Below are 70087 nucleotides of genomic sequence, written 5' to 3' on the forward strand. Positions count from 1 at the left end.
ACACCTGGAGGATACTCCTGAATCAAAACACCAGATACATTTAAGGCAGCAGTCTAGGAATATTACATACAAGAAATATTATAATCTTAAGAGAAGGCATGCTTCTCAAGTATGCTAAATAAAAGAATGATAAGCAACTGGCTCAAACTTCCAATTGGATGTCCATGAGAAATGCATCTGAGTTTCCCAGTCATATTAAGAGCTAGGTAACAAAATTTAAGTATATTAAGATAATTCAATTTAAGACTAGAAGTACCACAATAAAAAATATCTGAGGAAACCAAACAATTTTACAAACAATCATATTGAACCACATGATTCTTTTATACAAAGCAAAGAATAAATGCAATAGGATGTGTTGGTGCAATTATTGGCAGGAGAATACATAACAGACAGATGATAAAAACCTGATAACGCAATGAAGAAGGAGGTTTCCATTTTTTCAACTCTGCTGAGTCAGGCAAAAGCCCCAAAACAAAAAGAGATCCTAAACGATCATTACCAGGCCTCACATCCACAAGAAGCTTCAGGGCATTCTCTTTGGACATCAACTTACAGGACTCTGCACAAATTAGTGGGAAGTATTACTTATACTATATCTTTGAGATTTTACATAATCAATAATTTAAAATTAGTGCGACCAAAACTCTAATTTATGATTTGATATGTGTCTTTTGAAGGACCAATTACACATGCAAAGTGCTGAAATTTAAGTAAATCATCATTGGATGTCCAGCAATGTGAAAATAAAGAAGTAGAATCTTCAAATTAGATGATCAGTTTTCCCACATAAAACTTAGGGCAGCATCTAAAGCTTCACAATTCATGTATCTCTATGCTAGCTAACACATGACAAAGCATTCCTTTGTTGAAAAACACTAACTTTCTGCTAGAAATGTTTTCACCAAAATGGGACCTTCTTGCAATTTAGCTTCCTTCTAAATCAAAAAAAGTTACAGACCTTGTAAAGCCTCTACATGAGATTCCAATCTTCCAAGAACAAACACTGTGTGAATCAACGGTTCTGGTCCAAATTCAGCTTCTTCCACAAATTTCCAAAACATCCAATCTTTGTTAATTGCACTATCCAAAACAACTAGCGATATAACCTGCATTCGCATTCAGAGAAAAGCAAAGTAAGTGATGATACTGAAAGAGCAGATACAGAAAGGCAGATGAGTGATAATTTAGAGTTTTGACAAGATGAAAACTTTAGCCACGTAAGAAAGCATCCCAAAGTTAGCTAACTATTTAAAAACAAGATATCATACAAGAATACAATCGTACAAATCTTCTAGGCATCAAATATTTCGATATATATATATCTAAGAGACATATTACTGTGAGTATGAGCACACCTATCAAAATGGCCAATGATTCAACAGTTTAGGCATTAAATTTGGCTTCATAAACCCTAACTCAGAGTGGAATCAGGATCAAACTCTTATAACTTCAAATAATAATCAAATTACCTCCTTGAGAGCGGCGTCAAGATCAAAATTCCCCAAATCGAGCTTATCAGAGCAGGATTCCGACCCTTGGACAACAACATCGGAACGAATACCTCCTTCCAAGAGCTTCAACGGAGCGGAGGGCAAATCCCAGAGATCGGTGTCAACATAGCGTTGGTACTCCTCCTCCGGGAGGCTGGGCGGCGGCTCTTGACGAACCACCAAGAAGTCATCGCCGCCGGGGACCTTGATCACAGCCACGAGGCGGTGAGCGATGGCCATGGAGAGCGAGCGAGCGAGAGAGATGGGAAGGAGTTCAGCGATGTTTTGGGGTTTTCTAGTTGGAAGAAGTGTAGCGTTGGGAGGGAAGGGCCGTTTTGGCACGAAACAAGCCACACGTATGAGTTGGGAGGTGTTAAGCATGCCAAAGATTCAACTAATTTGTTTAATTTATTGGTTGTTAGCGAGTGGGAAAAGAATTAATTTGGGAGTTTTTTTTAATACAAACAATCAACTAATTTGTTTAATTGCTTCGTTGTTGGCAGGTGGGAAAAGATACTAATTAATAGTGTTTTCTTCTTCTTGCTGCGGGTTAATTTGAGCATGATTTGGTTTTCTTTACATTTTGTTTTTGAGATCTTTTAATTTTTTATTAGAGATTACAAACATAAGTATAGAGAGGCCCAATAAAAAAAATTGACCCAACTTCTAGAGTCAATAACATTCTTAGTATGAAAAATTGAATCTGTGCCACATTTGACCTTTTTTTTAAGTATATATTTTTTTTATATACTTCTTGTATGAATTTTGAACTATTTAATTCTTGACAATATCATTTAATACCTGAAAGTTTGCAACCATGTAATTCATATTCATGGATATGTTTTTCATATGTAGTTTTTATTCAAGCGAAACAAAAATGCGCACATATCTATTAACTATGAACTTAGATATGATTTGAGATCTTTCAGATTCATATAACTATATGAATTTTAAAAGAGTTGTCTAAATTGAAAGAATGGTGCTTTTGTCAATTAACAGGTATACATGTAGAGTTGACACTTGATAAGGAACCTTTTGGCATATCTCCATATGTTTCCATGGATTTGTTTGTTTGCTTGATATTCACTGCTCTGATACTAGCTACTTCAAATACAAAATGTTGTCATGTTAATGTTTTAAATTTTCATATTGTTTTAAATGAAGGTGCACTTTGACACATGGTGGGTATAAACTAGCAATGCTTCAAGATGACCTTTATTCCCTGTCTTGTAGGGTTGAATTATTTTTATTTATTTATTTATTTATTTATTTATTTTGGAACTTGATCTCTAATCTCTATATATGTTGGAAGGATGACTTGCTTGAGTATGTGGTAGAAATCAAAAGATGCTATTAAAAGAGAAATCAAAGAATTGTAAATCATCATTCTTCTAGAAATCAAAGTATTTTTCTAAATGACTTAATAAACAAATATATGTTATAATTATGGCCTAATGTACTAGAAGATAATATATACATCAAGCTTTTTTCTGCTCTTTTGGGTACTAGAAGCTGTAAAAATAAGCTAAAAAATAGCTCTTTTCAGAAGCTAGTCATGACTAGATTTTGAAAAATTGTTTTTTAGTTTTTTTTTACAGTTTATGCTTTTGTAGAAAAGTTAATACAAACAACTTTTTTTGAGCCTAAAGCGCTTTTGGGCTTTTTAGAAACTAACCCAAACAAGGCCATATTATTATATATAATTGTTTTGTTAGTTTTTTAATGTATATATATATATATATATATATATATATATATATATATATATATATTTGTTAGTTTGTTCACGTATATTATTATTATTATTATTATTATATATTTTTATTTATGACATCATCCGGTCTGACTGACTAACCTGTGACCCAAATATGATACCAGACCGGTTTTAAAAACTTTGACAGTGAGATAGTGGATGTTATGTTCAGTTAGTGCTCTAGTGATAGGTGTATGTTCTTGTTTAAGCGGTGCTCTTACTAAATGACAATATGTTTTGAGAATTCAATATAACTGTTTTTCATCTTTAGTTTGTAACACAGGTGTTGTAAAATTATAGAGTGATATATATATATATATATATAGTATATCCAAGAAAAGCAAGATCCTCCAATTCTCAAGAAGAGAGAGAGAGAGGAGCAACTTTGTCATGAGTTCTCAAGCAAGATGTCCTGGCTCGGGAGAGATTTGCTAAGTGAGATTACCAATCATTTGGATGGAAATAATTACCAAAAGGTCAGACTGCTTGTACTGCATGGAGAAACATCGCTGAAGAGCGTGATCCGCTATTGATCTTAATGGAGTTTGATGAAGATGAAGACATAGTCAAGGGATTTCTATTGTTTGATGTGATTGCTAAAGAAATCAAACTATATTATCCCTCAGTGCTGAGAGTTGTGCAAGATGCTCAATTTCTTGGAATTTCGCATGGTTGGATCTTCATCGGCATTTGCAAAAATGAAAAACTGAGTATTGTACTATTAAACCTATTTGTAGCCAACAAGTCCATCTCCCTCCCACCGCTTGCCGCTGAAGGAAGTAGAGGAGCCCGGGTTTTTATTTCAAAGCAACCGAGCTCAAGTCACCTTTGCCCCAGCTTGATGGTTATGTACTGTACCCAGGTGAATGACAAGTTCTCATCCATGATGAGATTTATTAGACCTATGTTAGAAACAGAGAAAGAATGGGGTTCGATTGTTCTAGATACTACACCAACTGGCATAGTCAATGTTGGAGGAAAATTTTTTGTAAGTATCAATGGTGAAGTTTTACAGATTGATGTTCAAAACAGAAGGCTCCTTTAGGGCAATCTGTTCACTACTGAGTACATTACCCACAATTTTAACAAATTCAAACCTTTCTTATGTCCAAGATAAAGCACGGTCTCTTTACATGCAATAGTGAATTTTTCAATAGAGAGGAATGATCATTATTGTTTTTTGAACATTTCTCCCTTATTTCTTGGGTCATTAGCTACTAAAAGATATGTGCCACCCATTGAATTCAAGACAGAAAGACGTCTTATCATTTCAGATGATCTGAACATTATGAGGAAAAAAGGAGAGTGGATTCAGGTGGAAAACTATAACCCCTCAGGGCTGATAGGTAAGCTCTCGCAATATTGGACAAAGGATATTACAAACAAATACATTCTAGTAGTCTCAATATCAAACTGTTCATTGTGATTTTTAGAACCAATGGGTTACTCCTGCAATTGAGCTCAATTTGTCATAACTCCATCTTGGAGGTTATCTACTCCACCTGCGTGAATGACATATTCTCATTTCAGCCTCTGTCAGTCTCTGTCAAAAAAAAAAAAACGGAATTCAATTTTTCTAGTTAAAACACCCAATAGCATAGTGAGCGTTAAAGGAGGATTTTTTGTCAATATAAATGGTGAACTTTCGCAAGAGGAGGTCCAAACCTTTCTTACCTGCAATATCTTGAACCTTTGAATACGTGTAGAAAATTATATTCATAGTATCATCATAGCTGCAATGAAACTATCCTACAGACCAGTTCTATTGAGAAATCAAGTGGAAAGCTCAAGGACCTAAGTGTAAGAGTTTATAAAACATTTTGGGTTAACAAGTAATAAAAGGATTTGATCTAAAAATTTTCGGAGACCAAGGACTGAGAGGTAAGTTGGCAGGGACCTTTTTGAAATACTATTTTATGAATCAGGGATCATTGGTGACTTATTAGGGACCTTTTTGTAAGTAATTTTATTTTCAGGAACTAAAAGTGAATCTTGACAGAAATTAAGTTAAAGAGAAAAAAATGGTGGAAATGTCTGACTTTTAAGATAGGCTTTCTTCTTCTTCAATGGCTACAATAGTGTTATGAGAAAAAAACAAAGGGAGGTTTTGAGGAGGATTTGGAGGTCGTCGGAGGGAGTTCGCTGGAGATTTGCATTTGTTTGGTGAGAGTCTTCTTGGTGTAGTATTTTTTTCATGTTTGTGTATGTTTAGATATATGTATGTATGTGTGGTTGGTTTGATGAAGAAGAATTAATGGAGATTATGAGGGTGGTGTTGTTAGATAATTTTTGTTTTGAAAAACCCTTGTATTTGAGATGAATCTTGCTTAGAATGGCTTACTGTAGATTACTATAGTAACTGGAATTAGAGTCTGTTTTGATTAATTAAGTTGATGATGATGATGATGATTAAGATGGTAATGATGATGGTTGGATTAGAGTTGGTTGAGTTTAGCCAAATTGAGATGAGATGTTTTGGTTGGATCAAACCAAGTGGGAGTAAGTTGGTTGAGTTTAATCACTTTGGTTTAGTTGGACTTGATCAAATCAAGTGAAGTGGGTTTGATTTGGTTTAGTAAAGTTCTTTTGAGTAAGTTTGATCCTAGATGGTTGAATGTGGAGTTGGTTTGGATGAAAGTTGATGTGGTTGAGTTCAATTGAATTGATTTGGTCTAGGTTTGATCAAATCAAAATGAGTTGTGGTTGGACTTGAATTGATTTGACTAAGTTAAGTTGGTTGAGATTGATTTAGGCTTGGTTCAGGTTTTTAGCTAATGATTTTGGGGTGAACCAATTCAAAGATAATTGGGATCAGTTGAACCAAGTTGTTGGGTTCAGTTGAACCAAGTTGGTTCAAAAAAAGAATTGGAATTGGTTCAACGTTGGTTAGTTAAATTGAACTTCGTTCAATGAAATTGAGACTGATTTAGGAGGGTTTAATCTAAATTGAGTTGGTTGAAGTGCAAATTGGAGATCAGTTTGATTAGACAAAGTCGAGTTTGAACTAGTTGGAGTGAGTAGACCAAATTATAGAGTTTGTTATTGCTTCTTGTATTTGTTTTTTTTTTTTTGGGGGTTTAGTTCTGTCATTAGCTTGTTTTATTTATTTTATTTCGTTCTTCTATTAGGTGTTGTTCAGGCTTGGGAGGAAGTTCCAGGTCTAGCAAAAACCCAAGAGAGACTAGGTGAGTTGGTAGTGGCTACTATTTTGAAATAATTGGTTAATTGCTACTATTTTCAAACAAGTGCTTAATGGTTACTAGTTGGAAATAATTGTTTAATTATTTCATTATGTTATGTTTAATAATGTATATTGTTAAAGGATACTTATATTTATTTACAATTTGCTATGGCATTGCAATTGTATTAGTCAAGGTTGTTAGACCCGGACCGGCCCGGCCGGTTCAACCGGAAAAACCGGGAACCGGCCATGTGACCGGTCCGGGCATGGCTTTTGAACCCGGTGTAAAAAAACCCGGTATTAATTTAATGACCCGGCCGGTTCGATCGTGAACCAGCCGGTTTACCCGACAATCCATTGGCCCGAGCCGCCCGGATAACAAGTTTTAAAAATAAATTAAAAAAAAAAGTCACGGTGGGTGGAAGAGGTGCCGCAGCTAGAGGAGATGGAAGAGAGACGGCGGCAATTGCGAGGGAGATGGAAGAGACGGAAGAGAGTTAGATGCGAGGGAGAGAGGAAGATGGAAGAGAGACGGAAGAGAGTTAGATGCGAGGGAGAGAGAGAGAGACGGGGAGAGACTTAGAGAGAGAGAGAGATTGAGTCGAAGGGGGCGGCAAGTAAATGAGAAAGAGAGAGACGGGGAGAGAGAGATTGTATTTTTGAATTTTGTTTTTGAATTTTGTGAGTCCCGGGATTGAAGTCTTGGGACTTGGATTAGGGTTTTTTTTTTAATATTTTATATTTTCTTAAAAAAAATCTATATATTAAACTAAAATTTTGAATATTAAACTCATTATGTTTTAAATATTTTAAAAATAACAGAAAAGATATTAATTAAAATAATTATGTTTTTTAATTATTAAAATATAAGTTAAATTATTTTTTATCATTATTAATTATTATAATATTTTTTTAATATTTTATTATTGACCCCGGTTCAACCCCGGTTCGATCCGGTTGAACCCATCGACCCCTGACCCCTAGACTCAACCGGGTCAATGCTCGGGCCGGGTCTGACAACCTTGGTATTAGTATGTCTTGTATTGTATAATTATACATAGTTTCAATTGTGGAAAAGACATGTATATATGATTTAATTATTCATTTAATGTATTTATTTTAATGGTTACCTATGCCTTGACTTTGAATGATTTGTAAAACCATGTGAGCATATTAAAATGATTTTACTGTCAATACTTGCGAAATTGGTTTTCAATCCTAGTATAAGGATGGTGTCCTGGATCTGGACTTTACAAGTATAATGCATGTATTGTGCTATTGAGCTTTCACATGATTTTAATGGTGACTACGGACTTTACTCCGACACTATAGTGGGGGTTCCATGGTCCGACCTATGAGAGACGGCGTGATCAACCCTGAGTTTACCCTTGGTCCAGAGGTGCGTAGAGCAATTGACATGGTTTAGTTTTGTTGAGAAAGCAGAGGTCACCACATAGGGATTTCAATGGCTAACATCAAGGTTACAAAGACCTTGACGGCTCTCAACCTAGTCGCGATGGCGGCTTAGAGGAGAGTATTTTTAGGCCAATGATTTGACAACTATTTTATAGTTCACTTGTGCAAAACATGTTATTTTGGATTGTGATAAGGGGGTGAAGCCTAGCTACCGCTCATAGGAGGGCAATCTCTCACAAAAAATTATATTTTCTTGTAAAATTGATTTGATGATGATTCGTGATGAGTTTATGTTTTAAAGCTCTTAAAACTTGTATTTTGCCAAAATTCTAGTATTTGTGAAAGTTGGGAAGTTATTTGAGAAATTTATCTTTATATACTTTATACACTATATTTAATTATTTAAAATTATTGAGCCACTATCAACCAACTGAAATATGTTACAGCTGCAGGAGTAGGACTCTACTAGATTGTTTATGCGAATAAAGCCAATCAAGGTTGAGTCTACGATTACAGTGGGTCCATTTTCTTTTTTATTTGTTGGCGTTGTGATCTTATAGCGGTTGTACCCGCAGATTAGAGTAATTATGTTTGTTATATTCGTATATTTAAATTTGTAGTTGGTGTAAAAATTATCAATCGTATTCTATAAGTCTGATTTTATTTTAAAGGGGTGTTCAGTAGAATAATTTCAATAGGAAAAAATATATTCAAGCAACACAAGCAAGTCTTACAAGATGATGACAATTAACATAGATATCAAGAAAAATGATGAAAGGTGTGGAAGGCAACAAAGAATTAACTCAGGATGACCATACTCAAATGATAGGTGCAAATAACTAAAATTTTTATCTTTTGAACACTAGAATAAAGCGTGTATCATAACTGCCACAATGATAGGCTAAAAACAACCCAATGTTTTTGCTTTGAATCTGCAATATTTCATAAAAAAATGCTTAATGGATATAAGGGCCCTTACCCTTGTCAAAATTCCAAAATTTAGACCCACACTTAACAAATACTAGTCAGTTGGTGCACATTGAGGGTGCATGTTAAACCTCAATAGATAACTTACTAGTTATACTAGCCTAGAAGGGAAATAAGCATATCAAAACAAGCTACTTTTTAACTGGCACAACATGAACAAAAATGCTAAGTTATGCAATTTGAATAGAAGAACATTAATAAAGATGTTGAGCGATGCAATTTGAAAGGCTTTAGAGTTGAAATTAAGTTATGCAATTTAAACTGCAAACCATGAAAAAACATGCCAATATTAGGCAAAAGATGACTTCCTGCATAATTACAGATGAAAAAAGTGTGGATTATGGCTGAACATAAAAAACTAAAAAAAACTCATCATCGATATTTCTAATTTGAATAGAAAAATATCTCTACATCGTTAAAAAAAAATAAAATAAAATTGTAATACCAGAAAGCATATCACAAAACCACATTGAAAATAAATTTATGTATCATAATGACAGAAAATCATCCCTTGACTGAATTATTTTGATGGAATTGGTGCTTTTGCCGTGACCAAAGTTGTGAGAGAAAAGAGTAGGAGGATGTTGAGACTATCTATTAAATTTATTCACTCTGGGTGAGAATGTCAGAGTGAATAAATTAAATAGATAGTCTTAACTATTAAGAAAAAATAATCATTCTCACAGAGAAACTTAACCCTGACATTAACAGTTTTTTTTTTAAAAAGAAAATAGAAAAAAGAAACAAAGCAGTTAAAAAACTATACACAATACACAACCAACCAAAGTAAAGTAGGTACTATAAGACGGGTACATCATCCCTGTTTCAAGTCTGAATTCCAAACATACATGTGAAGGGCTTGCAGGCCTGAAGTTTTTAACTACCACATGCAACACATTCCTCTCTGTTGTTCAGAGAGCAAACAATCTTGGCCATTTTGGCTGCTTCATCATCAGTATCTTCCACCGGCTTGTTATTCTGAGTTTCAATAATAAATAATATTATAAATCAAATCAAGAACACATAACAAAAACAAGGCAAAAGGACAAATGGGCATAAGAACTTGTACCTCAATGATGGAGGTATCCACTGTGAACTTAATTGCATCGGCAGCAGCACGAGTTCGTAAGTAATACATCCCGGTTTTTAGGCCCTGGAATTATAAGAGGTTTCAAAACATTATATAAGTTAAATGAAAAGAGGTCTCAGGTAGTTTCATTCAGACAAGAAATGGTGATAATGGCATACGTTTGTCCAAGCATGGAAATGCAGGGAAGTTAACTTTGGAAAATTGGGTTGCTCCATGTGAATGTTCAGGCTTTGGCTCTGATCTATATAGCAACCTCTGTCAATGGCCATGTTAACTAGTGTTTTTTGCTTGATTTCCCAGACAGTTCTGACAAGATAATAACAGTTGTGAGATCACAATTGAAACTTTCTTAGAACACATAAATAGATAGCACAACATCCTTACTTGTATATAGCTTTCAAGTTATCTGGAATTTCTGGAATTTTAAGGACAGATCCATTCTCATAGATGATTTGGTTTTTAAGAACTGGGGACCAAATGCCCATTTCTGTCAGATCGTGAAGGAGATGTTTATTCACAACTACAAATTCTCCGCTGCAATATATGAGCATTGTCAATTAAATGAACCAGAAACTTTGAGGTATAAAAGTCAAAAGTTTGCCACCTTAAGACCCTGCGGCTGTAGATATTGGAAGTATATGGCTCAAAACATTCATTGTTGCCAAGAATTTGACTGGTTGAAGCAGTAGGCATTGGAGCAACTAGAAGGGAGTTTCTTACTCCATTCTTAGAGATATGTTCTCTTAATGCAGACCAGTCCCATCGGTCAGATGGAGTTACATTCCACATATCATGCTGAAAAATTCCCTACACATAAAGGAAACAAGCAAAAAAATAGAAAAGTGGATGAGAAATTAAACCTTATTCCACTCTGTCACATGGTAAAATAATCAAAATGCTTCATCTTTTAAATATATATTGGACAAAATTTTTGAGAATACATCCTTGCAGATCATACGTAATTACTGATGGACATATTTCCCTGCATCTTATCCTACAACACTACTCAATTTACAGTAATAATTTATATGCAATAACAAAAAATGATTGTAGTTAGTAGAAGATATTTTGGTGAACTTCTGATGAAATAAGAACCTAGGCAAATCCAGGTTATGCATTTTTCTGATGCAGAAACAATGTGGGTGTAACTTATAATCATAAGAGCCAAAAATAGATAAATCAATAAATACATAAATAAATAAAAAAGGACAAAAGATCACAAAGTGAAACCACCATGAGAATTTTTAATGACAAAGAACATGACACTAACCTTGCTGACAGGGCTCCCTTGATAAGTTTCATAGGGACCCTCTTTTGCAGCAAGTTCTGATGAAGCCTTCAGGGCATGATAATATATAGTTTCAAATATTTCCTTGTTTAGTTGCTGAGCCTGCGGGCAAATTACAATTTGTCCTTGAATGAAACATGTTACAGTTTATGCCAATAGAAAAATTAAAATGAACTCCTGAAGGCCTGCAATTACCTCCGGTGAATCAAAAGGCATGCCAAGTAAGATGAAAGCATCTGCCAAACCCTGAACACCTATGCCAATTGGCCTATGGCGTAGGTTCGAATTCTTTGCAGTTTCAACAGGGTAATAGTTGACATCAATTATTTTGTTAAGGTTCACTGTTACTATGGCAGTGATCTGTTCAAACAAGCAAATGAGAATTTTGATTGATGCATCAAAATTAAATCAAAACATAGGAAACATGCCTCTGCTAGCTTCTCAAAATCAAAATATCTAGTCTTAGATCCACTACTGCCAACCAGCTTAGATGGATGTGCCTCTATCGGAACACCCTGTAAAGAATGAAGAAACAGTAGTAGATTGTCACACCAAATGAACATAAATTGGATGTTTTCTAATAAAAAAAAAATATACCAGATATTTTAAAAAGTTGCAACAGGTATACCTGCTCCCGGACAAATCTTGGTAAAGCAATGGATGCCAAATTACAGACAGCAGTTTCAGTGGGACTTGTAAACTCAATTATCTCCGTACACAAATTTGAAGATTTGATAGTACCCAGATTCTGTTGATTACTTTTCCTATTGCAAGTATCCTACAGTCGAATATTCCATTAATAAACCTCAAAAGCAAGTCTAGTATTAAGCAAATAAGATGACTACATCATAATACCTTGTAAAGCATATAAGGTGTTCCTGTTTCAATTTGAGATGCTAAAATTGCATACCAGAGGGTATGTGCGGAAACTACTTTTTTGGCTTTGCCCTAAAAGAAAAAAACAGTAACCAGTTACTGATTAAATTGCATTTGATATAATACAAAGGTTATCCTACAATATAAGAAATTAGTGATCTTACAATATATCAAATGCAAAAAGATAATTACCTCCTTTTCATACTTCAGGTAAAGGTTTACAAATTCATCGCCCCAGCAATCAGACAATCCTGGAGCTTCATTTGGGCAAAACAATGACCATTGCCCATTACTATTGGCCCTCTCCATGAACAGATCAGGAATCCATAGGGCATAAAACAAATCCCTTGCCCTGTGCTCTTCCTGGAAGATGGTGACACAAATTTATTTATTTTTCTACTTTTGGTCAACAGGAAAAACATCAAAAGCAAACACCAAGGTTCATAAAACTTCCAGTTTTCTAGAACTACAACTAAGCCATGTTTGAAAAGCTAGCAACATCTTTTCTTTTAGGGTTACAAAGAAAACACAATAACCTCTGCTTATAATGATTATCAAGTCATGCCATATTGAAGGGATGTCAATTTAAGATTACCCACATAAATATCAGAATTATAATTTTCATTAACCATTTAAATGTAGGTCATACCTTCTAGTGGTTAGCCATATTCATCAATACACCCTGAAGAATGCACTAAAAGCAGATGGTGATAGTATTCAAATAATCATCAGGCATCATATTCAAATAAAAAGGGTTCTCGAGAAACTATAAAGCTTTTAATCGATAAATACAATTATTGGCTAATTTCCAGTATGAATTGCTCCCTGGTTTAGAAAATAGAATCAACCAATATTAAAGGACTGCTAAAATTAAATAAATAAAATACAAAAGTTACCATCAATACCTTTCCATGATTCTTCCTAAGATCAAGGAACTCAAAAATATCAGCATGCCAGGGTTCCAAATATACAGCAAAAGCTCCTAAAACATGGAACATATATTAAGCAATGAATGTTAGCCAATATGAATATAAACAAGTAAAACATGGCCAACTTACCCTTTCTCTTGCCGCCTCCTTGGTCAACATAACGAGCAGTATCATTAAACACACGCAGCATAGGAACTATACCATTGGAAGTTCCATTAGTCCCACGAATGTAACTACCAGTTGCACGTATGTTATGGACTGAAACACCAATCCCTCCAGCAGATTTGCTTATAACAGCACACTCCTTGAGAGTATCGTATATTCCTTCTATGCTGTCATCCTTCATGCACACTAAGAAGCAGCTACTCAACTGGCAAAATCACACCAGATCATATAAGAATTCAAACATAAATCACTCACTGTTAAGATGGGTCCAGCACATTACCTGAGGCCGCGGGGTGCCGGCATTGAATAAAGTAGGGGAGGCATGAGTAAACCAACGCTGAGACATCATATGATATGTTTGGATAACAGAATCAATATCATCCTTATGAATTCCAACAGCAACTCTCATCAGCATATGCTGCGGTCTTTCCACAACCTTTCCAGAAACTTTCAAGAGATATGACCTTTCAAGAGTTTTGAAACCAAAATAATCATAGTCAAAGTCTCTATCATAGATAATCTCACTGTCCAATTGAACCGCATTCTGAAACATAAACAACCAGAATTAATAGTTGAAATTTCATAATTTCACAATGCACTAGTTAGCTAAAAGATCAAATTTCCATCATATAAACCTCAAACAAGTGTACCCAAAGATAATTCATATAAATAAAAGACACAAACCTTCATGATTATCTCATACACATCATCGGCAACCAACGGAGCCTTTAGCCCAGATCTCTCATTAACATGGTTATACATGTCCTTGATCCTGAAACAACAAAGTAGAAAATCTACATATAAATCCAAAAATCCAAATAAAACAGTACGCCAATCACTAAAAACCCAATTGGACAAAACCAATCAAGGCCTTACGTCTCAGAGAAAGATTTCTTTGTATTCTTATGCAAATTAGACACAGCAATCCTCGCAGCAAGCTACAAACTCACAAGAAAAAAACCAATCAAAACCACAGAAACACAAATCAAAAAGAAAACAAACCAGAAGAGGAGAAATCCCCAACCGAAGCATAATCAGGATGGTTAGCAGTCATAGCAGCGGCAGTCTCAGCAGCGAGTTCATCAAGCTGCGAAGTCGTCACACCCTTGTACACCCCGGCGCACACCTTCTGCGCAACAAGCACCGGATCGCAATGCTCCTGGCTGAGCCCATAGCTAAGCTTCTTCAACCGAGCAGTGATCTTGTCGAAATGGACCGATTCCTGCCGCCCATCGCGCTTCACCACGTACATCGTTCTCGGTGGGGGATTTCGTCGAACAGGTGATGGGCAAAATGGGAGAAGGAGAGAAGGCGGTGGAGATGAGGAGAATGGTTGTTAGGGTTTAAATAGATTTGGGGATTATCGGCGAAGGTAGCTTGCGAAGCAAGCTTGGCGCCCTTTTTTTGGGATTTGAATTTTGGCGCCAAGAGTTTTCGATGGTTCTTGAAGTCAAGGCCCGCTTCACAATTTTCGCGCGCTTTTGTCGCCCTTTCGCGGTGTCCAGCTTGTTTGAATAAATAGATTGAGTTTTTCGTTTGTGTCCTTTTACAAGTTTGTAATTTTTATTTGTGTTTCTTTGGTGATGTTGGATTATTTGGTGGGGGCGGAGTTGGTGAAGTGTCATTAACAATTAATGATAATTGTTAACTAATAATTCAAATTTAAAATAATAATAATAATAATATAATATAATTCATTTATAAACTTCCATTATCAGGCGTTGGATCTTGATCCAACGATAAACATTTGATGAACAGTGGTTAATTCAGTAAAAAAAAATATAGTAATTATTTTTGGACCAATACAACACACTGTACTATTGCGATTCAATGACTTATAATTGAGTGTCCATAGATTTTTTTATCTATGAACATCCATAAAAGACGTTTTGTTATAATAATAAATAAATATATATATATATTATAATAATAAAATAATTAAAGATATTAATCATGCACCATTTATGTATATCATCAATTATTTCATTAATTATATTATTTTTAATGTATCATTTTAATGTGTATATAGATATAGATTATGAGTGCTTTTTTTTTATTTTTCAAACTTTTAATGTGACCTTTAAAAAAGTTTTTCAAATTTTATTCAATAATTTGTCAATAATGGAAAATTAATAAAATAAAATAAAATTTAGATTACATTTTTTTATTTTAAAAATGTGAGTATTTTACTTTTAAATATTATTATTAAATTAATTTGTTGCAATAATCTTTCTTGTGCATAACATGGGGTATGACTCTCGTGTGTGTGTGTGTGTATATAAATAGAAAACAAGTCTGTTACGAGTGAAGTTCTTATGAAAAGTTTTCTTGTCAAAACATAAATAAAAATATTAAAATAATATTAAATATTTATAATATAGCATATCATATTAAATTATCCTACTGTTAATTGTGTGATGTTTTGATTGATTATGTTCAAAGTGGATTGGTGATACTTTTGATAATGTTAGTACTTGCAACTATCGGTAAAATTATTATTGGTACACGTAGTTTATTATTATTATTATTATTATTATTATTATATTTTAATAATTCATATGTAGCAACTTTATTTGTGTTACTTTCCCCAAAATTTAGATCCATTAAATTCAAGTTTGATCAGTAAATTAAATAAATACAGTATAATTTATTTATATTATTTTTTATGAATATTAATATTATCATGCAACATTTATATGGATATCCCATTAGTATATCATTAATCATTTTAACGTGTAAATAGATTGTGGGTTTATTTTTATTGATTTGCTTTATTTTATTTGATGGGTAGCATAAGTTTTAAATGTTTAATTTTTCATCATAAAACAATGATCAATCCCTTCTAATTCTATAAATTAATTTCGATATAATATTTGTTTGTTAATTATATGATGCTTTTCATTGATTAGGTTCAAAATCAAATGGGATTCACAATGTTTATGAAAATGTGAGTGTTTGAATATTATCAGGTATCATTTATATGGATATTGATAAGTTCATTAAGTATAGCATTAATCATTTTAATGTAAATAGATCGTGGGTTTATTTTATTAATTTATTTGATTTATTCGATGAATAGCACATGTTTATTTATATTTATTTTTTCATCGGCAACAATAGTAAATTCCTATTTCCTACTAATTCTATAAATCAATTTAATTATAATATAAAATTGTACCGAACCCAGGATTGTTGAAGAAAATTAATTCATTTAATGAAATAAAATAACATTATTTAGAAAATGGGGAAATGTTAATATATATATATATATATAACGAAATATTTTAAAATAAGTTAGTTTTCCTTGTACCACAGCATATAATTATATTTTATTTTTTAAAAAACTAATGTGTTACCTATATGGTACCATTTAGTTATATATTCCCAGTATAAAATTAAATTTAATTTTATTTAAAATTAAGTTCATTCCTCCGATGCACAAACACGAGCATAACAATATAATATAATAGTAGTAATAATAATATTTCCACAATCATTTTTATTTATCTATTTTAACTAATTCGCATAGATTATGAAAATTAGTTAAACTTAATTGATGATTTAAAATTTATAAAAAAATATCAAATTTTCAATAATAATTTTATTTAAAATATTATTTAATATAATATATAGTTGAATATAATTTATTTAAAAATTTTAGAATTACATTAAATATAATAATATTTCAAGTAAAAAATAATATTTAATGCTTTAAATTGGCAAGTAAAAAAGGGAAAAAACTATAAAATAAAATAACTAAAAAAAAGACCCGAATGAGTAATAATTACATGCATTTGAGAATTCATCCGTATTTCCGAGATATTTGAAAAAGCAAAACTCAGAATTACAGGGATTAAAAGTTAATATATATTAACTCTGATTTACTGGTTCACAATAATAATAAAACAAATCAAATGGTAACGCCTTCTATTAGTTTTTTATTTTATTATTTATTTATTTATTTTCTTAATGGGTATAAGAAGTTTAATTTAAATTCAAATTCAAATTAATATGATTCAAAGAGATTGAAATTAACATCCTGGATTCTTGGTCATCCATCCTTCTCAAGTCATTCGTGGATTATTAAAATACTGTTAAATAAGTTATTTTATTTATTCATTGAAACACATATGTGACATCATTTGTTTTTCCACGATTATAATTATATATATATATATATATATTTAAATATATACACCGGATTAGAACATTCAACCTATCAATTTCACATTAATTAAAAAAAATAAAATCATAACATTAAAAAAATAGACAAGTCATGTGGTCCAAAAATAGAAATAAAACCGACTTAAGTCATTTTAACAGTGACATAAAAAAAATTATGATTTTTTAATATTTATTTCAAACAATTTATATTTTGACAATTCATCTTTTTGACATACAATCACTTTCTATATTAACAAAAAAGAAAAAGAAATCATAACTTCTTTATTTTACTTTGAGTATACGGCTTAAATTAAAACCATATCAAAGAATTAGAAATGCTTTTAAAATAATCTTATATTTTTCCAATGGATTGAGATGAAGAAATTTCTAATAATATCCACATCATTAATGAAACACCTCAATTAACACTTAAATTAAAATCAAACTCAAAAACTATGTCCAAAAACTAACAATACTCTTAAGATAATCCTTAATTAATAATTAAACTAAAATTGAACTCAAAACCATGTCCAAAAACCAACAAAAAAAAAAATACTTTTAACTAAGTTTTGCCAATGGGAAGTGACAAAGAAATTTCTAATAATATCCACACTATCAAACAACTTTATTTAGAAACAGATTAAAATTAAACTAAAATAAAATAAATAAATAAAAATATAGCAAATGATGTATTCAATACACCAAATTTCTCACCTAATAACTTGGATATGGTCCAACCGATAATCACGTCCCCTTGATGTCTAAAAAGACCATTTTGCCAATTTGACGATAATACCCTCATTAGGATTACTCCCTGATTATGACTCTTGAAGGCATTATCGTCCAAATAAGAAGTACATCGGACGGTCCTTCTCGGTAGTCCTGGCAGAAGGTGCCACCAGAGCCGTTGGATCGGTGGGGCCCTGTATATCAAAAACTAGCGTGAGATGGGCACGTGCCGGCCAAGCACTGGCACGTGAGGAACTCATCCTCGCACGTGCCAGCTTCAAGCCGTGGGTTTTTGAACGCTTTCTAGATAATATCGCGATATTTTGGATGCGTTCTTTATACCGTGGGCCGTGCCACGTGGACTTCCATTAAATCAACGGTGGCGATTGATGGACGGATTCTTGCTATCCATTTCGCCGGCATGGACTCATCTGGTATTATCTTAAAGATTCAAGGGTAAGACCGGAAATTCATAGTGTTTTGCTTGGATTCGTATATCTTTAAAAGGTTCTTTTACACATATGCCCCTACAAAAGTATGAACCAAGCTTTTCAAAGAAATTTTAAAATCCATTTTTTTTAAATGGTATTTTATTATTTTTTATTTTCCATAACATGTTTGTTTGAACAAGATTTTTCCAATAATAATAATAATAATAAAGGAAAAAATGTTAGTGGCAAATATATTTTATTTTTTCACAATCCCACGCAAATATCCATCAATATGATTGTAAGGCATCAAGAAATATAGATTTTTATGTGGAAATATGCCTTATAATCTACAAATTTTTTATATTTATCTATTATATTTTAGATGTATAATAATATGATAAAATTAAAAATGTATTTAACATAAATAATAAAAAAGCTCATAAATTTTATTTTAATTTTTTTAACAAGATATTAAACAACAACACGATAGCAACACCAATAAATTTTTAAGTTTTTATATATTAAACTATTAAATTGATTTTTTAAAAAAAATTACTTTTTAACACTTACACATATATGAAATTACTATTTTAATATATTTGTTTCATCATTTTATATGAATTTGAACTATGAATTAGAATTCAAATTTATTAAAAATTTAAATATTTATTAATTATATACTCCTCTTTCATATTAATTGTGATGTTTGAATTTTTTTAAAAAATTATTTATCATATTTAAGAGTTTTATAACAATAAGTAATTATTTTATGTTTTTCAAATTTATTCTAGAATAACAAAGTGGGGTGTGTACTAATAAGAGTAAATAACTTTGACAAGTTTAAAAACTGAGTTTTTTCTAAGAAACTTTAAATTTATTTTATATATAATTATAAAATAATACACATAAATTTCGTACTACTGCATTCGACTTCTTTCTAAAAAAAAATTACGAAATACACTAATTTTAGTTTATCATATTCTGACACATGTCCCATGTAATATTATTATATTTTTTTTATTATAATTAAAAAAATTTGTCAAATTTTAATAAGTTAAAACCAGGATATTTCTTGATTCGAGAATAAGAAGAGATGAGTTCATTGCATTCGCATACAAAGAAAATCTCAAATGGGTTTCTTGAAGTGTCACGGTTCCACAAATGTAAAATTACCAAATCACCCTCAATTCAATGCTTGCATGAGACGGTAGTGCCCGCAGACGAGGATTGCATGAATCCCGCGGTGGACATTATTGGAATTTACTGTTACTCAACTTTGAATCCCGTTTCCCCCAAATTCCCGTTTCCCACTAACACAACGGGCGCAGGAGCGGGAGAATCACACACGATGCACGTGAGCCCACACGATCAACCTCTCCTCCTGTGTCCTACGTGGCGTTCTATCCTCCTCTCGCCACGTGTCACCGACGTACAACCCCACCCCCCCTTATCAACGCCCAAGGCCCACTTCTCTCTCTCTCTCTCTCTCTCTCTCGTTCTCGTTCTCCTTCTCTTGCTTCGCCTTCTTCTCCTCGGGCTCTTCTGAGACGCGAAACCCTAAGAGCAAGAACACGGTCGAGAACCGGAGTTCTTGGATCCCGATGGCGACGCCTGGTGATGGAGTTCTTGCGCTCATTCCGCGGGAACCCCTGAATTCCATGGAGGCGGCTTCTTCTTCGTCTTCGACACCGGCTTCTTGTCTTGATAGCCCGGCGGAGAAGTCGCCAATTTTGATATTTTTGTTATTTCACAAGGCTATTCGTTCTGAGCTTGACCGGCTCCACCGCGCCGCGGTCGCTTTCGCTACTGATGGCCGTGGGGAGCTTGAGTCGCTCTCGGCGCGCTGCCGGTTCTTGTTTGCGATTTATAAGCATCACTGCAATGCGGAGGATGAGGTATGGTGATTTGGTGTTTGTGTTCGTTTGGAATGGTTAGGGTTTGTGTATTGATTTTATCTAGTTGTTGAATTGTGCCTGGTTAGTGGTTTGGAGGGTTTGTTGAAACGGAGAAGTTTCTCCCTTTTTGCGGTCAAGAAAATGATCAAGAAAATCTCCCCGAGAAAAATTTGCTCTTGGGGTGAACCCTTATTATTATTTGTGAGATCTTGAGGTGGATTTATATGGTTTAAATTTTTTATTCAAATTTTTACAATAAACGGGGGGAAAATCGAAATTTCCCATTTCAGGGTTTAATTCTTGGTTAGGGTGAGTTTCCAACTTGCAGGAGCATGAGAAAATGATGTTAGAGATAGTGAATTTTCTGCTGTGTTCTAAGGATTTGGGTGATTTATGTGGATAATATAGATGATTCCTCCCACAATTCATGTGTATTATTTGTGTACTAGTTAATGTCATGGATATCGCGAGATCATTATGTTGTTGGATAAATTGTTCCTTTCTCGCCAATGCATTAATCAAAATTTTATAATTTTGTCCCTGGTAATTTAACCAGACCTCCTTTTTAAAATTACAGGTTATCTTTCCAGCGCTTGACATACGTGTTAAGAATGTTGCAAGGACATACTCCCTGGAACATAAGGGAGAAAGCGACCTCTTTGATCAATTATTTGAATTGTTGAAGTCTGATATGCAAACTGAGGATACTTATCGAAGGGAACTTGCTTCCTGCACCGGAGCCATTCAAACATCACTTGGGCAGCACATGTCCAAGGAAGAGGAACAAGTGAGTGTTTCCTTCCCGTTATCTCATGATTGAAACTGTTTCACCTGTTATCATGACTTGATGATGTAAACTGGGCCAAGTTTTCCCCATGTAATGGTTAGTAATGTGTTATACATTCTGATGAATATACTTTGCTACTATGTTGATGTCACCATCTTTTTAGAGATCGGATGCCAAGATTCTTGATGTGATTTTATCTTTGCATGGTCCAATTATGAAAATCATATCTTTCATCATTTACTTTATGCCACTCATAGTGCGTTCTAAGGGCTTAGACCTATGAATCTCATACATTTGAGGGTTATCTTTTTTAAATCAATTGCTAGGCTACATTAACCCCATTTTGGAACTATGGTGTTGCTTGTGAAGCCTTTGATTCTTGGTTCTAGATCAACTTTACTGCATGTTTTAAATTTAGGATGCACTGAACGTCTGATATCCTCACTCCAGTTCACACTCATATTTTACTAGAAATTAGTTTGTTGTTGGTAATCTTTGTTGGCCTTAGTCTTTCCCTGTATTATACAATATTTGACTCTTTAGTATTATAGTGTTCTCAGTATTCTTATTCATATTCCATTCTGTTCTCTAACCGCTACCATTTGTCACAGGTTTTTCCGCTGCTTGTTGCAAAGTTTTCATTCCAAGAGCAGGCTGATTTGGTCTGGCGGTTCTTGTGTAGCATTCCAGTCAATATGATGGCTGAGTTCCTTCCATGGCTTTCATCCTGTGTTTCACCTGATGAACAACAGGACATGATAAAATGTTTGCACAAGATAGTTCCAGAGGAAAAACTCCTTCAAGAGGTGATGATTGTTGTCTTCATGCATTATTAACCTTTTCATATTTTAGAAGCTAGTAAACTTAGGTGTGATTTACTTCATGAAGGTCATCTTCACCTGGATGCAAGGGAAAAGCTCTGAAAATCAGTGTGAAGGTCAATGTAAGTTAAAAGGCTCCCTTGTTTCTGGGACTGGAAAGCTGGTTGATGAAACGGACAATCAGGTGTGCGTATGTCAGAATGCCAGGATAGGGAAGAGAAAATTTACAGACTCGAGCTGCAGTTCTGTTGCCTTAACTGAAGCACATCCAATTGATGAAATATTACACTGGCATAATGCCATTAAGAAAGAGTTGAATGATATTGCGGAGGAGGCAAGAAAAATACAACTGTCTGGATTTTGCTCTGATTTGTCTGCCTTCAACGAAAGATTGCAGTTCATTGCTGATGTGTGCATTTTTCATAGGTTGGTGCATTCTTAATTTTTGTATGTCTATGGTTCATTATCTGAAATTTGAAATTTGGAGCATTTATTGTCATTTCTGTATGCACGACCTTCTTTTCTGCAGACTGCCATCTTTACCTTATGTAATCCCATAATTTTAGTTATGCTGCTTCGTGCTCAATTAATGTTGGTTTGTCTCCTCATAGGAGCAAAACATAAACTAGGAAAAGAAGGAAGACAGAATGGATCTAGTAAAACATTCGATGACAACCTCTTTAGTGTTTAAGGTTAAATTGCTTGGGTTTCTTTTGGTTGAAAGTTTTTTATTTTTTTACTTTTGAGTGCATCTTTTCTGCAGTATTGCTGAGGATCAGGTTATATTTCCAGCAGTGGATGGGGAGTTCTCCTTTGTGCAGGAGCATGCTGAGGAAGAAAATCAATTCAACAACTTTAGGTGCTTAATTGAAAATATTCAGAATGCAGGAGCCAAGTCAACTTCTGCAGAATTTTATTCTGAGCTCTGTATGCATGCTGATCAGATAATGGCCACTATTCAGAGGCATTTCCATAGTGAGGAAGTTGAGGTATTTCCTTTTTATCGTCAACTTCATTTCTTATTCATGATTTTATTCAACTCTTTTAGTTAGTAATCTCTTGCTTATTATTCTTTTTAGGTTCTTCCTTTGGCAAGAATCCATTTTAGCATTGAGAAGCAGCGGGAACTTTTGTACAAAAGTATATGTGTGATGCCCTTGAAATTATTAGAGCGTGTTCTGCCATGGTTTGTTGCAATGCTATGTGAGGAAGAGGCTAGATCCTTTCTCCAGAATATGCAAATGGCAGGTTTGATTGTCTGTTTAGTGGTGCATTCTGGTTAATTTTGGTTCTCCATAGAGGCCTCTTTGTCCTAAAATGCTATTTTAATTTATGCAGCTTCAGTATCAGATACAGCTTTTGTTACTCTTTTGTCTGGTTGGGCATGCAAGGGGCGCTTTCAGGATGCCTCCAGACCTGGTAGGTTCACATGCTTGTCTTCAAGGGTGGCGGATGGGTGTGATTTAGACGCGGACAATGATATAGAAGAACAATGTCCTCGAGCATTTTGTGAATGTGCTTGTCCACTTCGCTCATGTGAATCATCAGTTCAGTGTATGGAGAATGGAAAGAGGCCAATAAAACGAGGCAATTTCTCAACACCTTGTTGTAATGTGGATGAAAGTGGATATTCAAAAACTGTGGACACCAAGAAACTGTCATGCAGCAATCAGCCTTGTTGTGTCCCAGGATTAGGGGTAAATGACCATAATCGGGGAATCAGCTCATTGGGTTCTAAAAATTCTCTTCGCTCCCTTTCTTTTAATACTTCTGCCCCATCTTTCGATTCCAGTCTCTTTTTTTGGGAGACTGATGTAATGTCTTCCAAAACAGGCTCAGTAAGGCCTATTGACAACATATTCAAGTTTCATAAAGCTATTCGAAAAGATTTGGAATATTTGGATGTTGAATCTGGAAAGCTTATTGGTTGCAATGAGGCCTTTCTCCGGCAGTTTAGTGGACGATTTCGATTGTTATGGGGTCTATACAAAGCCCATAGTACTGCTGAGGATGAGATTGTCTTTCCAGCTTTAGAATCTCGAGAAGCTCTGCATAATGTTAGTCATTCATACACTCTTGATCACATGCAAGAGGAGAAGTTATTCAAAGGCATATCTGAAGTTCTTTCAGATCTTTCAGAACTACATGAAAGAAGTGGCATCACTGACAATGATGCTGACAATGCCACTGGAAACAACTGTAGTTCTTCTGCCCATGATATTGATTTGATTAAGAAACAGAATGAGCTGGCTACAAAGCTTCAAAGCATGTGCAAATCTATACGTGTCACACTAGACCAACATGTTTTTAGAGAAGAACTGGAGCTGTGGCCTTTATTCGACAAATACTTCTCTGTTGAAGAACAAGACAAAATAGTTGGGCGTATAATTGGATCAACAGGAGCGGAAGTTCTCCAGTCAATGTTACCATGGGTAACTTCTGCCCTTACACTGGAGGAACAGAACAAGATGATGGACACCTGGAGGCAGGCAACCAAGAACACTATGTTCAATGAATGGCTAAATGAATGGTGGAAGGAACCACCTATATCTTCACCACAGGATGAAACTTCAGAAGGCAGCAGTAGCAGTGTTCTTTCAAAAGGTGCTTAAGTTTATTTTTATGTACTTCTAACATGTTTTGTATTGCTTGGTGGCTGTTGGATTGTCTGGTGTTTTTTTCCCCTTACCTGCAAGGTTCTAGAATTGTGTCTTTTAGGAATATGCTTTTAATTTGTGTTCTTATAGGAGTGGAATACTCAGAGAGCATTGACCAAAATGATCAAATGTTTAAGCCGGGCTGGAAGGATATATTCCGCATGAACCAGAGTGAACTTGAGTCTGAGATAAGGAAGGTTTCACGAGATCCCACACTTGATCCACGGCGAAAAGCATATCTTATTCAGAATCTTATGACAAGGTAAGATTTAGATGCAAATAAGTACTACATTCATGACTTCTTTTGCAGCTCGCCTGTTAACTTTGCTAATTAGACCATGAATTACCCATAGTCGATGGATAGCCGCTCAGCAGAAGTTGACTCAAGCAACAACAGATCAATGTGTGGATGGAGAAGATGTGGCTGGGTGTTCTCCATCATTTCGAGATTCAGAGAACCAGATATTTGGTTGCGAGCATTACAAGAGAAACTGTAAACTTGTAGCAGCTTGCTGTAATAAGCTGTACACATGTAGGTTCTGCCATGACAAAGTCAGTGATCATTCAATGGACAGGTAAGTATATTATTTTCTCTATGGTCAGTATAATGCGCATAAGTATAAATATGTATTTGGATTTACATATATTGTATATTATATTTACATACATTATTATTATATATATTAACAAGTGTAACTCTAACAAGCTTGGTACTATCATTTATTAGAGTCTAATCGTTTTTGGATTTAGGATCACTAAACAACTTTCACCTTTTTAAGTTGGTAAGATTTGATTGTTCATCTGAAAGAAAATTTATTCCATTGCATGGTAAAAAACTAAGTGATTATTCAAATTCTTAATGATATTTTGATGTAACCCCATAGAATCATTCATGTGTCGCAGAGCTTATGAATATTCTATTTATTTGATATCTCTTGAATTTCTTTATTTTTGCAGAAAAGCAACAAATGACATGATGTGTATGCAATGTCTGAAGATCCAGCCAGTTGGACCTTCCTGCAAAACACCTTCATGCAATGGGTTTCCAATGGCAAAATACTATTGCAGTATCTGCAAATTTTTTGATGATGAAAGGTATTTATGTGGAAACTTTCCTGAATGTTTTGTTTTTTTAGAACATGAGCACACACGAACTCATCATGGATGTCTGCTGTGTTAACCATCTGCTGTCATAAAACGGTTGTGCTGTGTGGCTCATCTTATCATTCTTCCAGAATTTTTATTTTGCATCTGCATCCTTTAGTGATTAAACCAATAATATATCTTGCTTCAGACCTTTTTAGGATACCTTGTTCTTGGTAATGGTCTACAAGACACAATTTAATGTCTGAGTAAGTAAATACGTAGTCTGAAGCTATAAGAAATGCACGATATTAATAAGAATAAGCCTTAAATACTTACGGTGGGTGAATTATAAAGTCCTGTAATTTTGGTTTCTTTCTATAAATGTCACTTATTATTTTAAGTGAATCCAAACACAAGAGACCACCATTGTCTAAATACTTCATATGGTAATGAGTGCCCACTGGCAGCAACTGACTGACAGGAAGAGGAAATGCTAGGTGCATATGATGTACATTTTCATGAAAACAGTTAAGAATGAAGTTCTTAATTCTTGTTGCTGAGGTGTATGTGTGTGACATGGAGAGCTAATGAGTTTTATTTTACATATGAGGTGCTATATAATGATATGCTCTCTAATTATCTAATGTTTGTTGTATTATGCTAATCTCAGGTCTGTTTACCATTGTCCTTTTTGTAATCTCTGTCGTGTTGGAAAAGGACTCGGTATCGACTTCTTCCACTGCATGAAATGCAATTGCTGCCTTGGAATGAAATTATTAGAGCACAAATGTCGTGAGAAAGGTCTGGAGACAAACTGCCCTATCTGTTGTGATTTTTTATTCACATCAAGTGCAGCTGTCAGAGCTTTGCCTTGTGGTCATTTCATGCATTCAGCTTGCTTTCAGGTCTACCAGAATTTCTTGTTATATATACATATATATGTTTCTTAATGCACATGCAAGGATACAAATAATCTATCTTGGCCTTTACAGTTTCTTTGGTTGCTCAGATTTGGTCTCATGTGTAGTACTTAACCCATTTGTTAATACAAACTTATGTCTATGTGCATAGACTATGCAGTGGTACTAGATTTGTGCAGGTCAAGCTGATATTTCTTATTTTTAAATTTTGGTTTTGTTTAGGCATACACTTGTAGCCACTACACCTGCCCAATATGCAGCAAATCCTTGGGAGACATGGCGGTAAGCATCTTTTTATTCCTCTGCCCTAATTAAAGAACCAATATAACCGGATTTTATTTTATTGTGAGTCAGTACGTCAAAGTTGCCTGAACCATAAAAGTTCACCATATAAACTATACATTAAGATCAATGTACGATCTTGGTTGACAGTTTTCATTGATTTGTTATACAGGTTTACTTCGGCATGCTTGATGCTTTGTTGGCAGCAGAAGAACTCCCAGAAGAATACAAAGAAAGATGTCAGGTTTGGTTTTTTTATTATCAATGGTTCCACCCTTAATCTTAAATTGATTTTTAAACCTATATTGCCTGAACTTAATGTATCATATATATCTGCATGCATGTGCAGGACATACTATGCAATGACTGTGATCGGAAAGGCCAATCTCGGTTCCACTGGTTGTACCACAAATGTGGTTTCTGTGGCTCATATAATACCAGAGTAATCAAGACTGACACAAGCAGTTGCTCACCATCAAACCAATGAAGGAATTGCTTTCTTTAGATCTTCATTTTTCCGGTGTGAATATGCTGTTACTAGCGACCTGTGATCATAAATAGCTGAGCTGTGTGATTTGCAAGGTATGAACATAGTCGATCCATTTTTTTTCCTCTCTAGATGGCATTGTCTGGTCCCCAAAATTCAGGCATCCCTTATGTAGGATCAGATCATAAAATTAGCTCCTGCTCTCTACTAATACGGGATATTGTAGTCAATCATCGCCCACAAGTGCTCCTTCTGATGTTGCATATTGTAATCATATCATTTAACGTGTGATTATTCTCTATGGTAACAGGATCTTCTCAGGGCATAATTTTTTTTGATGTTCAAAGGTGCATTTCTTCTCCATCTTTTATGCAGGCTTTTTTTGTGTTATTGTGATGCTTGTTGTTACAATGTAGTCTTGCTTTAATTGTAGACAGGAGGATCTAATGGTTACCTTAGCAGTTACTATATATTGTAGACTGTGGCCTCTATTTGGGTTGGAAGCATGAAAATTTTGTGGTGTTTTAATTTGCTCTGGAGATTTTGTTTTTTCAACTAAAGTAATTTTAAGTAAAAATGATATTTTAAATTAAAATTATGATTTTGTGATGGTATGATTAGTGTTTATTAGTGTTAATTTTTTTTGTAATGAATTAATTAATTAATTAAAAGGAAATTTGAGAAAAGTTTAGAGGGAATGTAGATTATGCTAAGGTGCTGTTCGGTTAGGATATATAAGATTATTTCTTAAATTTGGAACTTCATAAATTAGGTTGGGAATATTACATTCAGGGAATCGGAATCGAATGATTGGTTCACGTTACTGGTAGTTTGGTAATGTGATATTTCGGGCGGGTAGTGGTACACGTTTGGGACAATATGTGAAGTTTTTTTGTTTAATCATTGTAGCTTTTAAATTTAATAAAATCAGGAAAACATCAATTTTTTTATTTAAAGAATAAGAAAGTAACACGTTTTTTTCCGTTCTTTTCGGTTGAAGATAAAAAAAAAAAGTTGAGTTTTTATTTATTTTTTAAATATTGGTGGGAAGATTTAGATGTATTTAAATTAATTAAATTCGATTTAATTAATATTAATAAAAATTAAATAATTTAAAATTAATTGTTTTAATAAGACATTTATTATTAAATAATTTTAATATTTAATATATTTGACATAAATAAGAGTATTTTAATAAAAAATCAATTGATAATGTAAAATTATCAGTTAATTAAATCTTAAAAATTAATAATATTTCCATCAATATAATTTAGAAATCACATGTAGCCACTGGTTAAGATACTTTTATTTATATATGCCATAACATCTTTTATATATTTTAAAATGAATTAATGTAATCTTGAATCCCAATCTGCATGTGAGCGTTTACATAGAATTAACAGAACCTAAACACCAGTATGTCTTATCTCAAATATCACACTTTAAACATTTTTATACAAAATCACATTCACCTTTCTGAAATTATTTATTAAAAAAAAATTCTTATCTTAAATGGAAAAATAAGGCAAACCCTTATTCCAACTTTCCAGAGAAGTTTTTATACCCATACAATCTCTACTAGGGAATTCTGGTGGATGTCATAAACCAAACAGCCCCCTAAGTCTATCTCTTAAATGATGCATTTCAGATGCAATTGAAAAGTACATATTTGGTTTACCTCATTCTATTTCACTAAACAGAAATTATTCCACTAGATGTAAAAGCAAAAAAGCACAAGCATAAGAATGAATCAGCTAGTGAATGATATAATCAAATCCTAAAATAAATATTGAACCCATCTATAAGTGAAAATAAGGTTTCTTTCAGCAGCTTTCTTAATACATGCACCTGCATCCCTTTCCTCTTTATTTCTTTCATAGGAATCGATTTATCTGCCATTAGGTTTGGAGTTTGCCATTCATATTCAATAACACAATCAGAGATGATGAGAAGAAACAAGCAAAGGTATATCATCATATGTGCAGGGAGGATGACACTAGTAATGCTCCAATTCTAGCTAGATCTGAAACACAGACTAGTTTAAAGATAATGCAACATATGGCACTGTTGGAACAGAACATGGTTGTTGAATCATATAAGAAAATCTATGTTGATACAAAATGCAAGCTGAAATTCAACAACTATTGAAACTAGGTTTGAATATCAGGCTTTGGATCAAACTATTACTGATGCCTCACCCTTAGCATTTCCTGAAGCTGTTCTTCCTGGTTTCTTAGTTCAAAAAAACAGATTGATCTCTTCCTCCTTGAGGTTTATGAATTCCTCAAGGAAATCATCCTCCATTTCAGGTGGTAGCTGCAGAAATACAAGTGAAGTCATCAGCCAAATAAATCACTTGATTCATAGGCAACCATGAGTTGAGAGCATGAAGAAGACTGTAGGTACTTGTGGTACACTACTGATGCCTGAACCTGGAGCCATATGTCCAGAAGGCAGTGGTGGTGGCCCTGGCAACTGAGTTGCAGGCATTCTGTTTTGAGGCAGCGTGGGTGCCCATGGTGCTCCTTGAGCTCCAAAGACAGCATTCATATGTGCACTCCTTATGATAGAAATGTTGGAGGTTAGCCCTTGTTTACGTAAGTTCATTTAAAGCATAGTTATTTGCCATAAATATAAAAACCAACTACCATAGAAAAGTTCCATCCTACTTCCTAAACTTGTATGAACAAATTTTTAATGAGAAACCATAAAAACTTGTTCACATATATAATGAGTCAAATTTGTGCCAGGTTCAAGAATGTAAATGAAAATTAATGGCCACTATGAACCTTTGGTGCATTACAGGAAAGTCGTTGAAACTGTGAGTTAAACTAGGCTTCTTAGAAAATGGAAGACTATAGATCTGGATTATGTTGTCTGATTCCCACTAAACTGGTTAACCTAAAAATCCCAGCTAGAAAATTAATAAGGATGTGAGAAATATCAGACAAAAACATGATGGCATGAGCACCATCCCAACAACATGATGGCATGAGCCTTATCTGAGGCATTATCCATTTAAGATCTTTTCATCCATTTCTATGATAAAAATCAAACACCAAAAACAAATAAATCCATGTTTTTATATCACTAAAACTAAAGAGCACCACCCTTTATTTCTTTGTAACCTCATCCAAAAACATGCGAAAAAAAAAACACAGCTGCATTGTAACGTCAATCAGATAATTTACAGCGGGGGATATTTTGCATTGGACAAGATAATATCTTAGGGCATGCCCATTTCAAGGTATCACCCATGAAACATATTATACAACTTTCACTCTTTTTGATTAGCAACTTTTAGTGTTCATGTTTTTTAGTTTGGCGAAATTCTTATTTACCCCACTTCTAACTAATGTAATTCAAAGTATTTAGAAATCTCCAGTTTTAATAAAGAAACATACCGAATTTAAGTCACTTCCTTGTTTCTTCTGTCCACTTAATTAAAAAAAAACTGATATTTGTTTAAAATTAAGTAAATAGAAGAATTAAGGAAATAAAATGGCTACGTCTACTTTGCATATTAGTTTATTGACCTCTCCTACTCCATTTTTCCTACTTTTTATCTCAATGAAACCAACACCTATAATACTAAGAAGAAAGCATCATCCCTTATAGATTTAAAGTCAAATATATAACTTTTTGTAAAAAGTTAACATTATACTTAACTTTATTTATTTAATCCTTCCATAGAAGGTCTTCAAGGTAGAATAGTTTTTAGTTAGCCAAACAATAACAATGTTTTGGAATTGGTATTAAAACAAACAAGGACCATAATTTTCTAAAAGAATGGTAGAGAAGCAAGCAACCAATAATTTAAATTGTGCCAATAGAAGGTCCTCATGGAGTTGAAGCTTGCAAGGTGCCCTCCACCATCCTTAACCATTAACTTATGACTTTCTTACCGTGAGCACCTTCTTCCCTTCTCTATCTATTTATTGATGCCATATCAATGGAAAGGAAGATTTTCATGCACATGAAGCACGATAAAAGCGTATCACAATAAAAAAAAAAAAATGTATCAATATATAAAATATTACCTTATAACCATGCAGTTGGTGTGGTGGCCTGCTTGGTGACCAAGGACAAGACAACCTTGGGGGAAAGAAGGTGATCATCCTCTACCACCTCCTGCCTGAATAAACATGAACAAAATCTCTTAATGTCTTCATGTTATAAGTTAAAAAATTACATAAAAAGTTTTGGAGCTCGGACACACTAAATCACCTGAAAAATAGGATGTGATTGCACAGCTGATGGTTGATAACACAGATTGTGAGACATCTGCAGATGTCTCAATGGCCTTGGTTCTTGGAGCAAAGGTGGATGGGGTGGCTGAGACACTTGAAGCATTGGGTTGTGCGGAGGAGATGCAGGGGCACAGGGAAGAGGCAGAGCAGCAGCAGATTGTTGGCAACCTGCTATATCATTTGCACTTGCATTGACTCGCCGAAGCGGGCCATTGGAGTCAGATAGTTTTGATAATATTGAAGGCTTGCCACCTTCTGAGTCAGCTCTACCAATAGCTCGTATTGGTTCTATTGCATCTGGCTGTGATCTTTCACTAGTCTTACAAAATCCGCATCCGAATCCGTTAACAAGCTTTTGACTTTTCAAATACCGAACCAAAACTAACATTTCAAAATCATAATTTTTTAATTATATATATATATATATATATAATTATAATATTGTCCTTGCAGCGAGAGCCCAGCAAAACAAAAAAGGCCGCAAAATTCAGGTTGTTTTTGAGTACTTTCTATACGTACACAAAAATAAAATTTGTTGAAAGTTATTTTTTTTATACAAAAAAAAAAAGAAAAAAGAAAATCCCCAAAAGCCTCTTCTCTCATCTTTCAGTGATTTCACTCAACCCACCAGACATACGAGTTGAGTCACCACTAACAAAAGCTTTATCACTAAAGAACATTACTTGCTCTTGCTTTGGTGGAGCAATGAGAAAAGGCTTTGGAGGCATTTGAATGGCTTCTAATCTCCCATTCAACATCTCTATCACTGTGCTTATTGAAGGGCGATCCACAGGGTTTGTTTGAATGCACCACAACCCAACCATCACCATTTTCCTTGACACACTGATATCAAAATCAACAACAGAGTCATCATCAATTTGTTCCATGTCTTTCCACTTGTTCATCTGTTCATATATCCAGTCAGGAAAGTAAATTTCTTCTCCTTCTTCAGTCTCCCTTGTTATGTTTTCAGAAATACAACTGCTTCTCCCAACAATCATCTCAAGCAACAACATACCATAACTATAAACATCTGATTTATGTGAAACACCTCCAAGATTTCTCATGAACACCTCAGGAGCAATGTAACCGATCGTTCCACGAGCACCACCCGTCAACGGCACAATGCTGTCCTTTTTAGAGTGGAACTTTGCTAAACCAAAGTCGGAAATTTTGGGATGGAAATTGGAGTCTAGTAACACATTGTGTGGCTTTATGTCTAGATGCAAGATCCTCTTGTCACATCCCTGATGAAGATACTCTATGCCTCGAGCAACACCGATGGCGATTTCGAGCAATTTTTGTTCTCCAATTTTGGCTTTATCATCCTTTTTACTTAGGAGATCACCGAGTGATCCATGTGGCATGAATTCATAGACCAGAGATCGATGCAAACCATCAAAACAGTATCCTAAAAGCTTTATAATGTGTACATGGCGAATCATGCCAATTGTTGCAACTTCATTGATGAAATCTCTACTGTTATGGCTAGACTTGTCCAAGACCTTCACAGCAATGAACTGGCCGGTTGGTAGCTTTCCTTTGTAGACATTACTGTAGCCACCGCTACCCAGCTTGTGCTTGAAACCATCAGTCATTTTCTTGAGTTCAGAATATGAGTATTTAGTAGTCAACGTTGATTGGTAAGACTTAATAAACTCCTTAACATCAATACTATCAGTTCTACTCAGGCTTAAGTTCCTGGAACTTCGAAATACTGACATTGCTCTTGCTCTGAATTTCCATAATACCATGAGTCCTACCAGAAAAATGACAACAACGGGGATCACAATGCCTGTAGCCAAATGAAAAAGATGAGGCTGATGACCGGTGTTAGATACACCACGATCTTAATGTATCTTGCATTATATTAGACTAGTTTCTCGTATATATATCACATTACCTCACATAATTGTATTTGTGATTTTATTTAACATAACATTAAATTCGTTTATGTCTTTTATTTTAATAAAAGTTAAAGTGCACCAACTGTCCATGAACTAACCCAAAAACATTGCAAGTTGGTCCATCTATTGAACTCCATTCTCAACATGGCAAAAATTTACTAAGCCACTATTTTTTTTTTATTTTTTTTTTCATGGATGTTGCAACATCAGTATAGAGAAGTCCTTTCTATTAAACAAACCAACATGATTGTTAATGAGGCAGCTTAAAACATATGCTAAGGAGAAAATTGAAATTTTAAAAATCTAACATGGCAGCTGATGCATTGCATGACAAAATTCTTGATAGTTGATACACCACAATTGGAGTTAAAATGAAGGGATAAACTCAAACACAAGGGCATAGTTCAAGAACCAACTTGCAATTTTTTTGGGTTCAGTATATTGGTACACTTTTACCTTTTAATAAACAAGATGACAAGTAATAAACAGACTAAATGAATGATCAAGTTTCTATTTTCTATAACACAACATTAATCTAGTTCATTTATGTTTTTATTTTTTAATAAACAAAATACAAACAACAAACAGCAAACAAGTGATGTGTGAAGTTCTAATTTGTTTTTACCTGCAATGATCTTCAATGAATTGGACCTACACAAAGATGAAACCACAGAGAGACATTCAATTCAACAAACACAAAATTCAAACAAGAAACTTCAATCTCAGAAAAATGAAACCAAGAATGAATTCAAGATTAGATCATGCACATTACCTGTTTGAGGCTGGTCCTCCACTGACTCCACATACATACGGGCCTCCACTGACTACACCTCCATCCTTGCAAAAACACAAGACTTGTTCTGTGCTCCGGTTATACCCACAGTGACCGCCAGCAGCCTCACAGTCCCAACACTCAGTGAAGTTGGGCCACACAAGAGAAAACCCCTCCTTCACCACAAAGTTCACATCTTGCAGCTTGCTAAGGTTAGCTTTCACAAGGTTGGTCTGCTCGATTGGTAAACCAGCATGAGAGCAAGAAGAAGGTAAAGATTCATTCCCACTCTCAGCCCCTTCAAGGACGTAGAGGCTCTGATTGCCGTCGCATCGGGCGTAAAGCAGGGCTTCGGTGGGAGAGACTGCGCCATCGCAAAAGCTGAGATTGAGAGTGGTCTTCCAGTAAGGGAGCTTCAGAGGGGTGAAGTTGACGGTGGGGAGGAAGTGCGATTTGAGATTGGAGCAGCTGTTGGAGCTAAGGGCTTGTACAAGTGCGGTGTCGGAGAGGCTAATCAAACCATCAGAGTAGTAGATTGCTTTGACGGAGAAGGTGATGCCGGAGAGAGTGAGGGAGGGAATAGAAGTGGAGTGATCGCAATAGATCTCGTAGCTGGTAGGGCTGCAGAAGGAATCGGAGGAGGAGAAGGGGAAGGAGACGGTGACGTTGCCGCAGGTGGAGGGGCCGCACTTCTCGTAGTAGAAGGAGGCGCTCTGCGCCGCCATGGATGGAGCTCGGAGAAGAAGGAGAAGGAGGAGGAGATGGATGGGGAGATCCATGATGATGAGGAGGAGAAGGAGATGTTGGGAAGGATTTGGGGTCTCATGGTTTGATTGTTGATGATGTCGTTGACCATTAGGGTTTCAGTCAGTGTGTGGAAAAAAAGTAGGTAGGGTTTGATTAATCAAAGAAGAAGAAGAAGAAGAAGAAGACGGCAATGAGCAAAATCTTGAGAAACTCTCAAGAGAGAGCAATGGCGACCGGAATCTTGTGAGCTTTTGAATTGGACTTCGTCAGAGTTCATCTTGATCATTCATGTTGCCTCGAGATATGTTCTCTCCATCTAGTGATTTTAAATTTCAATATTTTGTGGTAATTTGAATTTTATATCATCCAATGAAATCACATAGGGATTGGTTCATAATTGAGCAGCGGTGTCAGTGTGTTACCCACACATGCTCTGAAAAGTGTTATCGTAAAAGATTTGAAAATACCACGTGGTCTATTGGTAGCTAGATACTCAATTTAATTTTTTATAAATGATGAGAATTCGAATCTTAGGTGATGATACAATTTTGAAAATGTAAGTAGTGATTATGTGCGGGGGGTCCCAGCGTCTATATGTGCATGGGCCTCGCTTCCGCTTGTTCTGTTTATGCACGCCTATGTTTTTTTTTAATGGTTTAGCCGTGCATTTTGGTATCACCTAATGAAAACACATAAATTAAATAATTAAATTCTTCATCGACATATATGCCTCTAATTATAATGTATTTATTGTATTTATTAAAAAAAACAATTAACTCAATGGCGGAGGAGATTTATTTTTTTATTTAGCTTTTTAAGTATATTTTTCTAAATGAAAGTGAGTGATTCATACGAAATTGATGGATTAATAAAATAATTAAAAAATTAAATTAATTTTGTATTCGTTAACTTTATAATGTTTGCATTATTTGATAAAAGTAACCAAAGGCCCTCCTATCTTTATGAAATCTCCAATTAATCCTTACTTTCCAAAACTTAATTTTTCCATCAAATAAAATTTTAATATAATTAAATTTGGGATTCTAAATTCAAAATGATAGAAATTACACTGTAAAGTAATATGTTTCATAAAAATGATCTGGAGAGGATTCGATAGTTTTCATAAAAAATTTATAAACGGAGATTATGATCAGAATAAAAAAAAAACAAGTAAAATAAACCCAATAAAAAAAATATTTTAAGAAATATATTAATTTATTATTAGTCAAAGAAAAAAAAGAAAAGAAAAATAGAAACACATATAACATCAACAATGTCCATCACCACCAAAATAGAACATATTTCTTTCAACATCTCGAGTCTCAACATAATTTCCAATCTCATAACAATCAGGGTAAGTTTCATGTTCAAATGTATCACTTGGCTTCAAATCCAGCAACTGATTTTGCTCATTAACATATTGAACTCTCTTGAAATAACATGCTGAACCAGCGCCCAGTTCAGCCAGTAAGCCACTTCCCATTGGTGGTCTGTCAGTGCCTGAATATCCTACAACCCCACCAAATTGAAGCTGTGTGGCATATTGACCCAAAGTGCTGAATATATTGCTTGGCCAATACCCAATTGCCTTTTTTTCCTTTCCCAATATAAGCCACCAATTTTTAGTTGGTTGATCCTGTTGCAAACTCAAAATTATTTATTGGCTTGAGTATAAAACTCCAAAATAATGATGATGATGATATTTTTAAGGACTAAAATGAATAATAATTTTATTTTCTATGAAAATTTTTTTCTTTGATCTTCCGGGTAAAGACTAGAGTTCTCCAACTAATGGGATAATGATGGTCCTATAATAGGATAAAGCTCTCTTGCTAGTTTTACTTTCTCTACTGAGGCATTAGAAGCTCTATCAGAGGGTAAATCTCACTCACTAATTCTGCTTTCCCCCCTTAGCAAGGTTCCGGGAGAGATGTTAAATAAAGTAATAGGGTCCTAAAAAGGGCTAGATCTTTGTTGCTAGTTCTAACCCTGACTAACAAGGTATTGGGAACATTATAAGTGAGTAGCCCTCTCATAGTGGGTGTTTTTTTATATAGATTAAAATTTAAACTCAAAATCGTTTGCTTAAATGACCAAAATCTCTATCATTTCGACTAACATTTCGACTAACGCATATTAAAAATTTAAGTTAAACTTAAACATATTTATCGAAAAAAAACTTATATAATAATAAAAAAAATAAAAGGTAAAAAAAAAGTTTTACCAAGTAAATATAGGTGTCCAAACTATACTGTTGGCCATGAATTATGGAGAGAGGGCCAATAGGCGTCCCAACAGGTATTTCACTACTAACTTGAACAAAACCAGGGCAAACAACATCATGACATCCTGTTCCATGAAAGCCATCATTCTGAAAGATAAAACATTCCATTTATGATTAATTTTATATTTTTATTATCATGAAAACCTTGAATAAATAAATAAATAAACCTCATGCATAATTAAAGACTTACTGTCCATGCAGTTGATAGCCTGGTTTGACTATCTCCATATAACCTTGGCTCTACCTGCACAATATGTAACTCCATTATTCATCAGTTCATGGTGTATATATATATATATATATATGCAAATATTTTTATATAAATTATGAAAAGAATTAATGAGGGAGAGAACTTAATTACACTCCATCCAGCAGACAAAATATTGAATTGATGTTTGTCCATACTGTTTTCAAGCCAAATCAAGCTGGAACTATACTGTGGTGCTTTCACTTGAGGGAGACCATAAGCACCAATGGATGCAAATGCACCATAAAACTTGAATGGTTTGTCATCCGAAGTCATCAACACAGCTAACTATATATAAATAATTAAATTAAACACCTACATAAAAGAAATTATTGGTAGAAAATTAAAATAAATAAATAAATAATTACGTCTTGATATTTAGGATCATCATTAGAGTTGGAAAGAGAGTGCATCATGATCATCTTCTTCTTGTGTTTCAAGGATGATCTCATTCTTATAAGATCATCCTTTGTGACTCTCTTTATTGGAACTGTTCCTTAAGGACAACCTCCATCTTTCAATCCAATTTCTATTGATGATGATGAAATGCCATCAAATGCTCCGACTGGATAAGAACTTGGTCTTAACTGCATATATATATATATATATATATATCATAAAATTAAGAAGAGTTGCAAATAATAAAAGAAGAAGATGACAAAGAGATGACCTGAAGTTTATGATCCTTAAGAGATGGATGATCAAAGGCTGGTTGCTTGTATATGTCCACACAATCATAAATATCACCATTATTATCCTATGAGATTAATTAGTATTAGAGTGATAATAGTTAATGATGAGATAATTAGTAATAATGGTTAATTACTTACCACCAAGGTCTTGATGGCTGGTTTGTTGAGAAGCTTGAGTTGTCTCTCAAGCTCCATGTCTTCATCAATGGTGAGGTTATTACAATTCTCACTAGAGAGCACAAAGCTTGGGTGAAGAAGGCAAAGAAATAGGAACACTAGCATCATCTCCAATATCTATATATCCAATGTTTTTCTTTCTTTAACCTTTTGACCTTTACATGTATGTATGCATATATATATATATATATATAGCATTGAATTACATTTATTGTTGTTGCATTTATGAGTACGTATTTTTGGATAGTATGTAACAAATGAAAAGTTAATGCATGACCATATATATATATACACACAAGAGGAACATACTGAGCGCAGATCACCAAAATGTATTTAATTAGCTTTGTCAAAGTTATATATATATATATATATATATATATATATATATAGAGAGAGAGAGAGAGGGATTGCGTCTTTACAAAGCTCCGAAAAATTAAATTCTATAAATATATACACGACCATTAGATTTCAATCCAACGGCCGTAAAAAAAAAAAATCTAAAAAACTTACCTTAAAAACACTATAAGTAAAATCAACAATTTTAAGAACCTTCAAAACCGCAAATAAAGAGCATATTAGCATAAAAATATCAGTATGTGTATATGGCCCCAAATCACCAAACATATTTGATAAATTCAACGTTATATGTCATTCGTCAGTAAATCAATAAACTGATTAACGGAATTTAAATATCAAACTTCTATAAAATTACATGCCTTATACCCAAACCCTCCCTTGGTAAATTACTGCTTCCTATTGGTGGCATATCATCACTTTGTTTCCAACCTTACCATCAAAATCAAGGCGGTTTACATGATCACTTAATCTGGTGAAAATTTTATGAGACCAATAACCCACTAGTGTAATATCTGGTCCATATACAAACCACCAATCCATAGTCATTCATATAATATATATATATATATATAATATTAATAATCATAATTTGTATGAACAGTAATATTATTTATTTACTTTTATAAAATTCTACCTACAATATTTAAAATAAATTCAATAAAAACAACAAGATTATTATATTAAATAAAATTTTTGTTGGGTAACTATAATAAATAATATGGCTAACTAAACAAGGATCTTCAAATATTTTGTTTTAAAATTTTATATTTAGATATATTTTTTTATTGAAGTTATCAATACATTATTATCAATTTTTTAGGATATTAATGTAAAAAATATTAATAATAAATATAAAAAAAATAAAACCATTAAAAATATGCTATTGCTATTTCAAAATCTCTAAAAACAATCATTACAGTTTGTGAGTTTTCTTTCTTCGCTCAATCTTTTTTGGCTTTCGAGTTTATATTTTATTTTTCATTATAAAGACTTATTATGTATTTTTTAAAATTTGTTTTATATCTGAATTAATTTGGTTAATTTTTTGTGATTTTTGTTGTTTAACAATATTTGATATTTATTAAATAATTATTGGATATTTGTTAAATATTTGTTTGATTATTTGTTATGAATTTTATTGTGAAAATGGTTAAATATTTGTTGTGATTATTTGCTATAAAAAAATTGATTATTTATAGATTGTTTGTTAAATAATTATTGTATAAAAGAATTTATATTGTGAATTTGTACTAAGTCAATTTTTTTAATTATATTATTTGTCAATTTAGTGTTTAACTGTTAGTTGAGTTATTTGCTATAATTATGATAGGTTTTTTTAACACCTAAACTAAATTTCTTATTGATTATTATTTTCTTAAAGTTATTTAATATTCATAAAATTTTTATATTTTATTTCTAGTTCCGCCGTTGCACTCAAGGCCTCAACAAATATTGGTTATTTTGTTTTAAGGGTAGTTATATATATATTTGATTTTCTCAATATAAAATATGATTGAGATTTTCCATTAATTTCAAAGATACTAATTACTTGGTATCCTGCTTCGAGCTCACGAGTTTCTCTTTGAGCCAATGCTCTAATCTTTTTTTCCCTCTCACATTTCGAAACCTAATTTATTTGTTTTGATCATCATATTAAACTGATTTTTTACTTTTTCAAGCATTTCATTCTGTAAAATTTCTATACATACTTGCTTTGTTTTTTTAATATATTTATTTAAATTAAATTTGGGTTTAAATTATTTTAATAATAATATAAAATTAAGCAAATTTAAATAATCATATCATCTAATTCTATATTAATCCTAATTTAGATAATAATTTATTTTTAATTTTAAATGGAGTTAATCTTTTACATCAGTTATATAAAATCTATCACTAGGGATCCCGATCTATGTTCTTCTTATAGATACCTAACCCCATCAATTCAAGAGTTGATCACAATCTCATCGAGGTATAGGTATGTATTAAATTTATCATATATTAAATGTCATATTGATAATATTAAATTCTTTGCATTAGAAAGTTTGTTCTAATAAGTTCATTAGATTTAGGAGTATTGAATCTTTTACTGTGTTTACATGTCAATGTTAATGGATTATATAGATGTATTTTTATGAAAAATTTAGTGGAAAAATCAATTTGCTTCTTTTGAGGTTTTAAACGGAATTCTAAAGTTGAGGTTTGTGTTTTAATTATTTGCTCAATTTTGTGATGTTTTACTCTTTTTGTTATTCAATTCCGAAAGAATTTGAAAAACCTAATTAATTCATTTACAGTTGCGCTTTCTCTTCTTTCTTCGTGATTATGATTTTAAAAATTTAGTGTTTGTGAGGCCTCAATAATCAATATAATGTATAGAACATTATTTTCGTAACAAGCAAATAATTTTTGAGAAACCATGAAAAATTATAAAACCTTTTGCATGAGAAAATAATCATACTTTATTTTTTTAATTTTAATTTTTACAAAAATAAAAAATTCTTTTGTATCATATACATGAATTTAGTTTATATATATATATATATATATATTGAAGGACATTTATTAAAATCCAGAGGATTAAAAACTAAATAAAATTATCATCTAAATATGGATTTTGTGGAATTTCAAAAGTAAACTAATTGTTTATTATTACTAAAAATTTTAAAAACCTCATTAAAAATTTTTTTAAAAACCCAAATTATTTTGGGTGATATATATGAAGTTCAATTATGATTATAATTTGATTAGAGTTGGTTTAAGATGAGATAATAATTAGGAAATATATACAGAACTTTTAATGGTATTTTGATTATGGTTAAAAATTGATTAGGGCTAAATAATTAAAAATCAATATAATAAAACTTGTTTCTCATCCCTCATTTCACTTCTTTTTTTTCTTGGGTGTGTGGTTCAATCACCTTTGATGCGCGTTTGTTTTCCTCTATTTTTTGTTTTGTTTTATTATATATGTTTTTTTATTGTAAATTAAAAAAAATTATCGTAAATTCATAACAGGTATATCCTATTATAATTGAAAACATGCTAGGCCATTGGCTGGGACGAGAATTAATATGTGCAGTTTAGTTATAATTATTTTATTTTTAAAAGCAAACTATATATATAAATCCCCGTGACGTTTTGGTGATTTTCACAAATACGTTAATATTTTTTTCCGGTAAATTGAGAATTTTATGAGATGTTTACGATGCTGTCTTTAAATTAAAAAAAAAAAAAAAAAAAAAAAAAAATCTGAATTAAACATTAAAAAAAAAATCCAAATTGGTCGATTATACAAACAACAGATAAATCACATATAACTTAGTTCAATTAAAATTCGATGATTGATATTAATATAATCTCTTTATAAAATATTGAAAGCATTATATATTTTTTCTCTTTTGTTGAACTAGCAGGGGTTATGGCAGATTATGCAAATCTTGGTAGGGACATATTGCAAGAGATAACAAAGTTCTTCTCATTTTTGGATGAGATTCGATTTGGTGCGGTGTGTTCAAATTGGTATAAGGTGGCAAAAGACCGACATTACTTCCCTTTGTTGCTTTTCTTTGATACAAATTCTCCAAAGTTCTTCAACATATTAGAGAAGAAGGTTTATGAAATAGATATACCAGAATTAGAAGGGAGACATTGTGTTGGTTCTTCTCATGGCTGGCTAATTATAATAGATTATGATCTCGAAACAACTTTGTTGAATCCATTTTCTAAAGCTCAGGTCAACTTACCTCTATTGCCATTAGGTCGTTATATTATTTGGCCGCTAGAAAGTTGTGATCAACTTATTTATAAAGCAGTAATATCAGCAAATCCTTCTAAAAGTTCCAACTATACTGTAGTTGCTATTTATCTCGCTGGTTACAAAATAGCATTTTGGAGACCAGGCGACTTGACATGGACTGTGATAATTAGCAAATTTATGCTTGAAGACGTCATATGGTACAATGGAGCAATTTATGTTGTTGGAGAGAATAGTAAGGTGTACCGAGTTGAATTTGGTATGAATAATGAGTTAGTTGAAATTGCTTCCCAAGATAATGGCAACTTAAATAGAAAGACAATGTATATGGTAGATTTTATGGGAGAGCTATTACTAATTTATAGGATGATTTACCCGGATGGTCATAATGTTGCAAATACTTCAGAGTTTTATCATACAAAGTGTTTCATGCTATTTAAGTTGGATCAAGTAAATAATCAATTCGTTGAGCTAAAAAGCATAAATGACCATGTTTTGTTTTTAGGCTCTAATTATGCTGCATTGATTCCAACTACAGATATGGAGGATAAGACAAAAAATAATATTATTTATTTTAGTGATAACAATATTTATGATAACCGCCTAGGTGGATACTGTGACTCAGGCAGCTACAACATATCAGACGGAAGCATCACATCATTCCCTTTACACAATGTTTATTACCAAGCAAAACGACCGATATTTGTACACTTTGATTTTTATTAGCTTTAGATTATTTTAAATGTGAAAAAAAAGACAAAGTTGCTTATCCAAATATATATATTTAGTAGATATTTTTCTTCATCAACTTGTTATTTCGTATTTGTTTTATTTATTTTTGGTTTTGTTACTGCATATATCATTTATAAAATCTTGAAGCTTGTTTTGATTATATATTTTCTTTTATTTGGGTAAGTGTTTGTGGAGATATTTAGCCATGATATTTATTGTGTTGGGAAACATTGTAAAATAAATGTTAAGGAATTTTTTTTTAAAATGTAACATGAAATGAATAGTGGGTTGCTCCTTTAATGTATTGCTACGATACTTGTCTATAATATATAGTACCCATAAGCTAGACCGTAGTCATTTTGAAAACTCTGTGCTTTTTTTAAAATAGACTTAAATCGCCTTAAACTTATTCATTTTGAGTTATACATTCTCATCAAGCCAGAAAAACGAAATAAAAACTAATTAAATACTAAATCCAATCATATATTCAATAATTATATATAAATTTTATAAATAATAATAATAATAATCAAATGTATTCATTTAAGCACTTATCAATCACCCTTTAATTATGTAACCATATTACAATATTTTATAGTGTATCCATAATATTCAACTGAATCAACCTATAATCTACTCATTCATTATTCTAATAACATTTCTATTACTCATATAGTTCATTTACATCTTACCAATCATTTAAATAAGTTGTTTACTATATTTGTTATGTTAAATGTACAAATTTTGTGGATTGGAAAACAAATTGAATAAAATAGAAAAAATAAATTAAATATTAATAAAAATTTTAAATGTTTCTAACTGTGAAAGTGGGAGGGAGGAGCATCTAGTTATCTCTCTCCCACCTAGCTCTCTCTCTCTCTCTCTCACACACACACACACACACACACACACACACACACACACACATGCACACACACATCTAATCAAACTACATGCACACACACACACACAAGTCTCACAGACACACACACACAAACATATCTAATCAATCTACATGCACACACACACACACACGTCTCTCACACACACACACATGCGCACACACCTAATCAAACTACATGCACACACACATGCACACACATCTAATCAAACTACGTGGACACACACGTCACACACACACATCTAATCAAACTACATGCACACACACACACACACATCTAATCAAACTAATCAAACTACATGCACATACACATCTAATACACACATGCACACACACACAAGTCTCACAGACACACACACAAACATATCTAATCAATCTACATGCACACACACACACACACATGCACACACATCTAATCAAATAGAACTATATGCACACACACACACACATCTAATCAAACTAATCAAACTACATGCACACACACGTCTCACAGGCACACACACACACATCTAATCAAACAGAACTACATGCACACACACACGTCGGTATATATATACACACTATATATAATGCATTGATCGATCGAAGCAATCAATAGAGTTGCTAGCGAGTTTTCCAAGAACCAAAGTGTGATAGTTCTTGCTTGAGAAATCATTGCTGATCAAGATGAACCACCACGTGAGGGACTGGTCCTCACTCCCAGAATCCTTCCTCAGTCTCACCTCTGACCTCCTCAACGCCATCGACCACGTCCGGTTTCGCTCGGTTGTCTCGCAGTGGCGCAAACACACTGAACAACGCCAAAAAGCCCCGTTAGTGATCCTCATAGATCAGTATTCCGAAGATCAGGTACTACATGGCTCTCTCATGATCATGAAAGATCTCTCTCTGTTTGATATCATACAGAAAGAGATTATCACCATTCCCTTCCGGCACCTACTACCTTCTTCTTCCTCCCCTGCTGCCAATTTCTATTACCTCGGTTCCTCCCGCGGATGGATCTTCATAGGTGTTCTACATGGCAATGAACCATATCAAGAACAACAACTAAGGATCACCCTCTTCAACCCATTCACCAGTACCAAGGACGGCATCATCAACCTCCCAACCTTTCTGGAAGCCAATATTCATCCACTCGGGAGGGTCTTTCTCCTCGGTGAAACACCGAGTCTTCATCTTGACAGCTTTAGCTTCACAGTGGTTTATTACTACCCTAAGGAAGACTCGGATTCAGGTCAAGTGTGCATCTTTAAGTCCGTTGAGAACCACTGGACTTCTTTCTTGATCAAGAATTGTCCACATGATGTTGTTGTCTGTCACGGCCGTTTATATGCGAACTACAAAGGTACACTTTTGGAGATTGATCTTGAGACCCAAAAGCTCTGTGATGATGCTAGTTTCTTACTTCCCGGCTTACCTGAACCCAACTCCAAGCTTTTGATCACATCCAAATCCAAGGACCACCACCGAGTCACATCCAAATCCAAGAATCACCATCGAGACCCTTCCTTGAGGTTCTTTGAAGATTATTACGGTCAACTTCATCTTCTTTTTACTTCATCCTACCGGACTAGATCTTTCATTTTTATGAAGGTGAATGTTATGCCAAGGGGCAATGTGAAGTTGAGTGCATATGGCCAGCCATATTTTTTGAAGGCTGATAACTGTCTGTGGCTTTCCATCAACCTATTACAAGTGGAATCACTAAGCATCCCATGGCTGAAGTTTGATGTAGTTTATCTAAATCCTGTTGAGCTTCTCGCCAAACTCTCTGAATTTTTGGCTAGCATGCAGTATCAACACCGATGGAAACCAGTGGGGTGGATTACACCTACTTTGCTATGATCATCAAATGGAGGTAATGGAGTATATTGCTAGCTCTTCAATTCCTTCTTGAATTCAGTTATTTATTTATTTATTTAATTTTGCATTAATTATATATTGCTTAATTAAAGCATTGATCATCATCATCATCTGTTCATTTCTAGCTAGTTAGTTTCTTAATTTGATGTGAATCGATCTGGCTGCCATAGATCTAGATAGCACTGATCATTTTCATTTAATTTTAGCCGTATTAATTAATTTGTATACTCTTTTTTCGTTCTTTTTCTTGGCTTCAATTTAATTGTGAATATATATATATATATATATATAAGAATAATAATAATAATTTTTTTTTTTGGGACAGGTAATTAACTAGCGTTGAAGATTAATGCCCAGTGGTAATTCCTCGTTCTCAAGACATATATATACATGTACATATATAATTCCTATACTTTGCTATGATCATCGAATTTAGGTAATTACTATATTGTTGTGGGGCCTCAGCATTTCTTTTCTCCATTTGTTTGTAAAAAAGGCTTCGATCAAAGCCTGGATTTTCAGGCAATTTGTTGAAGTTTCTCAATTCCATGCAAACCTGTGAGAAAACTTTGTTTTCAATTTTTGTTGTTAATTATCCCGTTGTTGAGCCCAAGCCAATAGAGAAAGATGGAGAGAAAACCTTTTTCACATGAATATTGGATGTTGTGGTTGTTGTAAATATTTGGGTGAATATTATCCTGCATGATTTAGCTATATAGTAGTGGTTTTATTTGAAGTTTACTTGACTTCCTTACTTAATCTGTGCTAAGGTTTGATGCATGGTGTGCATGTTAAGACCTAGTGTATGCATCTCTTGGAGATGATCTGAGCAATATCTTCTATCTTTTCTTCTTTATTTCTTTCAACCTGATGCAGCCAATGTATATTGCCACACACACACACATATATATATATATATTTATGTATTTCTGAGACATTTCTAAAGATAGCATTGCAACTAACCTTCCAAATAAACCACACAGCCTCTACAATAATTGATTTAATAAACACATTTAGTTAGTAAGCCAAGCACCGGACTCAAAACCATCCTGAAAAGTCAAACAATTACCTGTCTTGAAGCTAAGTGAATTAATCTTATACGTCTTTTTTTTTTCCTATGTCTGAATTCATACATTACTTGTGGATTTTTTAAATTGCTAAAAAATTTGTGAGTAATTCAAAAAATCATCACAATAATTATCTTGCTAAACATAAGATAACACAAAAATTTTTAAAATGATTTTATTTCATAAAATCCATACATACATGAAGACCATTACAAATAACTCTCTTTTAATTTTAACAACCACCAGGACCTCCAAAATAGAACATATTCCCATATGAAGTTTTAGTCTCAATAAATGATCCAAGACCATGACATTGACTGTGTGAGTTTGGAGACACATCCTTTGCCGGTAAATCTACCCATTCAGAGTTTGAGTTAATGTTTTTAATCTTAAAAAAGATAAATGATTTATTAGCACCTTCAAATGGTAAATGGCCACTTCCCATTGGTGGCATCTTTGAGTTACTACCAAAATAACCAGCAACTCCACCAAAACTAAGCCAATTAGCATGATCACTTAATGTGGTAAATATCTCCTTTGGCCAATAACCTATTGATTTCATATCTTCTCTTAAAATAAGCCACCAATTGGAAGTTGATGTATCCTGTTGGAAAAAATAAATAAATAAATTTAATAAAAAAAACGAGTCCTTAGAAATTAGTAATTTTTGAAATATCCTTGATAATTGAAACTTTCATATTTAGTAGTATAGTTTTATTTATAAAATAGATAAATCACAATTTTTTAAAATAAATAAAAGAGTAAATATAGACACAAAAGAAAAATATGAAAAAGAAGGAGAAAAATAATAAAATAGCAACAACATTGGAATTATATCATAAAAAATAATAGACTATTCCAACAATGAAATCAATAGTATAGAAATATTGAGGAAAGTATAGAGCTCCAAGTGGCGACAAGCAAATAGGATTATTTTATTTTATTTTATTTTATTTTATGAAAATAGGAATATTTTAGAATCATAATTTTTTATACGATCTTTTAAAGAAATTTCTTAATAATTAAGTGGTTGCATCCTAGTTGGAAAACTTCAATTATATTAATTTTATAGTTTAGTTGTTCGAATTTATTTTGGGGGAAAAATTAATAAGAGTTGATCATAATTTGATTGAACTAATGCCAATAAATATTTATACTTAAATTTATAAATTTGAAATTAATGATATGTATATATATATATATATATATATATACATAAGGTTTTGCTTATATTAATTAGCTCAAGATTACATTAATTAACAAAAATTAAATTCAAATAATCTATAAGACACAATGGAGAAATAATCCTAATAAATAAATAAATAAATCAATAAATAATATTTAGAAGATAGTGAAAACAAATATTACTCTGATAAGAAGGAAGTTCATTCCATATTGAACACCATTGTAAACTGAGAGAGGTGATATATAAGCTCCAAGAGGTATCTCTTTGTTAACTTGTACAAAACCAGGGCATCTTATATCTATGCATCCTGTTCCATGAAAGTCATCTCTCTAAAAGAGGGGGAAAAATCATTAGATATTTTATCTCTGAAAAAGTTTCAATAATAATAATAATAATAATAATAATAATAATAATAATAATAATAATAATAATAATAATAATAATAATAATAATAATAAATTGTAATTAGAGAACTTACCGTCCAACCTGTTGTTAATCTAGTTTTTGTGTCTCCATATATTGATGGATCTACCTGTAATACCAAAATAAATAAATAAATAATAACATATAAACATTGGATAATTGAATTATATAAGTATGTTAGTTTCGGCCATTTTAATACATCTACATTGAATTTAATATTATAATAGTTCATTAAATTGACAAAAGACAAAAAATGAATATTTTTCATTGAGTTTGGAATAAACATTTGAAGGTAAAAAAAAAAAAAGGAGACTTTAATATTAAATTAGAATATTAAAGTTTTTTTTTATCAATTCGACTATTATATAGATGGTATATCATAATTTTTTCGCTTCTATATTTATGGCTGAAAAGAATAGTTTCAAGTAATTATCCTTTTTTTTTTAAAAGAACCTTTAAATATAAAGTAAAAATACTTAAAAATTATCACATCTTCCATTTTACAATTTCGTTATGAATTGTGAAGCATGAAAAAAAAAATCCATTTATATATAGTGATTACTGTTTAATTTAGTTTTATTTCTAACCGTAGAATAATTTATCCATTTATTATATATACATATATATACATAAAATAAAACTTACTGTCCATCCAACTGTGGGCCCCGGCATCCTTGTCCCATTCATTTTGTAAAAACCATCCAAGCCCGGGATTCCTGGCCTTCTCCCATGCAAACCCCTTTAATTAAGACTTGTATTAAGCCTTGTTTGGTGGAATTTTTGTTGCCATCTTGTTGGTTGCATGTTGAGCAAAGACATTAGCCTCCCCACTCCCCATCTTCTACCCATTTTCCTGATCTTCTAACCATTTTCTGAGAGAGAGAGAGAGAGAGAGAGAGAGAGATGCAATTCCGGCACCGTAAAACCTTCGACCACCTCACCTCCGGCGAGCATTGGAGGCAACTAAGAAAGTTCTCCATATTAGATCTCTTTAGCAAGAAGAGAGTGCAGTCCTTTAAGAGAGTGAGAGTAGATGGAGTGCATGTCTTGTTCTAAACTAAGGCATTCTTTCTCTCAAGATGCAAATCCATTGGTGATCTAGTGAGATGCTTTTTTTTACATGAGTATTTCTATCACCGGAAGTTAAACTTGGGCAAGAGATCTTCTAAAGATGGGGAATGTAAAAGAATACTTGGGTTTCTTAAAAGCTTGTGACCCGAATAGCCCGGAGTTGGTCACCACTTCTCTCTTTAAACCTACCTTCAAGAGAAACCTTGCTTCTCTCCTTAATGGCTGCACCTCGATAGTGTAGTTCCTCTTACTCATCTCACCAAGTAAGTCTTCCTTCTACTTGATTGTTTTGCCCTTTAACATGTTGTTGCTCTTATTTTTAGTGCCCCTTCATTTCTTGCATATATGTTGGAAAGTGTTAAGTTTTCAGGTTGGTATTTTAAGTAATGACAATATCCTTATGATGGTTGGTTTCCATGCTAGCTTGTTGGTACACATGCTCAAAATTTGGTGGTGCAACCTTAAGTCTTTCTACACTCTTAAACTTATGTGTAAATCCCAGGTTCCAACCATTCATGGGTTTATAGCTAATGTTTATGTATGGGCATGCTTAAGTTTTAAGCCTTAAATTTGAGAGTGTGTTAAAGGCATCCTCTTTATATTCGGCTTGTTTTGGTGTTATAGTATGGTACTTAAACATATATGTATATATATTTATATACTCTCACTGGTGTTATCATGTCCTATATTATTTTGGAATCATGATCTTTGGTTCTCATTAGTCATGTTCAATTTGAAGTTCTTTTTCATGGTAGTGAACCTTTAGAAAACATGCATGCCTTATGTTATTACATCCCAACAAAGGAGTGTATTTTTGAAACTCTTGGATTATGATGATCAGTTTTGTTACACTTGATGAGAATTTCATGTATGTTGGACCTTCATTTAGGAGTATTTATTGAGACTTTAGAATTGGTTTCATGTCCCTAGGATTTTGATGAGGTTTGAGTTGTAGTTCGGATGAATTGGAGTTTGACGAGTAGCATGTAAGTAATCCACACCTATTATTGTGACAAGCTTTAATTGCAAAATTTCTGATATTGTTTGGATTATTAAATTGGGTATGTTTGGAAACTTTACATTATTATTTCAATGATTCTTGATATTCGAATTATGGATATGTCGAAAAATCTGAACTTAGCCTACAAAAACAATTTGTTTTTGAATTTTTGTAAGAAATCCATTGGTAAAAATTTTCAGTATTTTTGAGATTATAAAAATTTCTGAAATTTTATAAGAGCTTTATTTAGATTTTTAATTATTTTTCTAGCTATGCTTAATTATTTGAGGAATATAAGTATTTCCTTATTTATCTGTTTATTGATTATTTGATTACCATTGATTTTATACTCAGTATTTTAAATTATTCTTTTTGCTTTGGTTAACAGTGGATGCTTGAAGGTTTTAAATTTTGTTTATTTAATTTATAGTTAATTTTTGTTTATCTTTTTATTGTACCTGAAGCGGAAATTTTGAATTTTATCAATATTTTTAAGTATATATGAACTTGAGGAAATTTTAGAAATTTCTGACCTTGTACTCTGCAAATATTTTGTATCCGAATGTTTTTGGTCTCCAAATGAGCTGATATGCAATCCCCGTCGCTGGGGGTTAAACCCTGACCTTGTCGACAAGTAATTTTGGGAAAAAGAGATCGAGTTCCAGACCGTGTCCGTTCGGTGAAATAATCAACTGCCACTCGGTATTCGGGTCTCCCGGGTCACCGAGGGTAAATAAATGATATCTCGTTATTTTTGGCTCTGATCCGTCACCGAGGATAAACAAATGACCTTTAGCACTTACAGATGAATTTGGAGACATACACTTGAATTTGTTACTTTTTGGCTTTTGCTAGCTTTTGGATTTTTAATTTCGCAAAAAAACACAAATATTTGTCCCCGCCTTGAAATTTCATGTATTTTTTTGATATCGTATTTCGGGTTTTGAATTCGTAGAATCATATTTTGTAAATATTCTTTGATAGAATATTTCACTTTGTATTTTGTTTTGTTTAAATTATGTTTTGAAGACCTATGCTCATTTCTGGCGAATTATTATTCACAGTTCTGAAACCTGGTATTCTTTTGATTTCAGTATTCTTAAATAGTGGTATTACTTGAGAACTATACCTCTGTTGAATTATTTATTTTGTATTTGTTTAAACTTTGAATTATTCTTAATACCTGAAATCGATATTCATTAAGTCTGTTGTTTTAAAACAGTTTCTGGATTACTTACTGGGTTAGTGAGCTCATGGATTTTCTTTAAATCCTTTTCAGATCATGAGTGATAGACCGGCGTGGATCTTGAAAGATTGTCTGTAGATGTTGTCTTATCCTGTTGTAAATTTTAAGTTCTTGTTATTGTCTATCCCTTCATCCTTGTATTTTGTATTTTGGACTTCTGTATCCCAGTATTGTGTATTTTGTAGAGTTTGTAATCCGATAACTCAGTTGGGTTATTTTAGTTTTGCCTGTCCTGAATCAGATTATGAAGCCTTGCAGGCCTATGGGGCTCACACCTTGTGGGTCTGCAGCCGTTTGTCTGTGCACCGGGTCTGGCGAGCCGGGTTCGGGGCGTGACACCAACTTTGATGATATTGCTTCCATCCGGATTGAGATCATTCTCAACAAAAATTAAGCTTGAGGTGAATTAAGTGCTTGTTAGTTGAGGATAACCATAAACACTGATGAATGCTGAAGGCACCCAAGTACTTGTTATCCTTTGAGTTATATGGTGTGTGGTATACTGCCCACTATATATCAAAATAAAATTATATATAATAATAAAAAAATGGATGTAAATAATTAACAATATTATATTTAACTAATTATTACCTCCCGCTTATCCTCATTAGTACTACTATTAAGGTTGGAAGAAGAATGCATCATCTTCATATTCTTCAAAGATGATCTCATTCTTATAAGATCCTCCTTTGTAACTCTCTTTATAGGAACTGTTCCTGAAGGACAACCTCCATCTTTCAATCCAATTTGTATTGATGAAGATGAAGATGATAAAATACCATCAAATACTCCAACTGGATATGAACTTGGCCTTAACTGAATATATATATATATATATATATATATATATTAGTATATATATATGCATAAAATTAAGAAGAGATTTAAATAACTAAAGAAGAAGAGGAAGAAGAGATGACCTGAAGTTTATGATGCTTAAGAGATGGATGATCGAAGGCTGGTTGCTTGTTTATGTCCCACAATCATATATATCACCATTATCCTTTCATGAAATTAATTAGTATTGGTATATGTTAGAGTGATAATAATGATGAGATAATAATAATAATAATTATTATTAATGGTTAATTACTTAATTACCACTATGGTTTTGATGGCTGGCTTGTTGAGAAGCTTGAGTTGCCTCTCAAGGTATAAGTCTTCCTCAATGGTGAGGTAATTACTATTCTTACTAGTGAGCTCAAAGCTTGGGAGAAGAAGGCAAAGAAATAGGAACACTAGCATCATCTCCAATTTCTATCTTATGTTTTTCTTTCTTTAACCTTTTCACCTTTATATGTATGTATATATATATATATATATATAGCATTGACTTGCATATATTGTTGTTGTATTTAGGAGTTGGTATTTTTGGATAGTATGTAATAAATGAAAGGCAAATGCATTATATACAAGAGGCACATGCAGATCACCAAAATGTATTTAATCAGCTTTCTCAAAGAGATATATATATATATATATATATATCACGTTCATCATTTAGCCCAAGGCCCACAAATAGCCCAAGTATGATTTAAACTTGATCCAAAGTCAATGTTGGACCGGTCAGCCCAAGTTAATTGGGATGTACTCACATTGCAGTGATACAATATTTCGATTCATATTGTAGGTGCCAATATTAATTAATTAATAAAATTTATCATTTTTATTTTTAAATCATCACAAAGTTTAATTAATAAAATTAGAGAAGAACATAAAAAAAACCGGAGACATATCTAACAGGCCGATCCTAACCCTATTTACTAACTAATCCAAAGAGCTAAATCCATGAGTTGGGCCATGGGCTTCAATTTTAAAATTTGGGCCGGCTTAGTTAGGTACAAATTATTTATGAGACCGTTATATCTGGGCTTTAAATTGGATAGAAGCCTCAATTTTCTGGCATGGTATTAATATCTGACCTTTCAAAGCTCATGGCATGGCGTTTCCATCAAAATAATCATATAATGAAACAATAAATTATCATGCTATCATATATCATCAAATACTTTATATATATATATATATATATATGCATAAGAACTTGGCCTAATACGTGTAAATTATTCACATGGTAATTTATCATGCTAATAACATTATTAGGCCAAGTTCTTATGCATAAGAACTTGGCCATATACGAGTATTGATACATGACACGTGTAAATAATCATATAATGAAACAATAAATTATCATGCTATCATATTAATTCTTCTGGTGTCATGTATCAATATACTCGCTTTTTCTAATTCTAATAAAATTATGATTTATTTTATAAATTAAATCATTAAAAAAAATTAGTAAGCATCAAAAAGAAAATCACTACATTTATTTTATTTATTTTTAAAAAATAAATAAAATGCAACAATATTTATGACAATAAAAATAACTAAAAACATCTAAAGACAAAGACATTACAAACAAAATTAACAATTTTGAGAGCCTCCAGGACCGCCAAAATAGAACATATTAGCATAATTAGTACCACTCTGATCATACGGTCCCAAATCATAACAACAAGTACTACTCGTTAACTTCGGCGATACATCATCCGCGGATAAATCAATAAACTGATTATCCGAATTCAAATGTCGAACTTGTATAAAATGGCATGCCTTACCCAAACCCTCCTTTGGTAAATGCCCACTTCCCATTGGTGGCATATCATCACTTTGTAAATTTCCTACCGTACCACCAAAATCAAGCCGGCTTGCATGATCACTTAATCCAGTGAAAATTTTACTCGGCCAATAACCCACTAGAGTCCTATTTTGCCCATATGCAAACCACCAATTCAAAGTCATTGGATCCTATATATAATAAATTTTAATTTAATTATATTCATGAAGATAATTATCATATAATGGAAATAAACAAATTAATAATAATATTACTCTGAATATATAAATTTCAATGCTGCGTTGAGTGCCGTTGTATACTGAGACTGGATTGTATGCACCTCCGAGAGTGACTATTTGACTAACTTGAACAAAACCTGGACATCTCATATCAATACATCCTGTTTTTTCATGGTTATCAGCCTGAATGAAATTTGTGTTAAAAAATAAATGTGTTAAATTTAATTGATTTGAATAATATCATAAAATTAATTTAAAAAAAAAAAAAGGATTGTAGAGCTTACTGTCCATGATGTTAATAGCCTTGTGTTCTTGTCTCCATATGTTTGTGGACTTACCTATATATATATATATATATATATGAAACAATATTAGCACTAAAAAAATAATGAATATTTGAAGTAATTTAAAATAAATCCGTAAACAAAAAATTATTATTATTTTGTTTGAAAAAGATACATAATTAATTTTATAAAAAAAATAAATTTTTTATTTTGTATGCATAACATCTAATGATGTGCATTATTAACATTTCATATAAATAAGGGATATAAAAATAACTTTTTAAAACAAAATTTGAGAAAGATGTTATTATAACTGTAAAACAATACAGAAAATCTTTCTGTCAAGATAAGAACATATAATTCGGTTTGGATTTCTTCCGTTTAAATAGGTAAATATTCAAAACAAATAATAAGGGAGGTATTTATTTATTTTTTAAAATAAATAATATTAAAAAAATTGCAAAAGACAAAAATAAAAATAAAACTCACAGTCCATCCAACTGCAATATGATTGCTTTGACAATTGCTTTCATCATTGACAACCCAAATCAAACTTGATGAGAATTGAGTGCTTGTAAGTTGTGGCAAAGCATAAATATTGATGAGCGCTGCACCACCAAAATACTGATGCCTTTTTCTTTCATCAGATGCATATGGAGTGTGATATATTGCCCACTATAAAACATTAATATTCAAATGAATGAATGAATGAATTAATTAAAATGATAAAAATTCAAATAATAAAAATACATGTATTTAAATCCAATTACGTACCTTTCGGTTAACATTATCCACATCTTGAGCCTTTGAAGAAGAGTAGGGCTTCAAAGAAGATGTTCTCATTCTTAAAAGGTCATCTTTTGTCACTCTTTTTATTGGCACTGTTCCTTTAGGACACCCTCCATTTTTCAATCCAATATTTACTGTTTGAGTCCTTCTTGATGATGATGATGAAATATTATCAAATAGTCCTTCTGGGTAAGCACGTGGCCTTAACTGCATGCATGCAAAAATATAAATATTTATATATATGTTAGATAATAATGAAAAAGAAAGAAAGAAGAGACCTGAAGCTTATGGTCCTTAAGAGAGGGATGATCAAAGGCTGGCTGTTTGTATATGTCCACACAATCAAAGATATCTCCATTTTCCTATGAGATATGAAACTTGGATTAATTAGTATTAATTAATAATATTGGAGTGATAAGGATATATATGAATATGAGATAATTATAAATAAGTAGTAATGGTTAATGACTTACCACTATGGTCTTGATGGCTGGCTTGTTGAGAAGCTTTAGTTGTCTCTCAAGTTCTAAGTCTTCTTCATTAACGGTGAGGTTGTTCCTTGCACTAAACCCTAGTTTTGGGAGAAGAAGGCAAAGAAATAGAAAGGCTAGCTTCATCTTTCCAATGCTTTCTCTATTGTGGGGTTTTTCTCTAACTTGTTGATCTTATATATATTATTTAGTGGGGATTAAAACTTATGGTTATAGGCTTATAGCTTTAAAGATTTATTTGTTATAAATAGAACAAATAATTAAGTAAATTTAAGCATCAAATAATGCTAAGAGATCACTATCTTAATTTTGTTTTTAATACAATTTTTATTTTTTCATCATTTTCTGTTGTATAATAACAGTTTCAAAAATGTGAGTGGGATAACTCCGGATTGTTCTCCTAAAGCAAGGGATGCAAAAGACTCAATTTTGTTATTATAATAATAATAATAATAATAATAATAATAATAATAAGTTCTTAAAATCATTAAGAAAATTGTCAAATTATTGATTATGAAGAAGTGAGAAATTTATAAAATTAATTACCATTTGTTATTTGTATGGGATTAACCATTTTTATTAATTAAAATTTTTCTGATAATGTCAAGGATCATATTTATATTAAAACATTTATTTATTATTTTTAAAAAAATATCAAATCGATTTTTTTTTAAAGTATTTGGGTTGGTGTGCCACCGGCTTACAATGGAATGCTTTTGAGGAAATTAAAATTATTTTGTTATGTTTTAAGAAAAATTGAAACCTAGCGTAATTAAACAATTTAAACCCAAATTTATAACTAAACTTTTTTTCCACTCCCTTTCATGAACAAATCCTTGTGTATATATCAAAATTTTTCATCATTTATTTGTAACAAAATTTCAAAAAATAATTTCTGCAACTTTTAAAATATTTAACATTTATGGAATACATCGCCTACACATGCATCAATCTATTTTTACAATAATTATAAGAAAATTTTTGAGATAAAATTCTCGTATATTCAAAAACCATATTTCTTAATTATAAGCGCTCTCCTTCCAGCAATTTATTTCATAATCTTCCAACACATACAAATCAAATTATTTTGTTATAAGAAGTAAAAAAACAAGAGAAAAAAAAAGAAGCAAACTCATGAATTCACCCAGTTACTAATTCCCTCATTTTATTGATTTTTACTTTAAAAAAAATTGCAGAACTTCAAACCAACCAAAACATTTAAAAAAAAAAATCTAAAAATATTAAAAATAATAAACTCCACAATGGCTTCAACAACAAATGCCACCCGGCCCCCCAAAATAAAAATAATTACCATTATTATCGGAGTTACTAAAATTTCTAACCTTATAACATGGACTATTTGAAGTTGGAGTTGCCTCATTTAATGGTAAATATTTTGATTGTGCATAACCATCAACGAATTTCACCATTTCAAATAAGCATGACTTACCGAAACCTTCCTCTGGACAATGACCGCTTCCCATTGGTGGAAGCACAACATCCATTGCAGCATCTCCTCTATATCCGACTATGCCACCAAACTCGACTCTAGTTGCATATTGAATTAAAGTGGTGAAAATTTTACCTGGCCAATAACCCACTATTTTTTGATTTGGTCCATAAACAAACCACCAATTTGTACTCTTTGGATCCTATAAAAATATAAAAACATATATTACTCAAATTTCATGTATTTTCATTGATATATTAATAGAGGTTTGGTTCGATTAAAGAGTTAGTCACATACATGTATTTTCTCAACTACATGACAAAATTTAAATTTAGTCACATACATGTGTGAGTGTGCACTGTACTTCCGAATTTATAACTTTAATTAAAATTATAAAAAACTCCTTATATATTTTTATTTTGATCATATTATTCTAACTTTTCTATTTACTTTCTAGTCCTAGTTTGTTTTTTTAATTTGTTTTATATCCTATTATGCGGTCCTTAAATTTTAGGTGAAAGAATAAGATAGGAGTAATTTTTAATTATAATTTTATTTAAATTAAAAATGAAAGTTTTGAAAATTAAAAATATTTTGAGAATTTGATAAACATAAAAGATTTTTTTAGGGAATTGAAAGAGTTGGAAAGACTTCTTCTTGTTATTTTCATCTAAATGTAATATATTTAATTTAGAAATAAGAACTAGGATTTTATGTTTAGAAATTAATTTGTTCACTTTCATAGGCAATCCGCCATATTTTTCACTTTTAAAAAAATTCCTACTTTTTAAGTGTTCTTTTTAAAGTTTTTTAAGTGTTGTTTCATATTAATAGAACAAATTACATCACATAAAAAACAGATAATGAGAAGTAATAATAATAATAAATATGATACATATATATTGAAAAAAATAAAAAGAGAAAAGAATAAAAAATTTACTTTATAAACAAAGAGTTCAACGCCATACTGAGTGCCATTATATGTGGAAACGGGGCTGAGAGCAATCCCAAGAGGTGCATCTTGGCCAACTTGAACAAAGCCAGGGCATGCATAGTTTATACATCCTGTGCTTCTCGAATAATCACTCTAAAATATATATATATATATATATATATAAATATTAACTTTGTCAATTTTATAAATAATTCAATAAAATAAAATAAAAAATGGTGAGAGAGCGTACTGTCCAACCAGCCATTAGCCTAGGATTTTTATCACCATTGAGTTTTGGATCTACCTATATACAAATAAACATTAAAACTAAAAAAATAATAAGCAATTTTACATTTTAATAATAATAATAATAATAATAATACATTCAACTTAAATTTTGAAATATTTTTTTTTGACACGACAAGTCAAGGACGTGCATGGCCGTTGGTAATTTTGAAATGTTTTGAAATAAATATAAAAATAAATATAGTTTTTAATTATTATCTAAAACGTTAAGTAAACTAAATATAGATCATATTAATTATGAAAATGAATAAATATTTTTTTTAAAAATAATTTGGTTCGCTTAACAAAAGGAAAAAATAAAATAAAATAAATTCAAATAATAAAATATTTTCTTCTCATTTTAATTGTCTTGTTTTAGTACTCCAAAACATATATTTCTAGTTTAGATTTTTTTTTTTTTAAATAATGTGGGCTAGCAACACCTTTATTACATACAAGATACAACTCGGAGTTCAAAAAACAATAATTTTTTAAAAATTATAAATAAAAAAATCATGAAAAAATAATTATAAGAAACTTACGTTCCATCCGACAACAATCTGATTGATTTGATTAAGGTTGTCATCATTTGCAACCCAAAAAGCACTTGATGAGTATTGAGTGTTTAGTATTTGAGGGAAACTATATAAACCCACAAATCCTGAAGCGCCATAATAATACGGTTGCTCCTCTGGTCTATATGGAGTATGTATTGTTGCCCACTAATTGATAACAACATTAAAAAAATAAATTGATTAATATATAAACATGTCAAAATAATAATAACAATTAAATCATATGATACAATAAATATTTATTGTATTTACCCTCTGAGTAGAAGCACCATCATTACCATTAGAAGAAGAAGAGTGCTTGATCTTATATTGCCTGAAAGATGATCTCATTCCAATTAGTTGTTCTTTTGTAACTCTTTTTATTGGTACTGTTCCTGATGGACAACTCTCTTGCAATCCAACTTCTATTGAATTAATTCTTGATGATGATTTAATCTTATCACTATCAAATAATCCAACCGGTAATGAACTTGGCCTTAACTGCGTGAAAACAAATATATCATATATATATATATATATATATATATATGTTAATATTATATATTGAAGGAAGAGAGGGATGAGATGATTAAGAGACCTGAATTTGATGATCTCTAAGAGATGGGTGGTCAAGAGCTGGTTGCTTATTTATGTCCACACAATCAAAGATATCTCCATTTTCCTAGTGATTAGTATTAATGTTAATATTAATAATAGAGCGGGATTATATTAGAATGATAAGATAATGAATAATCAATTAATTAATTATAAACATACTACTATGGTTTTGATGGCTGGCTTGTTGAGAAGCTTGAGTTGTTTCTCAATCTCAAAGTCTTCATCAATGGTGAGGTTGTGCTCTGAACTTAGAACAAAGCTTGGGAAGAGAAGGCAGACAAAGATGAGCATCATCTTCATCATCTCTGACTCGCTGATTGTTTCTAATCAATATTTTTTTGTTTCTATGGTGTGCTTTTTATAATTTTATTATTAATTGTTATAACAGTGAGATTTTATCATGGTTTTATGAACTAATTAAACACCTAATTATAATTAACTTATATGTTAATTAGTCTTATCTTTTAAATAGAGATTGATGATAATCTCTAGCTATAAATAAGGTTGAATTGGAGGTATTGTTTGCTGATTAATTAATTTTGCAGTTATGATATCAGTGTTAATTTACTCTTAATTAAATTTGCATAGCTTAATTAAAGATCGATTTTTATATAATCTTAGTCAATAAATAAATATAAAATCAATCACATAGTCAATTTTTTTTTTTTCAAAATGTGACAAACACATGTCAAAGACACCCTCAAACAAACTCAATATTTATACCCTCACTTTGCAAGGACTTGGGGGTTAGGTCCTACATGAAATAGACACTCTACATTAGGGATTTAATGATTTTCTAAGTACATATTTCAAAATTTTATTATATATATATATATATATATATATATATATATTGAGGTAAAGTAAACAACCACTCAAACTTTAATCCCAATAATTAAAGAAAATTTTTATGATTAAAAAAAAATTTAAACAACCGTTTACTCAAAAACTTCAATAAAATTTAGACATCTTTGAAAATATTACAAACATCTTCAATAATTTCCAGGACCTCTAAAGAAGAACATATTAACGAAATGAACATGTATAATATAACTAGATAAATGAATAAACAAATAAATATTTTGAGGGAGAGATCGCGTTTGGGATATGAGTTTAATAGCTAGAAATTTAAAATAATATAGAGTTTAATATATATACATATATATACTTTGAAATACTTTGTCAATTGTACATGATACATTCATACAATTTTTTTTTTATTTTTTTTACAAAAGATAACTGTTGTTAGTCAAGGGACAAACATAGGGTAATTTTCTCAGTTGAGTACTAACGTTTACTCTTATTTCAATTTGAGCACTAACATTCAATTTGTATCTAAATGGGCACTAACTTTCAATTTGATTGCACCGATGAGCCATTTGGGGTTTTCTGATGAAGGTTAGCTGATGTGGCCGCCGGACTGCTTGCGTGGCCACTAATAATCCACGTCATTTGCACCCGTGGAAGATGCCATGTCAGCAAGGTCAACAGCTGGCCTTTAATATGGCCACGTAGGATAGTTTTCTTTTTTCCCCTTTTCTTCTCCCCTTTCTCCCCCGATTGCCGTTGCCCTAGAATCCAATTTTCTCTCTTCGGGTCAAGACTGAGAACACAGGGAGAAATTCTTCAAGTTCTTGCTTCCTTTGGAGTTCTCCACTCCAGAAAAGACATTTCAGTTGTCCTGCACCTCTAGATTGGGAGATAGAATCGTGGTTACCGGTCCAAGTGGGAGAGAAATAGAGTATGGATGTTGATTGGGCCATAAGACCCCCGGATGGAGAGCGACCAGTCTATCGTAAGCTATTTTATTTACTTTTTCAAACTTTCAATTGTAAAACCATTATTGGGTTTCAATGTGAGTGTCAATGCTTTGTGTGTTTGATGTTGTTTTTTTTTTCTGAGTATATGGAATATGATTTACAAGAACAATTCTTGTCCACCATATCATTCTGTGATTAATTTTTTTGATATATGCGGGTGTGATTGGCTATGAATTTGTTACCTTTTTTCTGTCATGCTACTTCATTTGTTTTTCATGTATGTCAATATGTTTTAATTTAATTTGGGGAATTTTTTATTGGAGATGGTGCATGTGAGAAAATGTTGTGTGTTTGGCTACATTTTATAGCCACATGATGGAAGTGAGGATTTGTTTGTTATGTTTGGTAGTTTTTGCAGTCAAATGATGTGTGTTAAAAATGAAATCAATGCAAAAATTTGATCTAGTTGCATTTTAATCTGAAATGTACATGCAAGTGTAAAGATTTATTTGGAGTAAATAACATGTATATGGGCCTCAACAATGTATGAAGATAAATTTAATTTAATATGTTATCTTGTTCTCATCTTGTTGTTCTTTTGTTCTTTTCATGTATGAAAGAAAAATTTTATCTAGACATTATGAATGTTACAATTTGTTTGGTATGGTTGGTTAGTGTTTGCAGTTAAATGATGTCTGTGAGAATTAAATCAATGTAAAAATGGAGATGAAGTTACATGTTTATTTGAAATGGCATATGATTTAGTTACATGGTAATCTGAAATAACATATGATTTTAGTCAATCCAATGTATTAATATAATCTAGTTACATTTTATTATGAAAGAACAATGCAACATGGACCAAATTTAATTGCGACAAGGAACAATTAGTTCCTTTATGTAAGCATATTGAGCATCATATCTGTTTAAGTTTAGAATTTCTAGTTATAGTTGTATCATGTTTAATTGAGTTACCTAAAATTGAGTGTGTCAATTTGATCCCAGCACCCAAGTCTGACTACTTCACAATACTGCTCCACTACACACTTGGTGATGTAATGAAGTGGAGTGACCGTAGATTCAGTGGATATGTTGACTATTGTTGTGCCGACAAGATGTCTAGGTTGGAAATCATGGCCATGGCAAAGGAACTAAATTTAGTTGTGCAAGGCTGTACATTCTGGTGGCTAGATGTTATGAGTGAAAGGATGGGGATGAGAGAAATAAAAGACGACGCAGATGCTTTGGCAATGGCCCAAACTGCTAATCTTTGTAGAGAGATAAATGTTTATGCTAAGGTTACCAGGGTGTTGAATTCAACTTTAGAAAAAGATGGTTCCTTAGATGAAGATGGGCAGAACAACATGCTGGAAACTGATGGACATGTACATGAAGATACACAGAACAATTTACCTGGCAAGGATGGTGGCTTAGAAGAACATATACAGAACAACAATGTGGACAGTGATGGATCCTTAGGAGAAGATACAGAGATAAACTTATTGGAAAAGTGTCGTGGTTTTGAGGGTGATGATGCTGTTGTAGAAGAAGAGGGAGCTACACAGAATGATGTTCAAAACCAAGAGCAAGACCAAGAAGAAATGGATCAAGACAGTGGGCTATATGATTCAGAATATAATTTTAGCAGTGGATATGATGAATAAGTTGAGGGCGGTGGTGATGCACATGAGGCCAGTAGAAAAAAAAGGGAAGTAGATAGTAGGGTAGAAGTCAATGGTAGAGATGAGGATGAAATTGAGAGTGATTATGATTCTTCAGGTGAGCTACATTCATGTTCTTCCACTGATGATGAAATGGTTGTTCTAAGTAGACCTAAATATGCAGAATTTATTGAGGAATATGACATGAGAGATCCTCATTTCGAGGTTGGCATGAAGTTTAGAAGTTTCAAGCAGTTCAGGGAGGATGTCCGAAACTATGGCATTAAACACATGGTTGTTATGAATTTTAAGCCAAGTAATAGTAAGAGGTGCAAGGCAATATGCAAGAAAGGTTGCCCCTTCTATATATGGGCTGCACCTATGATTAAAGACAAAAACACAATTCAAATCAAATCAGGAATATTCAAACATGAATGTGCTAGGGATCATAAGATAAGGCATGTTAACGCAAAATGGATTGCACATAACTACCTGGAGCAATTCAGGGCTGATCCTTCTTGGTCTATTGCTGGGATAATTCAAGCAGTAAAAACTAATGAAGAGGTGGACATTAGCAGACTCAAGGCTTGGAGGGCCAGGGGTATTGCAAGAAGGTAAGGGTATAATTAGTATAATGCTTTGTTTAAATGTACTGCCAATATTATGTTTTAACTTATACTTATTGTATTTCCTTCTTTCTAATTCTTATAGTTTGCTAGATGGTGATGAAATAAGTCAGATAAAAAGCTTGTATGACTACAGACTTGAACTATTGCGCACACATCCAGGATCAACTATAAAGTTCAAGTGCACTGAAGGTACATTTCAAGGTATGTATGTATGTTTGGCTCCATTGAAGGCAGGGTTCTTGGCTAGCTGCCGACAAATCATCTCCTTAGATGGATGCTTTCTCAAAGGATTATTTGGAGGGCAACTCCTATCTGCTGTAGGGATAGATGCAAATGATTGCATCTATCCCATAGCATGGGCAAGAGTGGAAAAAGAGAACCGCGAGAACTGGAGTTGGTTCTTGGAGCTGCTTGGTGGAGATTTAGAAATCAACAACAGTCAATCTTGGGCCTTTATGACTGACAGGCAAAAGGTAAATGCAAATCATATGTTTGTATAGTGCTTTTATTATTAAGATGCATTGCTAATTCTTTGTTTCTTATCTTCTTTGTTTTTGTTGTTGTTTATCTTTTATTTTTATTTTTTTTTATGTTTTTTATATCCATCATATGGGCTTTTAGGGTTTATTACCTGCAATAGAAGAATTATTCCCCGATAGTGAGCACAGATTTTGTGTTAGACATATACTCACCGATAGGATGCTAAAAATAACCCTATGGATGTAATTGACCCTCTTGTCCTAGAGGAACATTATCAACAGGTGTGCATTTAGTTATAGGTTTTTGGTTTATTTAATTTGTTCCAACTTATAACCTAAATTAGATATTAATTCATAATGCAAGGTTGATCAATTAAGGTGATGAGTATAATTTGCACTTAATATATAGACCTTCTTTAACTCATAATGAATTAAATTTGAATTATTTTGAACCAATTTTACTCCTAATCTTATTGTTATTGCATTGTAGGAAAGAAAGAAAATGATTTGAAGGAAGAACATGTAAAAGGCACAAAATTGGAGGAAGAAGAGCAAAATAGAAAATCTAGCGCCTAGGCGCTAGCATGCAGCGCTTAGGCGCTACAACATCAAGAGGTGCAAAACAGAAAGTATAGCGCCTAGGCGCTACAGTCTTTGGCGCCTAGGCGCTACCCCGATTTTTATGTTATAAAAGGGGCTAGGGTTGAGACGAAAAGGGGGGAGAATTTCGGAGATCAAGAGATCGGGAGCGAAGATTCGGCGCGGATTCATTGCCAGGCTTTAGTTTTTAGTTTTTCTTTGTTCATTTGATTATGAACCTTATTAATATGTCAAACTTTGCAATTATTATGTTCTAAATACTTTTTCTAGGGCTACGATGTAGCCAGACTATGAAACCCTAGATTCATCTTTGTTTAATTTAATTGATGCTTGTTTTAAGACTATGTTGGATATTTTAATCTATGCTTAATGCTTGTGATTGCTTGATCACCAATTGCATGATTATTAATTTGATTTGAGACCGAGAGGTGATAATTGAATTAGGTCTTGGTTGAAATATCGTACAATTATCATAAGATAGAGATATTTATGAGGTTGTATGCATCATTATAAATTTCTAGAGCATAATGAGTTCCATAGGTTCACAGTTATCTCAGAGATGATGTTAACTTATCTAGTGAAATATGCTATTGATGCTTGAGAAAGATTAATATGTAATTTAGGGAAATTTGATGACAACATAAGAAACAAACATTGATTGATTGAATTAGATGATCTAGGTGGAATTAGTCTAGGTGAACTCGGAAACCCTAGAATCTCTTGACATTGATTTCTCCTTATCTCTCTCTCTCTCTCTCTCTCTCTCTCTCTCTCTCTCTAGTCCTTGAATTAGATTTTCTAAATTAAACTTCTTCAATTTCATTAATCAAGTAGAATTAGGGTTAGTAATTTTGGTAATTAATAAGCTCAATCCTCGTGGGAACGATACTCTCTTATCATTATATTACTTGTTTGCGATAGCGTATACTTGCAATTAATTACCAAAATGACAACAATATGACTTGATGAGAATTGTGTCTTACATTTCACTCATTATTAACAACATTAAAAAAAAATTAATTAAGATATAATCACATCAAAATAATAACAATTACATCATATGATAAATAAAAATTTATTTTATTTACCTTATGAGTAGAAGCATTATCATGTATACATACTATTAATTAAAGTAGATATATAATCCACTCCAAAAGCGTTTCAAGAAACAATTTTAATTTTTTTATATCATTTAAGTTTTAAATTATATTATTTATAATATTAATAATTAAAAACATTAATTACATCTAATTATTTATGCAATAAATGTCTATAAGACCTTTGAAATCCAATGTATAAAATAATTACTATGGTAGGAGTTGTTTAATTATATTATTTTATATATAATATCGCCTCAAAACTTTTCACAAAATTTTAAAAACTCCGATGCGAAACCAGAGAGAATGCCTAAGAAGAAGAATGACTGATCTTATATCGCTTGAAAGACGATCTCATTCCAATCAGTTGAAATCGAACATAATTAAACCCAATTTTATAACTAATTTATTTTTTCTCGCTTTCATGAATAAATCCTTGCATATATATATATATATATATATCAAAGATTTCATCATTTCTTTGTAATAAAAAATATCAAAAAATAATCTTTCAAACTTCTAAAATATATAATATTAATGGAACAAATTGCTTGTACATCAAACTATTTTTATAATAATTATACAAAAATTCCATTTCAAGTGAAGATATATTTTCTTTTGTTTTTTTTTTATTTTTTATTTCATATATTCAAAAGCCATATTAAAAAAAAAACCTTTCCATTTCAAGTGAAGATATACTTGGTAGGTGTGGCATGGGGTTACAACGAAATGTTTTTGAGGAGATTAAAATTCTTTTGTTATGTTTTTAAGAAAAATTGGACCGGACGTAATTAAACCCAAATTTACAACTAAACTATTTTTTTTCCTCCACTCCATGAATAAATCCTTGCACACATATCAAATATTTCGTCATTTAATTCTAATAAAAATTTCAAAAAACTTATAAAATATTTAACATTAATTAAATACATTGCCTATGCATGAAAATATTTTTAAAATAATTACAAGAAACTTTCCATTCCAAGCCAAGATAAATTTATATCTTTAATCACGTGTATTCAAAAACCAAATTTATTAATTATATGTGTATTCAAATTCTTTCGTTATGGGAACGAAGCTATCAAATTATTTAAAAAAACAAAATGCAAAATCATGAATTCACCCACTTACTAATTCCCTTATATTATTGATTTTTACATTAAAAAAATTACACAATTTCAGACCAACTAAAACATTTAAAAAAACCTAAAATACTAAAAGTAATAAACTCCACAATAGCTTCAACAATCAATGCCACCAGGTCCACCAAAATAAAAAAAAGTACCAACATCATGAGATTTGTTTAAATCTCCGACTTTGTAACATGAACTGTCTGAATCTGAAGTTGTATCAAATGATGATAGATCATTAGACTGCAAATTAATATCAATGAATTTCACCAGTTGAAATGGGCATGATTTTCCATAACCTTCTTCTGGAAAATGACCACTGCCCATTGGTGGAAACGCATCATTGCTTATACGTTGGACAGTGCCGCCAAACTCAAGTCTTGTTGCATACTGAGCTAAAGTAGTAAAAAGTTTATTTGGCCAGTAACCCACTACTTTTTTATCTAGTCCAGTGAGAAACCACCAATTTGTAGTCACTGGATCCTATAAAAAAAAATATATAACTCAAAAGCTCAAATATTTTGTTACTAAAACAAATAGTTTTGAATTCAAATTTTTATCAATAAAACCGTTGTAAAAGTTTTTCCCCAGGGAGAGTATTTAGTCTCGGAAAAACCACTGGATGGGTCAAATATATATATATATATATATATTAAAAACATTTTAAATATTTTTATTCTAATCATATGATCCCCATGACTTTTCTATTTATTTTTTTAGTCATCACGTTTGAGTTTTTTTTCTGCTGTTCTATACTGTTAATATATTACTAAGTGAAGGAATATGATATGAGTAATTTTATAATTCTAATTTAATTTGGATTTAAAGATATTTTGGAGATTTGATAAATTTAAAGGACCTTTTGGGGATCGAAAGAAGTGGAGAGATTTTTTCTTACCTTAATCTAAATTTTCATAAATTTAATTTAGTAGAAAGTAACATTTCCTTCCTATATATATATATATATATATATATATATATTAATTAGACAATCTCCCATATGTTTTTTTACTTTTCTAAAACATCCTACTTTTAAAGAATTATTTTTAAATTTGAAATCATCAAGAGAAATGGTGAACATGAAAACACCCAAGGACTTTTAAATCACTAATCCTTTAATTTATTATTTTTAACAATCAAAATAAATTTCATATAAATAGAACAACTTACATTTTATAAAAACAACTATATAATGAGAAGCAATAATAATAATAAATATAAAGATAAACATTAATTATATAAAAAAAAAAGAGTAAGAAAATTACTCTGAAAACATAGAGTTCAATGGTATATTGAGCACCATTGTATGTGGAAACAGGGCTGATAATAATGTCAAGAGGTATATCTTTGCTAACTTGAACAAAGCCGGGGCATGCATAGTTTATACATCCTGTGCTTTGAAAATTATCATTCTAAAAAAATTATATAAAAAATGTTAAAATTTTCATATTTAATTAATTCAACAAAATAAAATATATAAAATAAAAATTAAAATATGATGAGAGAGCTTACTGTCCAACCAGCCACTAGCCTGGTATTTTTATCTCCATTATTTGTTGGATGTACCTATATGCAAATAACACAACACTAAAACTTATAATAATAATAATAATAATAATAATAATAATAATAATAATAAAGCATTTAAAGAAACAATATTTTAAGAAAAAATTATTAAATATTTTAAATAATATGACATAGACTTGTTATTATATAATAAATTTTGAAATGTTTTGAAATAAATTTAGAAATAAATAAGTTTTCAATTGTTTTCCAAAACTTTAAATAACTAAATATAGATCATATTAATTATGAATTCCAATCATTTGTAAAAATAAAAGTAAAACTATTTTATTTTATAAAGCGACATTATCAACTCAATCAAAACGCAAAACATTTACATAATCTTTATAGTTGTCTTATTTTAGTGCTCTAAACCATAGTTTTTAATTTAAATTGTTGATTGTATGTATATATATATATATTTGGCTTAATGTAGACGAGACACATACTTGTTTAAATCCTACTACACATCGGGAGCTAAAAAGTCGAACTTACGAATCTCATATATAACTAGTTCATTGCAGGCTGATTTGACTTTATACAATTATTATAATTTTAATTGATCATGAATAAATGACAATAATAATATTATAATAAGCTTTACACGCCATCCCACAACAATATTGTGGATTTATTGAAATTATCATCATCATTTGCGAAATCCACACTTGATGAGCCTTTGAGTCTCTAGCATTTCAGAAAAACCATATACACCCACATATCCTGAAGCACCAAAATACCAGTGCACGATATACTCATGGTCTTTAATGGAGTATGCATTGCTGCCCACT

The 70087-nt window shown here is 32.1% G+C and overlaps 8 protein-coding genes across 14 annotated transcripts in view; 2 read left to right on the forward strand and 6 right to left on the reverse strand.

The window, feature by feature from the left end:
* LOC120280539 overlaps positions 1–1844 on the reverse strand; it is a 6030-nt gene extending 4186 nt beyond the window's left edge. For 2 of the 3 annotated variants that reach the window (XM_039287399.1, XM_039287397.1), the window contains exons 1-4: positions 1473–1844; positions 962–1109; positions 408–562; positions 1–17 (exon numbers count right to left, since the gene is read on the reverse strand). The exon at positions 1–17 is cut by the window's left edge and continues 166 nt beyond it. In XM_039287399.1, coding sequence (XP_039143333.1) covers positions 1–17; positions 408–562; positions 962–1109; positions 1473–1733 — 581 coding nt within the window. In that variant the 5' untranslated portion in view covers positions 1734–1844. The remainder of the gene's footprint in view (positions 18–407; positions 563–961; positions 1110–1472) is intronic. The other variant, XM_039287398.1, reaches the window with a different exon arrangement.
* Positions 1845–9515: 7671 nt separating this feature from the next.
* LOC120280721 (ribonucleoside-diphosphate reductase large subunit) lies at positions 9516–14699 on the reverse strand. The gene is made up of 17 exons (XM_039287667.1): positions 14203–14699; positions 14055–14116; positions 13863–13950; positions 13459–13722; positions 13143–13383; positions 12990–13066; positions 12277–12447; positions 12064–12156; positions 11837–11986; positions 11637–11723; positions 11404–11568; positions 11191–11310; positions 10525–10727; positions 10305–10454; positions 10079–10226; positions 9900–9983; positions 9516–9808 (listed from the first exon to the last, which is right to left on the reverse strand). Exons 1-17 carry the CDS (start codon positions 14428–14430, stop codon positions 9707–9709), a joined length of 2433 nt encoding a protein of 810 aa, XP_039143601.1. The 5' UTR covers positions 14431–14699; the 3' UTR covers positions 9516–9706.
* Positions 14700–19984: 5285 nt separating this feature from the next.
* LOC120280246 (zinc finger protein BRUTUS) lies at positions 19985–27437 on the forward strand. Its single transcript, XM_039287022.1, has 14 exons — positions 19985–20397; positions 20975–21184; positions 21796–21990; positions 22073–22431; positions 22769–22994; positions 23085–23253; positions 23344–24609; positions 24753–24924; positions 25016–25237; positions 25620–25757; positions 26419–26653; positions 26891–26950; positions 27123–27194; positions 27300–27437. Exons 1-14 carry the CDS (start codon positions 20104–20106, stop codon positions 27435–27437), a joined length of 3756 nt encoding a protein of 1251 aa, XP_039142956.1. The 5' UTR covers positions 19985–20103.
* Positions 27438–29108: 1671 nt separating this feature from the next.
* Positions 29109–35431, reverse strand: LOC120280382 (rust resistance kinase Lr10-like). 4 transcript variants are annotated; one of them, XM_039287221.1, is made up of 6 exons: positions 34367–35431; positions 34220–34245; positions 31665–33482; positions 31478–31572; positions 29870–29997; positions 29109–29753 (listed from the first exon to the last, which is right to left on the reverse strand). In XM_039287221.1, the coding sequence occupies exons 1-3, from the start codon at positions 35143–35145 to the stop codon at positions 32287–32289; spliced, it is 2001 nt and encodes a 666-aa protein (XP_039143155.1). In that variant the 5' UTR covers positions 35146–35431; the 3' UTR covers positions 29109–29753; positions 29870–29997; positions 31478–31572; positions 31665–32286. The 4 variants fall into 4 exon arrangements, with proteins under 4 accessions (XP_039143155.1, XP_039143152.1, XP_039143151.1 ...); XM_039287218.1 differs by having other exon boundaries at positions 29844–29997; XM_039287217.1 differs by having other exon boundaries at positions 29109–29997.
* Positions 35432–36380: 949 nt separating this feature from the next.
* On the reverse strand, positions 36381–37920 carry LOC120280503. Its single transcript, XM_039287362.1, has 4 exons — positions 37759–37920; positions 37588–37641; positions 37338–37484; positions 36381–36749 (listed from the first exon to the last, which is right to left on the reverse strand). The coding sequence occupies exons 1-4, from the start codon at positions 37918–37920 to the stop codon at positions 36381–36383; spliced, it is 732 nt and encodes a 243-aa protein (XP_039143296.1).
* Positions 37921–47422: 9502 nt separating this feature from the next.
* LOC120280504 lies at positions 47423–49471 on the reverse strand. The gene is made up of 4 exons (XM_039287363.1): positions 49445–49471; positions 48855–48908; positions 48559–48705; positions 47423–47794 (listed from the first exon to the last, which is right to left on the reverse strand). Exons 1-4 carry the CDS (start codon positions 49469–49471, stop codon positions 47423–47425), a joined length of 600 nt encoding a protein of 199 aa, XP_039143297.1.
* Positions 49472–54480: 5009 nt separating this feature from the next.
* On the reverse strand, positions 54481–60680 carry LOC120281014. Its single transcript, XM_039287966.1, has 11 exons — positions 60537–60680; positions 60358–60441; positions 59171–59224; positions 57987–58188; positions 56519–56616; positions 56324–56407; positions 56031–56252; positions 55746–55931; positions 55257–55310; positions 55009–55155; positions 54481–54924 (listed from the first exon to the last, which is right to left on the reverse strand). The coding sequence occupies exons 1-11, from the start codon at positions 60678–60680 to the stop codon at positions 54541–54543; spliced, it is 1659 nt and encodes a 552-aa protein (XP_039143900.1). The 3' UTR covers positions 54481–54540.
* A 1274-nt stretch (positions 60681–61954) lies between these two features.
* Positions 61955–65435, forward strand: LOC120281002. 2 transcript variants are annotated; one of them, XR_005542473.1, is made up of 4 exons: positions 61955–62172; positions 63143–64412; positions 64510–64900; positions 65049–65120. XR_005542473.1 is itself a non-coding variant. In XM_039287958.1 (4 exons), the coding sequence occupies exons 2-4, from the start codon at positions 63952–63954 to the stop codon at positions 65415–65417; spliced, it is 873 nt and encodes a 290-aa protein (XP_039143892.1). In that variant the 5' UTR covers positions 61955–62172; positions 63143–63951; the 3' UTR covers positions 65418–65435. The 2 variants fall into 2 exon arrangements, 1 of the variants encoding a protein (XP_039143892.1); XM_039287958.1 differs by lacking the exon at positions 65049–65120 and adding an exon at positions 65397–65435.
* Positions 65436–70087: the final 4652 nt, after the last annotated feature.

Source organism: Dioscorea cayenensis, chromosome 17, assembly GCF_009730915.1.
Source record: "Dioscorea cayenensis subsp. rotundata cultivar TDr96_F1 chromosome 17, TDr96_F1_v2_PseudoChromosome.rev07_lg8_w22 25.fasta, whole genome shotgun sequence".
Taxonomy (NCBI): domain Eukaryota; kingdom Viridiplantae; phylum Streptophyta; class Magnoliopsida; order Dioscoreales; family Dioscoreaceae; genus Dioscorea; species Dioscorea cayenensis.

Excerpts from the sequence above, each read along its gene's own strand:
- LOC120280721 (XM_039287667.1), bottom strand. The coding sequence starts at position 14,430 with ATGTACGTGGTGAAGCGCGATGGGCGGCAGGAATCGGTCCATTTCGAC. Across the intron at positions 10,455-10,524 it reads TACAGCCGCAGGGTCTTAAG|CGGAGAATTTGTAGTTGTGA; the intron begins GTGGCAAACTTT and ends CATATATTGCAG. Across the intron at positions 9,984-10,078 it reads ATTTCCATGCTTGGACAAAC|GGCCTAAAAACCGGGATGTA; the intron begins GTATGCCATTAT and ends TTATAATTCCAG.
- LOC120280503 (XM_039287362.1), bottom strand. The coding sequence starts at position 37,920 with ATGACTTCGGATGACAAACCATTCAAGTTTTATGGTGCATTTGCATCC. Across the intron at positions 37,485-37,587 it reads GGCTATCAACTGCATGGACA|AATGATGGCTTTCATGGAAC; the intron begins GTAAGTCTTTAA and ends TTTATCTTTCAG. Across the intron at positions 36,750-37,337 it reads TGGACACCTATATTTACTTG|GATCAACCAACTAAAAATTG; the intron begins GTAAAACTTTTT and ends AGTTTGCAACAG.
- LOC120280246 (XM_039287022.1), top strand. The coding sequence starts at position 20,104 with ATGGCGACGCCTGGTGATGGAGTTCTTGCGCTCATTCCGCGGGAACCC. Across the intron at positions 20,398-20,974 it reads ACTGCAATGCGGAGGATGAG|GTTATCTTTCCAGCGCTTGA; the intron begins GTATGGTGATTT and ends TTAAAATTACAG. Across the intron at positions 25,758-26,418 it reads AAATTTTTTGATGATGAAAG|GTCTGTTTACCATTGTCCTT; the intron begins GTATTTATGTGG and ends TGCTAATCTCAG.
- LOC120280382 (XM_039287221.1), bottom strand. The coding sequence starts at position 35,145 with ATGGATCTCCCCATCCATCTCCTCCTCCTTCTCCTTCTTCTCCGAGCT. Across the intron at positions 34,246-34,366 it reads GGAGGACCAGCCTCAAACAG|GTCCAATTCATTGAAGATCA; the intron begins GTAATGTGCATG and ends ATCTTTGTGTAG. Across the intron at positions 33,483-34,219 it reads TTCATTGAAGATCATTGCAG|GCATTGTGATCCCCGTTGTT; the intron begins GTAAAAACAAAT and ends ATTTGGCTACAG.
- LOC120281002 (XM_039287958.1), top strand. The coding sequence starts at position 63,952 with ATGGTTGTTCTAAGTAGACCTAAATATGCAGAATTTATTGAGGAATAT. Across the intron at positions 64,413-64,509 it reads GCCAGGGGTATTGCAAGAAG|TTTGCTAGATGGTGATGAAA; the intron begins GTAAGGGTATAA and ends TAATTCTTATAG. Across the intron at positions 64,901-65,396 it reads TTATGACTGACAGGCAAAAG|GAAAGAAAGAAAATGATTTG; the intron begins GTAAATGCAAAT and ends ATTGCATTGTAG.
- LOC120281014 (XM_039287966.1), bottom strand. The coding sequence starts at position 60,680 with ATGATGAAGATGATGCTCATCTTTGTCTGCCTTCTCTTCCCAAGCTTT. Across the intron at positions 56,617-57,986 it reads TTGTCCAGAGGAAGGTTTCG|GGTTTAGTGCAAGGAACAAC; the intron begins GTAAGTCATGCT and ends TCCCAAAACTAG. Across the intron at positions 56,253-56,323 it reads TTAAGGACCATAAGCTTCAG|TTAAGGCCACGTGCTTACCC; the intron begins GTCTCTTCTTTC and ends GCATGCATGCAG.
- LOC120280504 (XM_039287363.1), bottom strand. The coding sequence starts at position 49,471 with ATGCCGGGGCCCACAGTTGGATGGACA. Across the intron at positions 48,909-49,444 it reads GGCCCACAGTTGGATGGACA|GTAGATCCATCAATATATGG; the intron begins GTAAGTTTTATT and ends TTGGTATTACAG. Across the intron at positions 48,706-48,854 it reads GATTAACAACAGGTTGGACG|AGAGATGACTTTCATGGAAC; the intron begins GTAAGTTCTCTA and ends CCCCTCTTTTAG.